Source organism: Anarhichas minor, unplaced genomic scaffold (assembly GCF_050575085.1).
Source record: "Anarhichas minor isolate MPS153535 unplaced genomic scaffold, ASM5057508v1 ptg000071l, whole genome shotgun sequence".
Classification (NCBI taxonomy): Eukaryota; Metazoa; Chordata; class Actinopteri; order Perciformes; family Anarhichadidae; genus Anarhichas; species Anarhichas minor.
Genome location: NW_027466517.1, coordinates 4,907,309 through 4,979,397, shown reverse-complemented (window position 1 = coordinate 4,979,397; position 72,089 = coordinate 4,907,309).

Genomic DNA, 72,089 nt, shown 5'->3' with positions numbered 1-72,089 from the left:
ATATGGTGTGATGGCCATTTTACATGGTTCGCCATCATCCATCAAGCTGTTGTAACTCGACTGTACTTTGTCAAAACTGTCCCAAACTTGACATGCTTGTTGACTGTCATGGCTTTAGGACTTCTGCATGCCAATATTAACTCATAGTCATCGCGCCACCTACTGATAAGCACGGACGTAAGCAGGATTCTATAATTACAGCGGCCCAAACACTGAACTTATTGAAAGGGTTTGTGGGCACACCATGAGAAAAAGACTTCTCTGATCTAAATATGTGCAAACTAAGATGCTTGGAGAGCAAAAGTTAGATAACAGTGGTTCTAAAACCATGTCAGTGGGCATTATTGGAGTTGCAGGGAGTTGAACCCCATCCCAGTAAACTGACAGTCTGTTATGTTACAAACACTAAAGCACATTCACACACATTCCTTTTCTTAATGATCTTTAAAGGCTTACATTTATGATTGTATCGGATGTACACTCAAAACATTTGAGGCTTAAGACCTGGCAACATGATCTTGCTACGCTGCTGGTCTACACAGGAAATATCTCACTCGTGCACGCACAGTGTGATGGTCACAGAGTCCTGCCAGTACCAGGAAATACCATTTAACTCGTGCACGCAGTGTATGATGGTCACAGAAATGCATGGCCAGAGTCCTGCCAGTACCCTCGATGTGCGTGAAGTTGCGAGGGCCCGATCAATGCTGCTCGCAGCTTTAACTATTATTATTATTATTCTTTTTCTCTCGAATGAAACGCCATTTTGGGGGCTTTATCATGTCCCCAACATCCCCATATTTGGCAAGCATATCAGGATTGCGGGAAAATTTGATATTTTATGGGTTCCATGTTCGAGCATGACAAAATTGCTCGCTAGCGCCCCCTAGAAGTTGGAAATGCAAGCCCTGACAGCCCGTATGTCCAAATGACTTAAAATTTTTACGGACATGAGCAACTGAATGAGTTCTACAAAAAATCCTCTTGGGACCCTAAGCTCCGCCTTCCAAAACTTTCCGCCATTTTGAATTTTGTAAAAAAAAAAAAAGAATTCACTTCTCCTAGACCCTGGGTCTGATTGGTACCAAATTTGATGTGAATAATTATTGGATCTATATCATCAAAAATTATGAAAATCTTGTTGATATCTCATTGCATTAAGAATATATGGACCAATGAATTTCATAGGGGCTTGGCCTTCTACAGCAATATATATAACTTCAAAACCATGTGGCCTATCCTCACGAAATCTGTCGCATATGTTCACATTGTGTCCTGTAACATTCACTCAAAATTTCATTCCATACAACCACTAGGGGAGATGCAGTAATACTCCCATTTCTTTGCATTTTTAGGCATTTTTCATCGTTTTCAGGCATTGTACTTTAACGAACTCCTCCCACAGAATTTATACGATCAACTTCAAATTTGGTCAAGATGATCTAAAGACATTAATGATGAAAAGTTACTAAAATGGTCTACTGACATTGAACGACCTTCGTTTTATGTGGCGCCCATGTCACGCACATTTCGTGCTGTTCACCATGAAAGAGGAAGTTGTTGTAACTCCAAGGTAATTTATTCAATCTGCCCCAAAATTGTTATGCATGATGCTGGTCCAGGCCTGAGCACATTTCAATGGCAACATTTTCACAAAGTCATAGCGTCACCTACTGGCAAAAGGAAATGACAAGTTTTATACTTTGATGTACTCCGACTAGGAAGTTGCCCAGATCAGTCTCAAATTTGGTAAGCTAAGCCGTAAGACATTGATAATGCTTCATCATGAATATTGTGAGTTGTCGTTAAACGCTGTTGCCGTGGCAACGTGTCATTCGCCATGAAAAATGAAGCTTATTTTTCTGTGACTTAGGCTGCTCAACAAGCCTTGGAACTTTGCACAGGTGTCATAGGTGATGGAAATACATATTTCATATGGCTTTTTGGCTTAACCCTTTCAAATTGCCTCGATAGCGCCCCCTACAAATATTCAAAATCGCAGCCCCAGCACTACGTTTGACCTACATGTATGAAATTTGGTAGGTACATGTATCACATGAAGACTTAAAATAAAGTGTCTTGGGACCATGCTCTAAAATTAACGGGAAGTTGGCCATTTTGATTTTTGTGTGAATATTCCCCTGATTTCTAGTCGCTATACTTTAACGAACTCCTCCTAGAGACTTTGTCAGATCCTTTTCAAATTTGGTCAGTATAATCTAAAGACCTTTGCAATTAAAAGTTACTCAAAGATTTACGTTTGATAGAATGGCGTATCCGTGACGTGGCGGCCATTGTAGGTGATTCGCTATTAAACAACAAGCTGATGCAACTCCACTGGACTTGCTCAAATATGTCCCAAACTTGCCATATTTGATAACAGTCATGGCCTGAGCATGTCTACAAGCCAATTTTCACTCAAAGTCATAGCGCCACCTACTGGCAACAGGAAGACAGCGTTATGTGACAAACTGAATCCGATTTATATGACATTTACATGATGTGGTCTATACTTGATGTAGAGCAACACAATGCATGTTTGCGCGTGTTCTCTAGCGCCACAAAGTGGATACAGGAACTGGTGGAATATTTGCACTACATAATTTCCAGCGTCACACAGTCCAAGCATTAAAAATATGTCTAACTTGTGGGCACGCTGTCTGATGGTCGCAGATATTTATGGCCGCTTCTGCCGGCGTCCCGCCAGTACCCCCGAGACGCGGGAAGGTGCGAGGGCCCGTTCATCGCTGCTCGCAGCTTTAATTGTTTTTAGATTCTAATGAGAAGACACGCTGCACTAACGTTTTACTTCTTCCGTTTGGTAGCCTTGAGAGAATTTAGTCTCTAAGTATTTCTTTATGAAGCATGAAAAGATGTACGTAGATATATTCTATTCGCTCTTTTAGTATAGCATTTGTGTTGTATTAAATGCTAATGGCGGTTAGCATTTCTCCATTGGCGGTAATGTTAAAATTAGCTTAGAAGCTAGCTAGTCGGGACATGTTACATGATGACTGGACTGTTGTCCAGTCATCATGTAACTGGGTTGCTGGACTGTTGTTTTGTATTCATGTATGTGTATATGGACAGTTTGTAAAGCCATATTTCATATTGTGTTTCCACAGTTTTACAAATTAGAAAGATCCACACTAAAGTCCTGAAACTCTTCTACGGATTCCATGGTCTTTATTTCACGATCTACTGTTAGCTATCTGCTAAGCTTTCCTGCACAAAGCAAGAGCAGAATAGAGTGAGAGACGTGTGTTGACCACATTTATGGACCCATAATCTAGTAAACGTTGATTTTAAAGTAAATTTGATGTGAGAGAGAGAGAGAGACCTGCAGCGCTGTAACTAAGTCTGAAAAATAAAACTTCTAAAACTTTCCACGAACTGTGTCTGTTTGAGTTTATAGAGGAATATTTTAGAGGAAGATCTTAAGTATCAAATACAACCTTTCATTATTAAAGACTACTTTATTACTCTGTCGTATTTTTTTAAACTTAGCAACCAATCCACTTCCTGTTTACACCGTCACGCGCATGCCCAGTGTACGTTAATGGTGCACTTTAGTGCTGTCCGTCTTCGAAGGTTGCCGTGTGGACGCAGATCAATTCGAAAATGATGCTGAAACGCCCGTGTGGACGGAGATCGTTTCTATTTGAAAAATCTGCTTCCAAATAGAAACGGAGTAGTGTGGATGCAGCCTTAGCTGTCTGAGTTCTGCTGTAAACCAAGGTTTGTCGTTGTTGTAACTCACCCTGGTGCTTGATGGAACACAGCTGTCCTCACAGAAGCTGATATATGAAGTCACAGCCTCTGTGTACTCATCCAGACTGTTGGTAGCAATGCTATCAATGCTCACAGCGCTAATGGTGCAAACTACGGCAAAAGTGCTGACAGAGTTTACCTGAGGGGGAAATCGGAAGAGGAATAAGTGATGTCATGGCAGAGGTTTTCCATCAGCTGCAAAGAGCAAAACACCTGCTGTGACATCATTAATGGGGTGTGGTCACCCTTGAAAAAATGACTGGAAAGAGACATCAATGACTATAGATGCAAAATAACCCCAAAAAACTACAGAGAGACACAAAACTGCAAACATGTTTTTTAAGAGGCTCCTATTTGTTAACAATTTAAAAACATTTATAACTGTATACCTCATTAATGATTTATTAAGTATAACTGCAGACTGGATGACCTAGAAAATGTGAAACCCTTACCCTTTATTATTGACATATGTTTATCAATGAAGACCTGATGACTCATCAGACAGTGTGAAACATTTAATCCTTTATAAATGACTTATGATGGTAGAGAAAGGACCTGGCAACCCAAAATGAATGACTCATGAATGCTTTTCAAAGCATTAGTAAACAATGTATTGACAATGGATGAAGCCATTAATAAATGTTATAATTGGCCAACACAATTAAAACAATTGCATTTTTAAAATGTCAGCGGCAACAGCATGTGGCTGGTTTTCACCTTGTGTGTGTGAGCGCGCGCGTGCATGCGTGCGTGCGCGTGCATGCGTGCGTGCGTGTGTGGTCCTGGAGACTCCTTTACTTTGCCAGGTGATTTGTTTGTTGACAGATTTTGTCAAAACATTAGCGTCACAGCCGTATATGATTCAGTCATAAAGGTTTACAGGTGTTTACACAAGATGTTTTCTTGATATTTTTGCTGTTGGTACTCATTCCATTCTTTTACACCAAAATCTTAGGGAGAAGCAACTATTCTCCTCTTGCCACATGTTCCCCCTGCTCAGTTTCCCTCCTTGTCCTTTGTTCATCTCCCTGATGAGGAGATCAGGATCAGGTGTGTCTCTTCCCGCACCTGATCTCAATGCTCTCCTGAAGGAGTGGGTGGAGCCTTCTGGCTGGAATGTAGATTCCAGCAACTACCCTGCCCCTCAGGCCCTTACAGGAAGAAACCTTAGGGAGAGCAACAGAGGAGGATCCTCTATCAGGATGAACAGAAGTGTGATAGATGTCATGTGTACAGAATGAACAACATAACAGAGTTACAACACATTCAATGCATATGACAGAAATTATTCATACAATGAGAGTAGTAAGCATAATAATGATGGCAATATTACGACTACTAACAATAACAGCAGCATACATGACTTAGATATATCATACCCCAGAATTCTGGCTATAACCATATTGACATTTCTCTAAAACTGTACAATTTCAGGACATAACCAAAATACATGGAATTGGTCTACATTTACTGCCCCCACATTTCCTCCGACATGGTTGGACAATAGACAGATATTTGCTTGTAATTTGCGGAGTAATAAAGAATCTAATTACATTCTTTCAACAATGTTCTCTCCAAGGAGGTTAAGGACTATTTCCTTCTCCATATATACAAACATTCATCTTTGTAATATTCACACCAAGTTCTTTTTCCCATTTTGGTTTTACATAAAATGTTGTACTTCCTCATTTTTCCATCAGATGTTGATATAATGTAGATATAATTATATATTCATTTTTATTGTAAAATCCAATTATGGCTCTTATAATTCCATTTTTATCCAATTTGATTTAATTCCTCTCCAATACATTTTTTTAATGTTTTATTTCTCTGTCAAAAAATCCCTTAATTGCAGATATCTGACGTGATCGTGGTTATTTAATGAATACTTGTCTTCTGCTCCTGGACACTCACAACACTCCCATCTTTAATTAAAGTGCATATTGCTGTTATTCCATATGGAAGAATCCCCGGGATAAAATGTATGTCATAGGTTATCCATGGAAGAAGCCTGAGCTCTTCTTCTAATCAGTTTTTTTGTAATAATTTATATCACATATCGAACATAAATCGGGTGACAGCATCCACCTGTTTAAGTAAATATTTCTATCTCCAATAAGGCTTTGAATTTGCCTTTCTACACATCGTTCTAGATTTTTCCATTTTGCTTCATAGTCATTGGTATAACAATAAATTACTGGTTTTGTGCTGCATGGTAATATTCCCTAAGGTTTGGTAATGACATGCCCGCTTTATGTTTTTCAATCTATAAGGTTAAATTTGACTCCTGATCTTTGACCGTTCCATATAAACCTTACAATAACTTTATCCCAGGCCCTGAATTGTTTCTCAGGGATCTCGATTGGTAGTGACTGAAATAAATAGGAGTCTTGGAAGTATGCTCATTCTTATTGTATCTGTCCGTGAACTGAGATTCAGTGGAAGAACAGCCCACCTCTCCATATCATTCCTAATGTCCTGATCCACTTTATTATAGTTAGCTTTATATAGATTATCAATACTTTTTGTTATAGAAACCCCAAGATATGTCATTCTTATAGAATTCCAATTTAAGTGTTTGAAATGTAAGTGTTTGTTGAATGATTTTCGATGATTTGTTATTAATGTTTAAATCCAGTGGCGGGCCGTGCATTTTATACCTGGGCCTTCTGTGCTGTACTGTGGCGTCATAATGACGGGAGCTACGGTTATTTGTTTCTAGGGGTGTAACAATACACGTATTCGTATTAAACCGTTCAGTACGAGGCTTACGAACCGAACAATACGTTTGAATAATACTAGTGCATTTGGAAAATGCAGAAGCTTAAATTGTGGGAAATATAATTTTTCGGTGGACTGCGCTCACGTAACAGACAACGGACTGTGTGACCTTTTGAACCCGGAACAATAACAAAAAACAGCTGAGGCCCTGCATGTGTCTTCAGGGAGGCTAAGCTAAACTATGGTTAACTCCATTACGCCTGATGGAGCTGTTACTCCTTTGTTTAAGCATGTGTGTTTACCTGTAAACATCTTGTCACATGGGCATTTGAATAAATAAGTAACATTTTCTGTGCTGCATGTGATAAAAGCCTTAACAGGAAAACTCTGTCTCGGTCTTTCCATGTGTTGTGGCACTTAATACCGTCTTTAAAATCTTACATTTTCTATATGCGTTTTTATTGTTAATTCTTTGTTCGATTAGAATGGGAACACTAACACTGACATTTTCACGTTTTTTTATGGATGAATACATAAAACTCAGCATGAACTGCTCTCTGAGGAAAGAGACTGTCGCTCAGCCAGTCCAAAGAAAAGTGTATTAAATAACTTTCAAAAGGGATCACCCAGCTGGTCAAGACAATCGGTTCATAGGACATGATTCAAAGCCTGCACACGCCGTGGTGCAAACCGGCAACTCATGCCCCCCCGGTCCCGTTTGACAGTCCGCTCACGAAAGCTGCCGGTACATGAAGGCAGGGAGCAATGGTGTTGAAACTTTGAGAGGAGGACGGTGGAGGTGTTTCCCAGCTCGGCCTAACATTGATCCCTCCTGAACTAGCCTGATGTGCACGGCAGACGGGAGGACCGTCTGGGATAGTTACCGGATGTCGAAGGGGAATACAGTGACACAGAAATCCACCTGATTCTCCCTCTCGGTTTCTTTAACGGAGTAAAGACACGCGACTCCAAACATGGGGATGTTTTATTAGTTCCTCGCTGTTGTGTGGACACTGGAGGAGGAATCACAGCACAGATTGGTGGCATGTTTTAGTGTCGTGAGTGTGTGTTTGGCTGAGAGACTGTGGTCTATCTGCATCAACCTGAAGACCCAAAGTCTCTCTGTTTCTCCGTGTCATCTGCGGATTGTATGAAGAGAAGTGTGTGTGTGTGTGTGTGTTGCCTAGCAATGATTTAAATTGCAGAGTATCCAGCGCAGCCTCAGTGGCTTCATCATGAACTATCAGTACTATTTTTAAAGTTGTATCCCTAACACTAACAACACAAAATCAGACTGCAGATAAAACAATATCAAAGAGAAATTACAAATTAATAGAAAAGACAGTTCAAATAGTTAATCCCTACCACACACACACACACACACAGTTGAAGGGAGGGTTGGTTCCTTTATAATCCTAGGTGTCTGCGGCATTCACCGTCACGCTCACCGTCACAGACAGTTTGAAGATATCCAGCTATTCTAGGCAACACCTGACAGAGCAACACACAAACAACCTGACCGCTGATGCAGAGGATCTTAGAAAATAATGAGAATGAGAATGCTGCACGTTCAGTTCATTGAGGTCCAACATGGGGTGATAGAGGCAAGACACTTTACACTAAATTGTTCCTGTAGCTGTTCCTGTGGTGTGTGAATGTTAGTTCGTCCTGATGGGTAGGCGGCACCTTGCATAGTAGTCCCTGACATCAGTGTGTGAATGGGTGTGAATGGGTGAATGATGACGTGTAGTGTTAAAGAGCTTTGAGTGGTCGAAAGATTAGAAAAGAGAAATCCCCCGAAATGCTACAAAATGGACCTTTAATGAACAAACTCTGATAATTCTTATCACAAGCATTCCGTGGCACTTATTTTAATAAACAAGGTCTATTCGTTCATTTTGAGGCTTTTAATGCACCCTGGCACCTTATTTACATAAAAGTATAGTATGTTCAGTATCTCTGATGTAAAGCACTGGGGTGTTTTAGCAGCTGTTGGGAGGTAGGTCATAATATCTACAGTTGAAAGTCTTACAGCTATGGGAGGGTGATGGAGGCAACAGTGAAAATATTCTAGTGAACACTAACGGATATAGACTTCTTTAGGTTTCTAAACTACATCCACAGCAGTACATTACTTTGCTCCCGTGCTGGTAAACTGTATGTTTCTCCAAACTCCATCTACTGTAGTTGAACACTTAGAGAAGAACCTCATGCAACTAACCTTGAAAACATCACAACCATCGCTTTCACTTTTGTCATGTGTAAACTGCAGCCTATATCACATATTCTTGAATTCTCCAAGTCAAAGACCCATCAATGCTCTCCGTCAGACTGTTCTTATACCGAGTATTTTCATCAGCATCATAAGCACATGAGCATGAATCAGAACGGATAGCAGCTCAGCCGTTAGAGACAGGAGCTTGTGGCTTTAAGGTTGCCAGTTCCAGCTTGGCTAATGTGGAAAATCTCAGCTCTGAGTGAGAAATGTGTGATATTGTTAAGATAACACGCTTGTTTAAGAACAGTGTTTGACCACGAGTCCTTTCAGGTTCACAGCGTACTGCAGCACATGACTAAATCCCTGCACTCTTTTAATCTCAGTTTCATGACCTTTTCTTGCCCGGTGGTTGGATAACACTACTGCTAATGCACTTTTTTATGCTTTTCCCCTTGAAACATGATCAAAACAACAGGGATGTAGTGGGAAGTAAAGTCATCTGAGCTCAGCCAAAGTCTGCTTCCAGGGCGACTCTAACATTTAGGAAATTCATTTTTTATAAACGCAAAAAGAAACGCAGAGTTGATGTATGTTTATATTGGTGACTGAAGGTCATAGTTTACCCACCTTTTATTCACTATGTCAGGTATTAAGACAACACTCTTTGTCTCTATGCCAGTCTGTCTCTCTTTCTGTCTCTTTCCCACCCACCAGTCAGACTGCAAGTCGCACTGAATAGAGAGCAAGCACACGGCCGCCACACAGACGGCCTGCTGAGCTTTTTATTTGATGTCTGTGGACTTCTTCCTTCTCCGTGCTCTATATGTGCCCTGTGTATTTATATGCACAGCCAATGTTGACATGTGGGTGATGACTGGGTCATTCTGCCTTCTTAATCTCATGTCCGTGTGTGGAGTTGTGGGTAAGGCTTTCTATATTGGTGAATTTACTGTTATTATTTAACACAGGGTAGCAAGACAAAATGCATTTGTAGTCCCTTTATGCTTCATAAGTAAAACCAAAATCTGTTTTGATGGTGCAGAGCATGAGCTGAGGAGTCTGACGGCCTGATAAAAGAAGCTGCTCTGTGGTCTGCTGTTTGGACAGCAGATACTCCTGTATCTCTCTTCAGACCCACACAGCCCCCGAGTCACCACGCCATTTTATCCATTTATCCAACACTTGAAAAACAGGTGATCACCCAATCTGCCACTGGTATTATACAAATCCACTTGTTTACTTCAATGAGGGGCTCTTGAAACGCATCACACTGAATGAACTGAGCTGCACTTTTCATTTTCCTGGGACACAAAGTTACTTTAAAATAGTTATGTGGCATTATTTGCTAAGATGACATTTTGGAAGTTTTATCCCTGAAATCCGCATTTACCTTTTTATTTGTTTGTTTTGAAAATATATATATGTATGTCCACCATTAACTAGACACTTTACTGGGCTTAAGTTATACATACTTGTGCAGTGCCCATACAGGAAGCGGACCGATAGCTTGGCACCCAGTAGTGCTGCCTTCAGCGCTGTCGACAGCCATTCATCACTCGCTAACTCCAGAGAAGCGAAGGAGAGTTTGGTTGTAACGTTAGTAAATCCAGCACCCAGCAGCAACCATGAACTGCTGTCAATGAGCTGCAGCCATTGCAGCTCATGCGTCCCAAACGATACACCCACCAAGCGTGACGTAGATTGGATGAAAGGTTCTCGAGATATGCAAAGGACACACACACACACACACTCATATACATACGGACACGCAAACTCCCAGAGATTTAGATAGAAGTGTTCCTCGAATTTACACTGCACACTGTAATCAATTTGCACCTTCAATTTGCGAGCAATTAGCGTCTGATTTACTAAGGCAGCTGCTCGTTATGCAATTACTGACTGGCTGTCCTCTTCATGCATTCTGTAATCAAAGGAGAGGTCAAGAAGTGCAGTTCAGAAAGCTCATTCAAGAAATACGAATGACGTTCCAACACATTTACTGAGGACGCACTATGAGTTGAAAAATGATCAAATACTGCTAAAATGCTTATAATCTTTATTAACAGAAATGGTTGCTATTAAAGCAGTGTGAGTCATTAAACACAAACAAGTCATGAAAAAGTGCTGCGATAAACAGTGTAGACATGGCAGTGCAACTCCGTGAACTGCCCCTAAATGCTTAGGATGGGTTAAATGCAGCGGTCAAAGTTCAATATGTTGTGCCGTGAACAATTGTAACTGCCGACATCAAATAAAGTTTATAATTGAAGTTTAAAGAAACAATATAAAGGAGATTTAAAACAACATATCCAACCCCTCTCCCTCCCGTGCGTGAAATACAGCTGCTTGGTCAGTCCTCCTATCGGCGTCTGACAGCGACGCAAGGAAGCCTCCTCAAGTGAGTGTCAGCCACACACAGGGCGTCCAACTAACTTCAATGTAAACACACCAGTTAAACTAACACAGGACTTGGGAAAGAGGCTTTTTCAAATTTAGGGAAAAAAAGAAGCAAATGCATCTTGTTGTTTAGTGCATCCCATATGAATGAAAGGCAGCAACTTCCCAAAATCAACTGCTCACTGTTTCCTTCTTTTTTGTAGTGCATTCACTCTGTGTCTGCTGACACTGAGATTTCTATAAAAGGAAGGTTATTTCAATGTTTCTGTTTTCCTATCTCTTCCAAGGCAGAGACTGTTTGGAACAGAACTGTCCCTCTCAAACGACGTGAAGCCTCATAAATCTGGCTGAATGCACAATCAACCTCATTTATCTCCTCCAGTCATCAGCGTAACTTAAATGTATATGTATAAAGGCTTCAGGCCAAGTGTGACTGCACACAGAAGCTCAGAACATGTCTAAAACAAGGTGCCCCCCCCCCCTCCCTTCATTTCAATACGTCTCATAACATCTGCAGATCCTCTGCACAATCTATCTCAATACATATATATATATATATATATATATTTATAGTGTATATACCTGTATATATATATATATATACCTACTCAGCAGCATTATATATATATATATATATTGTAGTGTTCTCGTTCAGTGTGTCAAAACTCTGATTTAAACACCGAGCTAAACCACAGTTAATGAAGACAGAGTCGTAGTAATTTTCACCCTTTTTACTGTCACTTTGTTCCTTTAACATGTTGTGTGGTGAAAACTGAAAATACAAACAATACAAAATATTCAGTCTTATTGTAAATACAAACATACATAGATCATTTGAACATCAACAAACATTCATAAAAAACACAAACCTATCTAAGTGACACATCAAACCCATTTGTCAAGCCAACTGTACTGATATAAAATGCCCACTATGTCCAATGTCAAGTAGAGTACTTACAGCATTGCTCCTAGGACGCTTCCAGGTGGATGCGAGCAGATTACACCTCTGAGCATGTGGCTCTCTTTTGTTTGACTTCAACCAATGAAGCTACCAAAACCGGAAGTGACACACCGGAAGTGACATACCGGAAGTGACAAAACCGGAAGTGATCATGACTTGAACGAAAAGACAACATTACAATACTATCTTTTCGTTTTGTAATGAGCATAAACAAATTATCTATACAAAGTAGAAAAATGCCTTTAAAGGCAACACACTCCCCGTCTGACCTATGTGAGGTCACTATAAGTTTGCAGGATTCAAGAACATTCAACCATTCAAAATCAGTCCTTGGGTAAAAGTAGAACAACTTCTGTAATTGGTCTAAGAAAAGTCTTGACACTGCCTTGGTCAGTCGTCTTCACCTCGACCTTTCTTACATGCCCATCCTTTCCAGGGAACGTCGCAGCGATACTCGCCATAGGCCAGCCGTTGCGGGCAGTCTGCTTGTCCCTGAGGAGAACTAGATCTCCGACTTGAAGGTTTCTACGTGGCACCGTCCACTTCTGTCTGTGTTGTAAGGTAGGCAAGTATTCACGGCTCCAGCGAGTCCAGAACTGGTTGGCTAGAGCCTGGACCTGCCTCCATTGCTTTGTGTACAGGTCCATGTCTGAGCAATCTCCAGGTGGAGGTGGAACGCATGTCTTTTGTGTAAGGAGCATTGCTGGCGAGAGTATGAACGGTTTGTCTGGGTCCGTTGACACAGGTAGGAGTGGTCGTGCATTAATTATGGCGGTGACCTCTGCCATTAGAGTGCAAATCACTTCATGGGTTAGGCGAGTGTTTTGCTGAAGAAACATTGAATCGAGGATTCTTCTGGCAATGCCAATCATGCGCTCCCAAGAGCCTCCCATGTGAGAGGCATGTGGCGGGTTAAATACCCAGCTACACCCCTGCTCGCTGACGTACTTCTGCACTGTTTTGTCCATCCCAAGCTCCTTGCACGCTCCAATAAAGTTGGTACCGCAATCAGATTGGAGCTGTTTCGCAGGACCTCTCAGTGCGAAGAACCTCCTAAGAGCATTTATGCAGCTGGACGTGTCTAAAGACTCGATTATCTCGACGTGTACAGCCCTTGAACTCATACAGCAAAACATAATGGCCCATCGCTTACTCTCTGCATGTCCTCCTCTGGTGCATCTGGTTGTGACAGACCAAGGTCCAAATACATCAAGCCCCACATATGTAAAAGGAGGACACGTTTTGAGACGCTCGGGTGGCAGGTCTGCCATGCGTTGTTCTTCCAGTTTTCCACGCAGCTTGAGGCAGATTATGCATTTATGGAGTACTGAATTGATTAACCTCTTGCCTCCCAAGATCCACAGTCCTGCTGCCCTGATCGCTCCTTCTGTCAGGTGACGACCCTGATGTTTCACCTGCTCATGGTGATGTCGGGTGAGGAGTAGGGAGATGTGGTTATCTTTGGGTAGGATTATTGGGTTCTTTTCTGCAGTTGCCAGGTTGGAGTGCTTTAGCCGGCCTCCAACGCAGATGAGATTGTCCTCCAAGGTTGGACCGAGTTTCAACAAGGCACTGTTTTTGGATACTGCTTTGTTGACTCGGAGAGCCGTCAGGTCTTTCGCAAAAACTTCCTTTTGTGTGGCTTCAAGGATAACTTTCCTTGCTTGGTCCAATTCCTCTGGAGTACGAGGTAAGTTGCATGTGTGCCAACCTTTGCATTTGCTGGTTTGATTTAAGTGTTTGAAGGATCTTGCCATGTGAACCAGAAATGCTACTCCTCTTACTAGAGATGCAAAGGTGGAGAAGCGCTGGAAGCGGGCAGAGGTTAGTCTTGGTTCTTCCAGGCAAGTAGCACAGGTTTGTACTTGTGGTCGAATTTCGGAGTCTCTTTCAGGTGCAAGGAGCTTAAATGTCTCACTCGTTTGCGTTTCCTCTGTAGATGGCTGATGCAGGAAGGAGGGTCCAGTGAACCAAGAGGTTTGTACAAGGCGGGATGCTGGTAAAGATCTTGATGCATGGTCGGCAGGGTTTTCCTCTGTACGTACATAATGCCATTGTTCGGGCTTTGACGATTGCCGGATGCGTTGAACTCTATTGTGGACGTATGCAAAGAATTGTTTCGACTCGTTACTGATATAGCCGAGCACTACTTTGCTGTCCGTATAGAACTTGGTGGCATCCAACTTTAGGTCTAGTTCATCTTTAATGAGATCGGCCATCTCTACTGCTAAGACGGCAGCACAAAGCTCAAGCCTTGGGATTGTAGGCTCAGACTGGGGTGCTAGCTTTGCCTTACCCATAACAAATCCTACTTCAGTTTGCCCATTTTCTTGAACTGCTCTCAGGTACGCCACAACACCGATGGCCTTGGTAGATGCATCCGAAAACACACACAATTCTTTGCGCACTGCTTTTGTGGGTGAGCTCGTTATGTATGTACGAGGAACATGAAGCTGTTTTAGGTCCTGGAGCGAATCTCTCCAGGATTCCCATCTGCTTTGTTTGTCTTCTGGGAGAGGCGCATCCCAGTCTGACCGTTCTGAAGTATGTTCCCTTAGGAGGGCTCTTCCCTGGATCGTGACAGGTGCCAGCAGACCCAGAGGATCAAAAATACTGTTGACTGTGGAGAGAACTCCTCGTCGAGTAAATGGTTTAATCGTAGTTGACGCAGAGTAGGTGAACGTGTCAGTCCTGATCTCCCAGATCAGACCCAGGCTCCGTTGCGTGGGTGTTGTTTCTCCGCTCAGATCTAGGTCCTTGATTACTGAGGCACAATCTTCAGGCCGGAAGGCCTCTCTAACTGCCTGACAGTTTGATGCAAACTTGTGTAAGCGGAGGTTTGATTCAGCGAGTGATGCTTGCGTTCGTTGAAGCAAGTCGATTGCCTCTGCTTCAGATGGTAGGGAAACCAAGCCATCGTCCACATAAAAGTGCCTTTCCACAAACTTGACAGTATCAGCACCATGCTCCTTCTCACCTTCTCTGATGGCCCTTCGTAGCCCGTAGATAGCCACAGCGGGAGATGGTGCGTTGCCAAAGACGTGGACCTTCATCCTATAGTCAACAACTTCCTTATTGATGTTATTGTCCTTGTACCATAAAAAACGAAGAAAGTTGCGGTGGTCTTCATGCACCAAGAAACAATAAAACATCTGCTGGATGTCCGCAATAATTGCAACTCTCTCTTTCCGGAAGCGTAGCAGGACACCAAGGAGGGAGTTGTTGAGATCGGGACCCGTGAGCAGCACGTCATTGAGGGAGACGCCCAAGTACTGGGCGCTGGAGTCGAAGACCACCCTGATCTGATCGGGTTTTTGTGGGTGGTAGACCCCAAACGTAGGGAGATACCAGCACTCCTCATCTTCTCGCAGTGGCGGTGCTACCTCGGCGTGTCCATTAGCAAATATTTTCTTCATGAATGCCACATACTGATCCTGCACGTGAGGTTTCCTTCTCAAGGTTCGTTGTAGGGACGCGAACCGGTTTACCACCTGCGCCCTGTTGTTCGGTAGCAGCTGGCGTGGTTCTTTAAACGGCAGTGGGGCGACCCAACTGTTAGTGTCGTCCCTGTAGACATTTGTGTCCACCATCTTTAAGAAGATAAGGTCTTCTATTGATGGAGCCAGTTTGTTGTCGTGCACAGTTCGATTGAACACTGTGTCACCCAGCATCCTCTTTGTCATCTTGTCAGGCCTACTGCTGCTCTGCTGTGTCTCCTTGACATGCATGAAGTTTGTGCAGGGTTGAAGAATCGAATGACGCCCATTGTACAGCACGTTGGTTTTGAACGCATTGACTGTTGGCTTATGTGCATTACCCAGGCACACCTCTCCTATTACTACCCAACCCAGGTCCAGCCGTTGAGCAAAGGGGGCGTTGTGTGGTCCGTTGACTTGCTGCCTGACCTTGTGTGCTCGAAGGACATCTCTTCCGAGTAGAAGGAGTATTTGTGCTTCTGGATCCAGTTGTGGTATGTGCTTGGCAATGTGATGAAGATGAGGCTGATGTAGGACGGCGTTTGGTGTTGGAATCTCAGACCGATTGTTTGGTATTTCATGGCACTCAATGAGTGGTGGGAGAGAGATGAGAACCTTTCCGTCCAGCGACTCAATCTCGAATCCTTCTGCCTTCTTGCCAGATGTTTCTACAATGCCAGAGCAAGTTCTAAGGTCGTACGAGAATGGTTTGCTCTTCACACTGAAAAGTTTGAAAAACTCTGCTCTAGCTAGTGAGCGATTGCTCTGGTCATCCAGAAGTACATAAGCTTTCACAGCCATGTCCTTGGAACCTTTTGGATAGATCTTTGCGAGGCAAATCTTTGAACATGAGTGGCTCCATTGACCTGGACCACAAACTTCTGTGCAGCTTGTTCTAACCACAGTCGTGGTAGAATGATCTTCTCCCTCCCCGCCATCCTCTTGTGATGGTGAAGGAGCCCTGATGTTTTGAGGTGATGGACCAGGATGCATGGCTGCATCATGATAGGGGCTGTCACATTCAGAGCACTTTACAGAGAACTTGCAGTCTTTTGCAAGGTGTGAGACCGAAGAACAGCATTTGAAACATATTCCTTTCTCCTTAAGGAAAGTCTTCCTGTCATAGAATAGTTTGTTTCTGAATGTTCTGCATTTTTTGAGTGGATGAAGCTTATTGTGCAATGGGCAGCTCTTGTTAGGTTCATCATTGGGTGGAGAAACATCGGTTTTGTTCACTGAGATGTGTTTGTTGCCGTTAAAATTCTTTACTATGAATTTATCTGGCTTTGTTGATGTTATGATGCTACTTTGATACATGAAGCTGGGGTCGTTGCGCTTCTTTTCCTCCTGGCACACAAAATTACAAAAATACTCAAAGGGAGGGAACTGCCCATGGTTGTCTTCTTTGTACCATGACCCAGTGGACATCCACTTCTCCTGAAGTCCAAATGGAAGTTTGTCCACGATTGGTCCAACTCCACGTGAAGTATCCAGATACGACAGGCCTGTGAGGTAACCATCTTCTTTTGCGCCTTGGATTTCCATGAGCAAATCCCCAAGTTCACGTAATTTGGAGGGATCCTTGGCTGAAATCCTAGGGACTGCGTCCAATCGCTGAAAAAGAGACCTCTCAATTATTTCGGGAGCGGCATAGCACTCACGCAGTCTCTCCCAAGCTTTGCGTAAAGCCAGCTTGGGGTTGCTTACATGCACGGAGCGTATGCGTTTCATCTGTTCACTCGATTCCCTCCCCAGCCATTTAGTCATAAGGTCCATTTCTTGGGTTGCTGTGAGGTTCACTTCGCCAGTGGCGTTGGTGAATGAGGAACACCATGCAAGGTAATTTTCAGGCTTATCATCGAATTGGTACAGTCCTGAATTGACAAGATCTCGCCGTGCTAAATACTGTGCCAAAGGTTCTGACGGTGGTGCTGTGTTAGCTGGAGGAATCTGTCGTGGAACATATGACTGAGCATGTACATTCACAATGGGGTTTGTTCTTCTGACATCAGGCTTAGTCTCTATGGTCTGACCAGGTAAAACTGGTGTAGGTATATGCCTGCTGTCAGCTTTTTCAGACTTTGGCTTGTTGTTGGCAGGTTGTGAAATGTCTGACGTAGGCGGATGCCATGTTATGAAGCTGGCGTTTGATTCTGCATGGAATGGGGAAGCACCAGGTAAGACTGACAAGAGTGGAGCGGAAAACTCAAGATTCCGAAGATTAATTTGTGATTGAACAAATTCACTGGTTCGTTCAATTTGAACCCTTTCTGCTTCAGATTTTCTGTCTCCACCTGCAACCTGCACTCCTTCGGCATCTTCCAGCACTTGAGCCTCCACTATGGCCGCCTCAGCTTCTCGATGTCGAATCATTACTTCCAAATCTGTGTCTATTCTTGCTGTTGCCAACTGATTTTCAGCTTCTCTGGCAGCCTTTTCCATTTTCAGTTTAGCCTCCTGGCTAGCATATGCTGCTCTCACTTTAGCAGCTTCTGCTTTAGCCCGAGCGCGAGCCACACCTGCAGATGATGCTGTTGTCTTGCTACTCCTGGTACTGGATACAGACGATTTGTCGTTGCCTGCCATCTTGAAACATCCAATGCTTGCTTTTTCACTGTAGTGTTCTCGTTCAGTGTCTCGAAACTCTGATTTAAACACCGAGCTAAACCACAGTTAATGAAGACTGAGTCGTTGTAATTTTCACCCTTTTTACTGTCACTTTGTTCCTTTAACATGTTGTGTGGTGAAAACTGAAAATACAAACAATACAAAATATTCAGTCTTATTGTAAATACAAACATACATAGATCATTTGAACATCAACAAACATTCATAAAAAACACAAACCTATCTAAGTGACACATCAAACCCATTTGTCAAGCCAACTGTACTGATATAAAATGCCCACTATGTCCAATGTCAAGTAGAGTACTTACAGCATTGCTCCTAGGACGCTTCCAGGTGGATGCGAGCAGATTACACCTCTGAGCATGTGGCTCTCTTTTGTTTGACTTCAACCAATGAAGCTACCAAAACCGGAAGTGACACACCGGAAGTGATCATGACTTGAACGAAAAGACAACATTACAATACTATCTTTTCGTTTTGTAATGAGCATAAACAAATTATCTATACAAAGTAGAAAAATGCCTTTAAAGGCAACACATATATATATATATATATATATATACACATACACACACACTCATAAATACATTAAACTAAAACTGTTTCAGTATATATACTTTAAAGATTTTAGTTTAGTGTTTTTAATCAGATTTTTAATTATATATTCAATAATTCATTCATAGTTCTTTTTCATAATATTGTTTTTCTAAATTAATAATCAGTTAATTAAATCAGTTACTAAGTTAAATAACAAATTTTCAATCAGTTATAGTTCTTGTAATTAAAACAATGTATTTATCAATAACTTTATTTTATTTCATTCACACATACATATTTACATATACACATATATTGCATATAAGGCAGAGGAAATCAATCAAGACAGTTAACATTAACAGCAAAAAAAATGTCAGCAAACACGTTTATTAACGTGCAGTAACACATAAGCACATATATTATATTTTTATATAAAAATACTGGTTGTCTTATTCGTAAAGGCTTTGTACAGGATGAGAGCTAATGTAACTGTAACCTTAAGTACAGGATGGTCAAATGGAGATATTACAAATGGACTAATAGCTTAATTCCATGCCATGGTTTGTCCATCGTTCTCCCCTCAGCTCCTGGCTCTCTGTAACAAAACATGAACAGAATCAGCAAAATACTCAAATTCAGAGTATTCGTGTAGTTAATCTCAAAGTTTGTAATGTTACCGGACTTAAAGTGATATTTCAGGTTCACAACCTGTCTACCTGAGCTCACGTTAGTCCGTTTATGTACATGATATGAAGTATAAATCATCTGTAAAATCGTCACAAACTCAGTAAGATATTATTCAACCTCAGAGGTTTGAAAGTGAGGCTTTAAAAGTTACTTTACAAGGCTAACTACGGTCGGATGCAGGCAGACGAGCTGCCGGTAATAGCGCAGCGGCTAACGTTAGTTAGCTTGACAGTTACGAACGTCACGTAACTTAACCGATCATTTTAAGACACGCGATGTTATAAGATCGCTTATTTTGCTTTAACATTAGTATCGGTGACATTCAAGTGAGTTGAAACCCAATACTTACATTTAAAAGTGAATACTGCCGCTTCTCCGGCTCTCACATCAATCGCCGCCATGTTGGTTCACATAAAATTTTCATCGGCACGCAATGCACCTCGGGATATGGTGGGCCGCAAAGTCTACATCAGATGTGTCCTCCGAATCTGGGACCAGAAGGCTGCATTCATCGGCTGCATTTGAAGGAGTCTTCAACAAACATGCGAATTGGGACAGCCTAGTCGCAGTGCTGTGACGTAACCGGTCTACGAATGCAGCCTCCGAAGGATGCAGACCCTGAATTTAGACACAGCTTCTGTGTCTGAGTGTCTCCTAATTGCTTTCATTCACTTCACCTGTGCTCAATCACCTGCCCCTGGCTTTTACCTCTGCCAACCCCACACTGCACTCATTCAACTCACCTGCCTGCAATCTACTCATCACACATATACTCCCCTGCTTTCTGGTTGTCAGATCGTCTGTCTTCTTCCCCATGTGTGCTTCATGTTCCGGCATTTTGTCCTCATGTTTGCTTCTATGATTTGTGACTTTGCCTTGCTACAGTTTTTGGATTCTTGGTCCGCTCCCTGTTGGAGTTGTTTTGTGTTCCTGTGGATGACTGCCTAATAAAGAACCATGCTTTCCACCTCGCATGGTCTCCAGTGCCTGTCTCTGCGCTTGAGTCTCTGCTCTGTTCCAGAACCGTGACAGTACGATCTGACCACGACAGACTCAGCAGAGGATAGCACCATGCGTTTCGCTCTCCAGACACAAGGAAGGAGAATGTACGACCATCGTTTGGTGCATGTTGCACCTAAATGATCTGACCTGTTTTTTGGAACCCTCCTGGCCTTGGGAGGGCCTCGTTGGGTTCAGTTGGCCTACCACCAATTGGTAGGCCACCCCTTCAACCCTAGGACACAGGGGAAGGAGAAGGGTCAGTCCCCCATTCCCGCTGGGCCGCAGCGATCCCCCGTCTGCGCTGGGCCGCAGTTTTTCCCTGATCCCCGTGTCCTGTCGGCGGTCCGGCCGACTCCAGGTCCCCGTGTCCTGTCGGCGGTCCGGCCGACTCCAGCTGCTGCCTCCGAGCCGCAGCAACCTCTGGTTCCTGCCGCTGCTGCCTCCGAGCCGCACTGGATTCTTGGCCCGCTCCCTGTTGGAGTTGTTTTGTGTTCCTGTGGATGACTGCTCGGTGCTTAATAAAGAACCTTGCTTTCCACCTCACATGGTCTCCAGTGCCTGTCTCTGCGCTTCAGTCTCTGCTCTGTTCCAGAATTGTGACATTATTCCGATCTACAATTTTATTTTATTGGTGGTGTGGATGATTTATAAGACAACAGATTTATTGAATGCACATGTATTCTCCTGCTTTTAAGCCTTTAACTTATGAATGGATGCAGTGGCGGCTGGTGGAAAATTTTGCCCCAGCGCTGCTGAGACATGCAGACAGGCGGAGAGGACTTGCTGGAAAAGCATATTTTGCGCAGATATCATATTTTACAAATATTACTGGGTACATTCCATATTTCAAAAACACAAATATTGACAATTTGTATAATTTATTATTTTATTTTTTTGTAGCTCAAGGTGGGGCCACGCCCCATGGCCCTCTATTGGCCAGCCGCCACTGAATGGATGAATGTTTGCAACAGTCAGCTTATATCCGGCTAAAACACAACACTGTCCAGGTCCTAGTCCAAATTCCATGTTGCAGAAACACATTTTATTTTCCCCCATGGCATGGTTTAGCGCTGCATGACTTCCAGTGCTGCTAAATGCAAAGGCTACACAACCACATTTATTTCCTCAGTTATTTTTTACATCCAAGATTTAAGAATCAGACACTCAACCAACACTTTACCAAATGAATAATCTCTTGTATTTCTTTGAGTGCTGAAGCAATGAGTCGATGTGCTGTGTGAACGTTAACTCACATGCCTTGACTCCCCCGACAGCTCCATGACGTTACTGTATGTAATGTAAAAAATACTTATTTTAACCCAAGCCACAATCTTTTCTAAACCTAACTAAGAGGTTTGGTTTCAATTCACAATGTTAACCATTTGTTTAAAACAACGTGGTAGATGAAGTTTGTTTCGTCTGAAGCATTAGAATGTTAATGATAACTGATAGTGGCCATTTAATGGGCTGATATCATTCAAAAGGGTTGCTTTTAACTACACATACATATTTGATCCATTGTTAATATAAATGTATTTATTGATGCAGCTTTAAAGGCCCAAACAATGTCAAATTTCTCATGTTGTCACTTGTGTGGTAGTTGGATAGTTGTGACATCAGCAGCCAGTACAAATGGAGGGTACACACCTCTCTAGCAATGTGCACACTTCACACCCCACAGTGAAATGCAGTGTGTGCACATACAAATCCAGCCCCACCCCCCTACCTCAGATGAAGACAGAATGGATTTATATAAACGTCCACTCTCATCCACACTCCTCTGTCCGCTCTGTGATAATCCCCTTCAGTGCCCCTCCAGTGCCCGTAGACTAATGATGAAATAAACCCAGAGCTTAGCGTCACACAGACCTGAACTAAGATGACCTGACTCGGATGATACAGGGCAAGCATAGCTCCTGTGGCATCCATCCAGCATCCACTTAAGTGTGAACACTGTCCAGAAAGCCCAAACTATTTTGCTCCTCGTCGTTTCTTTCCCTTGTGCACATTACAGTGATTTATGAGCGGTGCAGTTAGAATACCACCCGCTTAAGTAAAGCAGATTATAAAGATTATAAACTGCAGATATTTTAGATCCTTGGAAACACAATCATAATTTAGGGGAATTTACAATCTTAAATGAGCATCCAGTTGAAGTTTTATAGTGTTAAATCAGTTCCATAGACAAAAATGTTTTTGGATATTTTTGCCTGCTCCGTTGGAGTCGCTTTAAGTTTGTTTTTGACCTTTTTTCAAGTAAGGATTCCTGAGTTTGAACTTCACCTCGTCTCTTGTGTCTTATCTGCGATTGAGTCCCGGATCTGCACCTCGGCCTGACAAATACCTTGAAAATAAATCATGACCTTTGACTTAACCCGTCAAAGTCAAGTGAGCAAATAAGATGGTAAATGGACTGTACTTGTATTTCTCTTTTCTTGTCTTCTGACCACTCAAAGCTCTTTAACACTACATGTCATCATTCACACCCATTCATACACTGATGAGAGGGTGCTACCTGCCTACCAGGACTAACTAACATTCATACCCATTAATTTACCACATGCACAGCCTACGGGAGCAATTTGGGGTTAAGTGTCTTGCCCAAGGACACATGGACATGGACCAGTGGAGATTGAACCGCCGATCCTCTGATTGAAGGACAACTCTGCTCTACCACTGAACAACAGTCATAATAAGGACTCTCTTTTGACAGTGTGTAATGGGTTCCCAGAAGGACAGAGAATAGACAGTTATTTAGCAGTGGCATTGAAATCTCAAGGGGTTGCACCAAACAATTCTGGAGAGAATATTCTAAAACATCGTTTAAACAGAAGCTGGTGTTCTGCTCTCGAGCCTCAAAACCACCGATTCCTCTCATGCAGTCAGAAGTGTTTACATGAACAATGTGTCCAAAAATATAACCAGACCACTCAACTCGTGGAAATTCTACCACTCACACAAGAGCTTTCTGCACTTCTGATGAATGGCGTTCCCTGATGTGTAACTTCCGTCATATGACTCATTGACATCAGATAGCAGTCATGCAAAAACCCTTCTGGTTCACATAGATGAGGACAAGAATCTCTGGCCTCAGCTTCATGGTGTGTGAAGAAATGAAAGGGGTCAAAACGCCACCTATTTATAACTGTGGTATGAATACATATCAATAACGAGCTTTTCATTGTAAATATTGTTAGATTGAACTATTTGATGCATGCGATCATACCAGTGTGATCATTCTAGTAAACTAATCTGAAGTTAGAGGGAACACAGCTCCTATATGACATTTAAATTCCACATCAGAATGTCCTGATAATGTCAGAGTTATTCTCTGAGGTGCTCGGTGAGTCGGAGAATGGGGTTAAAGTCTTAGAAACATCTCAGAATTACATGTCGCCGTAAATTTACGAGAACAAAACTTAAACATCCACTTAGATTAAAAGTTAATACATTTGCGAGAACAATAACTCAGACATTCTCTGAGATTAAAGTACCCCCAGAAAAATAGTGTTTTGTTTTTATTTTAGTTTTTTTTGTCAAGGAACCACATTGCTTCACTTTGGATCAACCTCATCACACCACAGATGCCACCGTTGTATGATACTCATTGCTATCAATGAGTGCCGTTAGCTGTCTGGCCAAAAACTTTGGTTCACACATTTTCAGTCACAACAAGCAGCTGTTTTCAACACAACTCTGAAATTGCATCGTACACTTCCTGCTCAGCAGCAAACACAGTACGTAAACGACGTGGAGCATTGAGCAGGAGTTGGTAACTGCTGGATGTGTGGATTAAAACTGCTTGCTAACAAGTTCTCCATATGAACATAAAAGGTTATGTGTCAATGTTGTGTTCACGACTTGTTTCTGATGCCACCTAGTGACCAAAAGCATCAGTTTTTGCAGGTTTAAGGACTCATTAAATAACTTACAAATAAGCTTGAGTACATGTGTTTAGTTAATGACAATACTCTCACTGTGAGCTGAAGCAGAAGCAAAACCGCAACAAATTGAGTTGGTCATATTGCCAGTTTTCTAAAAGTGTTGGTGGTATTTTAACTTTTGCAAAGTGTTTTATTGATGCTGCTCTCCAAATTCCCTTGCTGGATTTCCCCTTTAATTAACGAGCAACGAGTGCTGCTCGCACATTGTTCCGCTTATGGATAGCGGAACTCAAGACAACCTTTTCAAATAAAGGTTATCAATCAAATTTGCCCTCTGCTTTTGATTCAGTGGCTGCAGTTATGCATTGTGTGTGTGTGTGTGTGTGCACACCTGCCAGCACTGTTTGTTCACTTTGACAAGGATGTGAAATGAGTTCTGTATCTGCATATGTGTGTGCACAGCAGGTTGCATGTGTCTGTGTGCTGTGTGGTATGTGTATCTGCATGCAAGGTAAGAAAATTAGGTACGTGTGTGTGTTTGTGTGCGTAACAAATGGGATTTGTTACACTGTAATAACCAGTGACCAGTGGAGTGAAAAAGGAAAAGCCTCTCAACATTGATCACTGCCAAGGATTTCATATGGAATCAAGAATCAAGTGTGTGTGAATGTGTGTATTTTGTGTATGTGTGTGTATGTGTACCGGGCAGGGAAGTATGGCCAAAGTTAATTATCAGAGAAAGCATTTTGCAAGTGTGTGTGTGTGTGTGTGTGTGTGTGTGTGTGTGTGTGTGTGTGTGTGTGTGTGTGTGTGTGTGTGTGTGTGAGATATTGCAGCCAATGAAGCTGAGAGTTGGGTGCAGATTTGTATTCCAAAGATGTGCTGTTGGTCGCCGTGCCTCCTTTCCTCTTCCACACACACACACACACAGACACAGACGCAAAGATCAAAGCATTAACACATACACATATATACCAAATGCCCACAAGCACACACCACTACCTTGTAATCAGTGCTTCATTGAAGAGTGGCTGACCCCCTTACTGTTGCAGTAGATGGTGGCAGTAAATCAGCACATCTGCTTGGTTGTTTACGTGTTAGTGTCCTTCTGCTAGCCTCCCATCAGCCCTTTCTTCCCTCGGCAGTAGCTGCAGTATGTGGGAGGCTCAAGTGTTGATCAGTGCTGAAATCTGAAATGATTTTAAGTGAAATGTAGATGTTGCATTAGAAGTAACCTATAGCTCTGATACTGTCAGTGAGCAGGGACATAAACATACAGTACATTTAGTTGCTATTGCAGAAAAAAGTCAACTATGAATAGTAGCAGAATTGGACCTGCATATGAAAAGGCATGGACACACAATGGTAGAAAAAGCTAAAAATAAATATGAGAGAATTAAAAGGATGTGAGGAATCCTTTGTGTAGAGGTCGTTGATAGACACAATTGCACAATATAGTTTATCTCTCTTTTCTTTTAGCAGCCGTAGAGGAGCACCATAGGGCTTATCCATTGGCACAAGTGAATGGTAAATGAACTGTACTATTTCTAGTCTTCCGACCATGTAAAGCGCTTTAACACTACTTGTCGTCATGCATATTGAAAGGAATGAGGGAAATGTCTGTGTCTGACAGGAACTCTGTTTAATATGGATCCTAAAGCGTTCAATGTGATTCATTATCGCAAAATGGCGCCGTGCCAGCGGCAGCCTGTTGCAGCAGCTCCCTGTGTGTTTTAATTTTAGTCTTTTTTCACTCTTTCCTCTCTGCTTTTAGTTTTTTCTTTCTCCTTAATGTTTGGTTCTTACGGTCAGACAACGGACCGTAACTTTTTTCTCAACTTTTCTCGTGGCTTTCTCTCTCTTTGTAATGGAAAGCCACACACAATGAGCGGGGCCATTGTTTACTCCCGTGATCAGCTGTTCGCGCTGAGTGAGCCGCGGCTGCTGCCCGGCGCCAGGCCTGTGATCCCTGCGGAGCTACGGAGAAGACGCCGGGGATGCAGATCTGGAGCCAAACGGAGGGCGAAGAGGAGGAAGTACAAACCTTCGGTACCGGCGATACTAGTGGGGAACGTGAGGTCTTTGGCAAATAAGACGGACGAGCTCGGCGCGCTGGTAAAGAACGCGAGGGACTTCCGCGAGTGCAGCGTCATGTGTTTCACGGAGACATGGCTGCACGCGGATTTCCTGGACCACAGTGCGTCGGTGCCCGGCTTCAGGACTGTTCTGCCGGACAGAGACGTTGTTCAGAGCGGCAAGAAGAGAGGTGGCGGGATTGCTGTGTATGTGAACGAGAGGTGGTGCAATCCCGACCATGTGTGTGTTAAGGTATGCTTCTGTAGCCCGGACATTGAACTGTTGGCCGTGGGGATGCGTCCTTATTATTTGCCGAGGGAGTTCTCGTCCGCCATTGTTGTCGCTGTGTACATCCCCCCCATCATCCGACGCCGAGACAGCAGTGGACACAATCCACTCTACTGTGTCTGGACTGCTGAGTCAACATCCTTGTGCATTTTTGGCAATCACTGGAGACTTTAATCACACCACCCTGGATAGAGCCCTGCCAACTTTTCACCAGTATGTTGACTGCCCCACAAGGAACAATAACACTCTGGACCTTCTGTATGCTAATGCAAAGGATGCATACAGTGCCACTGCCCTTCCCCCCCCCCTTGGCAGGTCTGATCACAACCTGATCTTGTTAACACCCAGGTATGTTCCTCTGGTGCAGAGGCTGCCTGTGACCACCAGGACTGTGAGGAGGTAGTCTCAGGAGGCTAATGACGCCCTGCAGGACTGCTTTGAGTCAACGGATTGGGGTGTGCTGTGTGGACCACATGGGGAGGACCTCAACAGCATGACCGACTGAATACATTCAATTCTGTGAACAGACCACCATTCCATCCCGGACTGTACGCTGCTTCCCCAACAACAAGCCATGGATCACCAGTGACCTGAAAGCTCTTCTTAATAAGAAGAAAGCAGCTTTCAGGTCTGGGGACAGGGACGAGCTCAAGAGAGTCCAGCGTGACCTGAAGGTGAAGCTCAGGGAGTGCAAGGACTCCTACAGGAGGAAGCTGGAGGCCAAACAGAACAACGTGAAGCAGGTGTGGACTGGAATGAAGCAGATAACCGGCTTCAAGGAGACAACCAGGGGGCTCCCTGGAGAGGGCCAACGAGCTAAACTCTTTCTTCAATAGGTTTAGCTCACAGCCCTCATCTGTCTCCTCCACACACCACACCTCCCAAACACCTCCCCCTCTGTCCCCCCTGGTGAGCTGCATTGACTCAGAGCCCTCCTCTTCAAAGGGCTCTTCCACCCTCCCCCCCCCTCTCTGTGACGACTGGCCAGGTGAGAAGACAGCTGGAGCGACTCCATCAAGGCAAGGCTGCTGGACCTGATGGCATCAGCCCCAGGGTCCTGAAGACCTGCGCCATCCAGCTGTCAAATGTCCTTCAACATCTATTCAATCTGAGCCTGAAGCAGAAGGAAGTCCCAGTGCTGTGGAAGACGTCGTGCCTGGTTCCCGTACCAAAGACGACGACACCATCTGGCCTCAATGACTACCGACCAGTTGCCCTCACATCTCATGTGATGAAGGTGCTGGAGAGGCTGGTCTTGGCCCACCTCCGTCCGCAGGTGAAATCCTCACTGGACCCTCTGCAATTTGCGTATCAGCCTCATGTGGGGGTGGACGACGCCATCATCTACCTGCTGCAACGAGCTCTGTCGCACCTGGATGGATCGGGTGGCTCTGTGAGAATTACTTTCTTTGATTTCTCCAGTGCATTCAACACCATCCAACCAGTGCTGCTGAGTGAGAAGCACCGTCTCCTGGATCACTGACTACCTCACAGGCAGACCACAGTTTGTCCGACTGGGCCATGTGCTGTCTGATACCGTGGTCAGTGATACTGGAGCCCCACGGGGAACTGTTCTGTCTCCCTTCCTGTTCACCTTGTACACCACTGACTTCCAGTACAACTCTGTGTCATGCCATCTGCAGAAGTTCTCTGATGACTCTGCAGTGGTCGGGTGTATAAGGGACGGACGGGAGGAGGCAGTAGTGGATGAGGCCCTGCCACTACAGGGCAGTAGTGGATGACTTTGTAGAGTGGGCCGGTAGAAATCACCTGCGTCTGAACGTGGCCAAGACCAGAGAGATGGTGGTCGACTTCAGGAGGAAGACGACAACTCCACAACCGGTGAAAGTTCTGGGAGAGGATGTGGACATGGTGGAGGAGTACAAGTATCTGGGTGTCTCCATCGACAGCAGACTGAACTGGAAGACCAACATCAACGCTGTGTACAAGAAGGGGATGAGTCGACTCTTTTTCTTGAGGAAACTTCGATCCTTCAACGTGTGCAGCAAGATGTTGGAGATGTTCTCCGAGTCTGTTGTGGCCAGTGCACTGTACTACATCATCATCATCACAGTCATTTAGCAGACGCTTTTATCCAAAGCGACTTACAATTCAGAGTCTATCACGTTTCTACACCGTAGGCACAGCTACGGGAGCCATTTTGGAGTTAAGTGTCTTGCTCAAGGACACATCGACATGCGACTAGCGGAGCCGGAGCCGGGGATTGAACCACCGACCCTCTGATTGAAAGACGGCCCTGCTATCCACTTAGCCACTGTACTGTGCCGTAGTCTGCTGGGGGAGCAGCATTGGAGCCGGAGACACCAACAGACTTAATAAACTGATTAAGAAGGCCGGCTCCATCATTGGCTGCAAACAAGACTATCTGGAAGAGGTGGTGGAGAGGAGGACACTGAAGAAACTATTATCCATATTGGATAACCCGGACCACCCTCTCCACCACCTACTGCAGGGACAGCGGAGCACTTTCTCCAACAGACTGATTCAGCTCCGCTGTCACAAGGACCGATACATGAGAACATTCCTGCCCTCTGCTATTAGACTGTACAATAAATCACCTCTGGCCAAATCAAACACAAGACTATAACACTGCTACACTGTTGTTGCTGCTGTTGGTGATCTTGTGCACTGTTTTGTTTATTTTTTCCTACTCAGTTAATTTTATGCGATTCTATTTAGTGTATATACTGTGCATTTGTATTACTTTATTTTCTTAAATTTAATAGGTCCTGCTCTGTTATTTTACTATATTGTATATATTGTGCATTTTCCATACTTAATATTTTTATTCAATTGTGTAACCCTGTTTGCTGCTGCCACAGACAAATTTCCCCTTGGGGATAAATAAAGTATATTTCTATTCTATTCTATTCATATGGAAAATATATTATGAATTAAACATTCACGTAAATAAATTGTTAAATAATAGATGAACCAACTTTATGTGAAATAATTCAATCAAAAAAAGAACTCAACTCATTATTTTTGATGAAATAAATAAATAAGAGTTATTGCATGCAATCCTAATTTTATTACATTTTCTCTCAAAATGCACTTTTCTTAAGTTTTTAATTCATACTAGCTTATTTCCCCCAATGACACATATTTCATGGCACATTTTCTTTTCTAATGTCACCTTCATAATGTCTTCATAACTGAATTACCAACTATATTCGGTAGCAGTCGTTGAGCTTGCTAGCTTTAGAGGCAGGAGGCATGGGATTGGCTAAAAAGTGAGAAACGTGTTTCATTTATATATTTGACATCATTTATTCATGTGGTTATCAGTTTTAGAACTCTGTATTTATTTTATATTGAACCGTTTGGGACTTTTAAGTTTATCTGTGGTGCTTAGCTTGTGATCCTTTTAATATAAGCAGTGTTTACTTGTGATGATCAACACATGTTGCTGTGTCTATGAGCAACGAGTTCACCCAAAGAGTTTCACATTGTTTAATATTTCTGTGGTTTTGAGAGGTCAGAAGATGTAAAACAGTTTTTTTTACAAATAAAGAATCAATTATGAGAAAAGAGCCAGAATAATAAACATAATTTGTCTGGCAGAAATATCTTTTTATCTTTTTAACCTTTTAGTGACATCTCAGATTTATCTTGCAAACTCTTTTAAGTGCTTCAGTGTGACTGCTTAGACCTCCTCATTTTCTGCCACTCTGGTGCACTGGAATAATTTATGTCAGTTGACATAAAAATAACCATTACCAATGATTATGATGGGGAAAGGACACTAGTCTTCCAAATCAAACATAGCTTTTCAAGTCTGCGGTAGCGGCAGATGATGACAAGTTGAATACTGATGATAAATATTCTCAATGAAAAGAGTCTGAGGTAAAGAAGATTCACTTTGCAACTGGAATCAAAGGGTACCAGTGAAGATGAGGCTACTTGATTTGCAGAAGAAAAAAACGCACCGGGGTAAAAGCTAGCAGTCTGATCGAATGTGTTTACCATATATATTCAAACATCACATTACATTGACATTAAATTGGCATAGATGCTCAAATTATTTTATAAATGAGTGTTAAATGGTCATCAGCAGCATCATGATTTCTTGACATGATTTTTTAACCCTCCTGTCGTGTTCATTCGTGTTCCCGGTCTGTTTTATCTGCTCTTACATTAACACAAAAAACATTAATCATCAAATTTGATTTGACACCGCAGAGGCCGGTGTGCGGGGAAGGTGCTGGCGCCGTTGAATTAATGGAGTTGGAAGCTGGACTTGATGTCATCCACACGAGATGTTGCATATCGTGTTGGCCCTGGCCTCATCCTTATTATGTTTTCAACTCTCGCTCTGCCTCCTCTGTAATGGGAGGATGAATACCAGAGCAAGTTGCCACCCTTGGAGTGGAATGTCACCTGAAGTGCCTGTTCCTCTGGTGCCACTTCCTCGCCATCTGTTGACTGGTCAGTCTCATAATAGTCCGGATCGGAATCAGGATCAATGTTGTCTTTAATTTCTGAGACATCTTCCTCTATCTCCAGTTCATCTCTTCATCTGGTTCAAAAATTTGGTCCAGACTGACAGAAAATCACCTCATCAGTGGCCTACTCATTGTGCTCACAGAGTAAAATGAAAGCAAGGCACAAATAAAGGTTTATATAGGGGGAAAGTGAGAAGATATGAAACATTGTTTAGTCTGGAAGGTGTGGTTCACATGGGGGATGGGCCCATAAGCACGGGATAGAGATGGGTTCCCATAACAAATCTGATTTTTTTGTTTGAAGTTTAAAATGTGTACAACTGTGTCTATGGGGCTGGTGTGTGTGTGTGGAGGTACGGAGGTCCCCTATTGGAAAGTGACACCACATCATTTGACTGTTGGAGCAGATTTTTGTCCCCTTAATATGATGAATAAAAGTATATTATCTTATTTTCACGCTACTGTTATTTCATGCCATTTAATTTGATCCTGCACGTGTCTAATGGGGGGAAAATGTAGAACTCCAAGGTCATGAAGTGCCTTCTGTGCCTTCACGCACCCCTGCTCTTAAAGGAAGAGGTCAATGTTGGGAATCCGCTTTCTTGATCTCAGGCGGCGAGTTATGTACTAGTGTGTGCTATTTTACAGTATTGCAGTATGTTATGCTAATTGGAAGTCACAAAACTGCTTTTCCGCTCCTCCGCGAATCGCCACCTTATCGTGGTGGAGGAGTTTGAGTGGCTCAGTGATCCTGGGAGCTATGTTGTCCGGGGCATTAGCCCCTGGTAGGGTCTCCCAAGGCAAACAGGTTTCAGGGGAGAGCCCAGACTAAGAGCGGTTCAAAACGACCCCTATGATAGTTAGCCCACGGACTATAGCCACCTCGCCCGGACCAGGGAAACCGGGGCACCCTCCCGGAGCCAGACCCAGGATGCCGATCGCCGGCGGCATAGACTAGCTCTAGGGATGTGGAACGTCACCTCGCTAGCGGGGAAAGAGCCGGAGCTGGTGCAGGAGGTGGAGCGATACCAGCTAGAAATAGTTGGACTCACCTCCACACACAGCGTTGGCTCTGGAACCAAGCTCTTGGAGAGGGGTTGGACTTTGTCCTTTTCCGGAGTTGCCCAGGGTGAGAGGCGCCGGGCGGGAGTGGGGATACTCACGAGCCCCTGGCTGAGCGCCGCTGTGTTGGAGTTCTCCCCGGAGAGCGAGAGGGTCGCCTCCATGCGCCTATGGGTTTCGGGGAGCAAGGCTCTGACTGTGGTTTGTGCTTATGCACCAAACAGCAGTTCGGAGTATCCGGCCTTCTTGGAGTCGGTGGGAGGGGTCCTGGAAAGGGCGCCGCCTACCGACTCCATAGTTCTCCTGGGGGACTTCAACGCTCACGTGGGCAATGACGGAGAAACCTGGCGGGGGGTGATTGGGAGGAACGGCTTGCCCGATCTGAACCCGAATGGTGTTTCCTTATTGGACTTCTGTGCTTGCCACGGTTTGGCCATAACGAACACTATGTTCGAACATAAGGTGGCTCATAAGTGTACCTGGTACCAGAACACCTTAGGCCGGAGATCAATGATCGACTTTGTAATCGTATCATTTCATTTGCGGCCGTATGTCTTGGACACTCGGGTGAAGAGAGGAGCAGAGCTGTCAACTGATCACCACCTGGTGGTGAGTTGGATCAGATGGCAGGGGAACCGGTTGGAAAGACCCGGCAAACCCAAACGTGTAGTGAGGGTAAACTGGGAATGTCTGGCGGAGGACCCTGTCCGGGAGGTCTTTAACTCCCACCTCCGGAAGAACTTCTCACACATCCCGAGGGAGGTTGGGGACACGGAATCCGAGTGGACCATGTTCAAAGCCTCTATTGTGGACGCGGCCGCTAGGAGCTGTGGCCGGAAGGTCATCGGTGCCTGTCGTGGCGGCAACCCGAGAACCCGGTGGTGGACACCGGAGGTGAGGGAAGCCGTCAAGCTGAAGAAGGAGACCTTCAAGGCCTGGTTGGCCCAGGGGTCTCCTGAAGCAGCTGACAGGTACCGGCAGGCCAGAAGGGCTGCAGCTGCGGTGGTCGCGAATGCTAAAACTCGGGCATGGGAGGAGTTCGGGGAGGCCATGGAGAAGGACTTTCAGTTGGCCTCAAGGAGGTTCTGGCAAACCATCCGACAGCTCAGGAAGGGAAAGCAGGGCTTACCCCAGGCTGTTCTCAGCAGGGGGGGGAACTGCTAACCCGGACGGGGGACATCGTCGGGCGGTGGAAAGAGCACTTTGAGGAACTCCTAAACCCGACCAACATGTCCTCTGCAGAGGAGGCAGCGCCTGAGGACCTAGGGGGAGGCTCACCCATATCCCTGGCAGAGGTCGCTGAGGTAGTTAAAAAGGTCCTTGGTGGCAAGGCGCCAGGGGTGGATGAGATCCGCCCTGAGATGCTGAAGGCGCTGGACATAGTTGGGCTGTCCTGGCTGACACGCCTCTTCAATGTCGCATGGGGGTCGGGATCAGTGCCCATGGAATGGCAGACCGGGGTGGTGGTTCCCATCTTCAAAAAGGGGGACCGGAGAGTGTGCTCGAATTACCGGGGTATCACACTACTCAGCCTCCCGGGGAAGGCTTATGCCAGGGTGCTGGAATGGAGGCTCCGACCGCTTGTCGAACCTCAGATTCAAGAGGAGCAGTGCGGATTCCGTCCCAGCCGTGGAACAGTGGACCAGCTCTTTACCCTCGCAAGACTACTGGAGGGGCTCTGGGAGTTTGCCCAACCAGCCTACATGTGCTTTGTGGACTTGGAGAAGGCTTTCGACCGGGTCCCTCGGGGGGTCTTGTGGGGGGTGCTGCGGCAGTATGGGGTGCCGGACCCGTTACAATGGGCGATCCGGTCTCTGTACGACTGCAGTAGGAGCTGTGTCCGCATTCTCGGCAATAAGTCAGACACGTTCCCGGTGGGTGTTGGCCTCCGCCAGGGCTGCCCTTTGTCACCGGTCCTGTTCGTGATTTTCATGGACAGGACATCTAGGCGCAGCCTGGGGGCGGAGAACGTCAGTTTCGGGGGTCTCGGGATCGCCTCTCTGCTATTTGCAGATGATGTGGTCCTGTTAGCCTCCTCGGATCATGACCTCCAGCATTCACTGGGGCGGTTTGCAGCCGAGTGTGAAGCGGCGGGGATGAGAGTTAGCACCTCCAAATCTGAGGCCATGGTTCTCTGCCGGAAACCGGTGGATTGCTCCCTCCAGGTGGGGACGGAGTGCCTACCTCAAGCGAAGGAGTTTAAGTATCTCGGGGTCTTGTTCATGAGTGAGGGTAAGATGGAGCGGGAGATCGACAGGCGGATCGGTGCGGCTGCACCAGTAACGCAGGCGCTGCACCAGACCGTCTTGGTGAAGAGGGAGCTGAGCCGGAAGGCAAAGCTCTCAATTTACCACTCGGTCTACGTTCCTACCCTCACTGGGTCGTGACCGAAAGGACAAGGTCGCGGCTACAAGCGGCCAAAATGAGTTTCCTCCGTAGGGTGGCCGGGCTCAGCCTTAGAGATAGGGTAAGGAGCTCGGTCATCAGGAGGGAACTTGGAGTCGAGCCGCTACTCCTTCGTGTCGAAAGGAGTCAGCTGAGGTGGTTCGGGCATCTAATTAGGATGCCTCCTGGACGCCTCCCACTGGAGGTTTTCCAGGCATGTCCAACTGGGAAGAGACCCCGGGGAAGACCCAGAACACGCTGGAGAGATTACATCTCCCAGCTGGCCTGGGAACGCCTCGGGAACTCCCAGAATGAGCTGGAACATGTTGCCGGTGAGAGGGAGGTCTGGGTCGGCCTGCTTGGCCTGCTGCCACCGCGACCCGACCCCGGATAAGCGGTGGACAATGGATGGATGGATGGATGGAAAGCTGCTTTTCCAACAGATATATTATAAGATTGTTATGGTATTAATACAGGGCTTAAAATGATACATTGTGTGAATTACTGACATACTATTATTCAGTGACTGAGGAAGTGAGAGCACCATCCCCTTCCACCAGTTGGCCTGTCCTGCCCCGACCTGTAAAGGTTTTGTTGTAAATGCAGCTTTATTAACATTGTATGTTATCTACTTAAATGGTAACTTTAGTATTTTTCCACCTGGATCGCGTCTGTTGTTTTATTTTGTCCAAGTCCCGTTGAAGGAAAAGAGTCGTTATGAAATCCAACAAGTTCAACTCTTCAGCTTTTTCCACTGTGGTCACTGTGGTTTTTTCGACCTTTATTTTCTTTTCCCTAGTTTATGTGTATTACTTAAATGTGGTTTGTTAGTTGGTTCTTCACTTTAAGTTAAGTTTAATCTTTTTTGGGGAGCTTGGGTTGTTTGGTGTTTTTTCTCCTGCCGGTGTCTCGCCGGTCGGCGTCCTAAGACGCCGTGGTAAATGGAGAAAGTTTGTCCCACCTCACGCGAAAGCATGGCATTAAGATCAGCACCGGCTTTCCGTGCAGCGTGGAGGACATTGGGCTGGCTGTGGGGGAGATGGTCGGGCACAGCAGCGTAAAGTCGGCCGCTCGGATGAACAGCGCCGTGGTCATTTTCTTGGACCAGGTGGAGAAGGTGAACCGAGTCATCGAGACGGGCCTCACGGTTAATGACATGTACATATGTTCAGGTGTTGCCGCTGATGCAACCGGCCACGAAAGTGGTATTGTCTAACGTCCCTCCTTTCATCACTGACGAGTTTCTCAGCAGAGAACTCTCCAGACACGGGAAGGTGGTTTCACCGATCAAAAAGATCTTGTCTGGATGTAAGTCTCAGTTGCTGAAGCACATGGTGTCTCACTGCAGACACCTGTATATGATACTTAACAACCGGAATGAGGAGCTCAACCTCCGCTTCCACGTTAAAGTAGATGATTATGATTACATGATTTTCGCAACATCGTCAGCGATGAAATGTTTCGGTGAGGAGGGGCATACCGTGAGGGCCTGTCCGAGGCGAGGGGACCCGGCTCTACCTGACCCGGGTGTGGCGCTCGACGCTGTGGCGGGGCCGTCCGCCGCTCCACCGGTCGCAGGGGAGTGGCGGGCAGCCGCTGGGTGGAGACACCTCCTGCTTCGAGCCCGGCTGCGGCATCTGAGCCGCCGGTTCCAGTGCCGCTGCTGTGCCTGACCTACACGGGGTGAGTATGAGTGATGTGCACAGTGTGAGTGAGATTGTCCAGGACAGTGAGGGAGATGCTTTGGGTAAGATGGGAGAAGGAGAGGATGGAGGAGAAGGAAAGAAAACGGGTGAAAGTAGTAGAAGTGAGAAACCTGTAGACATAACTGAGCAGGTTAGTGGAACACAGGAGGCAGGTGGGGTGGAATAAGTACAGGAAGAAGTACAGGCGGGTGGATAACTGAATACAGGGGAGGAGCAGGTGGAAGAGGCTGAGATGGCGGAGGAGGAAGCAGGGGAGCCAAAATCTGCAACTAAGAGGAAAAAAAAGAAACAAAACACAGGCAGTAAATCCAGCAAGATTGGGAAGAACAAGGAGACAGGCAGGGGGCAGGCACAGTCTGATGACAGTGAGAGTGAGGACTGTGGGTCAGACAGCAGCGATGTCCAGAGTTTTAATTTAACTAACAGTCAGAAGGAAAAGCTCCACACTGCAGAGGCTATACAAACCTTTTTGCAAAAAGTAAAAAATAAGAGAAACTTAAAAATTCAACAGTTTTTTCCAGATCTGGCTTTATTTTACAACTCAGCCAGATTCCACATGAGTCAGAAAGAGGAGCCTGTTTTCACTGGTCAGGAGGTTTTTAGATTGAGAAAACTTGTGCTGAAAGGTAAAAGACCAATTAACGATGATCATGGCAAAAACTCCAATGTGTGTTTTAATTAATTTGTTTTTTATTTTTGTTTTTACTTTTTTATTCTCAATGGATACTTTTAAAGTAGGAAGCTTGAATGTCAATGGAGCCAGAGATGATAAGAAGAGAGCATCTATTTATGAATTTAAGAAAATGAAAGGTATTGATGTTCTCTTCTTACAAGAAACACAGCGACAGCACTAATGAGGCAGACTGGAGGAGGGAGTGGGGAGGGGAAGTCCTCTTAAGTCACAACACAAACCTCAGTGGAGGAGTGGGCTTCCTCTTCTCCAGGTCCTTCACTCCAGTCTCACTGGAGGTCAAACACATCATCGAGGGGAGGTTGTTTTTAGTTAAAGCACAGTTTGACCTTTTTACTGCTGTTTTTATCAATGTGTATGCTCCAACAATCGGTGCAGAGAGGAAGCTGTTTTTACAAAAAATGAATGATGTTTTAAATGGCTGTGCCTCGGAGGATTTTTTATTCTTGGGGGGGGGGGGGGATTTTAACTGTACTGAAGATGCGGCTGTAGACCGCAACCACAAAGAGCCACATCCAGCTTGCATTCTGTCCGGGTGGCGAGGAGGCTCCTGGAGCTGTGGAGCCAGAGGCTGACTGGGAAAGAGAGGTGCCTCCTCACGGACTACAGCCAAAAAAAAGTCGAGCCGGACCCTGCAGACCTTTTCTGCTGTCGCCTCCAATGCTTTTATCTCTGTTCTTAATCCCTCTGTTCTTAGCCAGTGCCCGTTTTGTAACCTTAGAGAGACTGTTTACCATGTTTTTACTGAGTGTAAGAGACTCACAGAGGTCTTCTCTCTTTTAACATTGGTTTTTAGTCTTTTTAATGTGGTGTTTACTGAAAGGGTTTTCATCATGGGAGCTGCCTACAAGAAAGCAGCTGAAATTGTTATCCGATAATAGTATATATACATTTTTTTTGAAAACGTGAATTTTATGCATTAGCACTTTATTTTTTCTCTCTCTCTCTCTCTCTCTCTCTCTCTCTCTCTCTCTCTCTCTCTCTCTCTCTCTCTCTCTCTCTCTCTCTCTCTCTCTCTCTCTCTCTCTCTCTCTCTCTCTCTCTCTCTCTCTCTCTCTCTCTCTCTCTCTCTCTCTGGAGAGGTGCGTGTCCATTTATGTGTGAGTAGTAGGACTTTGTAGTCAATCCGAAATGAGACAGGGAGCCAGTGTAGTGAGTGCAGAATGGGTGTTACGTGCTCATACTTCCGGACTCTCGTCAGGATCCTGGCAGCGCTGTTTTGAATGTTCTTGGCAGTGATTCCAGTGAATAGTGAGTTACAGTAGTCCAGTCTTGAGGACTCTCTCTTTCCGTTTCCGGTGAGTGTGGAGACGAGACGGTGGAAGAGCGAGTGGCGTTTTTACTGCTTTGTGTGGTGAGTGATCGGGGCTCTGTCGAGGTGCGTTCGGGAGGAATGGCGTCCTCCGAGACGCCACCTCCGTCTCTCCGGCAGGGAGTGAGGATCGTCCCCCCAGATAACAGCATGACGGTGGAGGAGGTGTTGCTGGCTGTCGGTGAGCAGGTGGGACACGATAAGCTCAGCTTTGCCTCCAGAATGAACAAAGCAGTGGTGGTGTTCCTGAAGCAAGAGCCTCTAGTCTACCAGCTGATCGAGAGCGGAGTGTTCATCAGGGACTTATTCGTGCAGGTCTCCCCGCTGTCAGCTCCCTCCACGCGGATCACCGTGTCCGGTGTTCCGCCGTTTATCCAGAACGAACTGTTGGAGAAAGCGCTCCGGAAGTTCGGGAAGTTTGCTAGCGGACTAAAAACAGCGAGTTTGGGATGTAAAGACCCTAAACTGAGGCACGTTCAGTCTCTGAGACGGCAGCTGTTCATGTTTCTGGACTCACCGTCTCAAACCCTGGAGGTGTCCTTCAGAGTTAAGCACGGTGACGGTTCCTACATAGTGTACGCCAGCTCAAGTGTTTCCAGTGTGGAGGTGTGGGACACAAACGGTTTACCTTTGAATGGTTTCTGATCTTCGGATCTTTAACTGGTTTTCTTCCTCTGTTGAGGCGAATGATCAAGTGAGTCTCTTTGAACGTTTTACCTTTCTGTCTGCACAGAAAGCAGGCCGGCTCTGCTGACACAGACACCGGAGCGGGAGCTACGCCCGCGGATGAAGAACCTGTGGCTGAACCGAAGGATGACGGACGGGTGGTTCTCAGCTCTCAGACTGGACAACCCTAGCGTGGAGGAAGCAGCCTCCACCAGTGTGTCTGACAGTCAGCTGTCAGCTGGAGAGGAACCCCCGGACAATATACAGATATGTACACATTGAAGGAAATAAACACTTTTCTAGATACAACTGTTGGGATCTGACAATATGGCTTCGACATGTGCTGTGGAACAAAGAGTCAGGCCTTCCCTTTTGCAAGCAAAGGTTTCATCCTGATTGTAGTTTGAGCACCAAACCCCCAACTCTGAAGAAATTCACATTAGGGTGTGAGTTTCCTCCCCCCAAATGCAACACTGCTCTCATTGGACGAGAGCAGGGATGCCACGGCGGGACCTCCGGTAAGACGACCCTGCTCCCCCAAAAAACTATGCTTCCCTGAAGTTACCTGAAAGCAGCGCTGCAATCTAATTGGCCGAGGGCCAAGACACCCCAGGACCCCTGTGGTTCAGCCACTGTTCTACAAAACTACCTGCAACCCCCACCTCAAGGCTTTTTCCATCGATCCCTCCGGGGTAGCAGGAGGCACACGCTGCAACGTTGTTCCCCTTTCTTTTTAACCAAAACCTAGGTTTAACAGTTTATATTCGCTGGCCGAATTCACCAAACTGTCTATTTTATCTTCGTTCGTATCCACGAAGCGAACCCTTTTATTCCTGCAGAAGTGAAGAAGCAAGACTTCTTCAGAAAGAGAGAGAGAGAACTTCCACTCTCCACCAAGCGCCTCGTTGCTCCGGTCATAAGGACGCGAACGTCCCTTATCCAGACGAAGCGAATCTCTCCTACCGAGAGAACACCTCCCGCGGCCCGCAGCCGCGCTGCCTGAGCCCAACGAAGCTCAGAAGAACCCCTCAGAAGAATCCCCCTCAATCACCACGATTGCATCGTACCGTAAGGCGAAATAGAGTCTGGGCAGAGTTAGAGAGAGTTCATTTGTGTTTATTTTATCTTGTTTGTGTGCTTAAAGTACTGTTCATTTTTATAACGTGGTGTATGCTTAATAATCGCCGGCACTAACGGTCGCTGAGATCGTTGGGGTTGTGGAGAAGCTGGTGTATTTCATGCTACCGTGATCTGTGTTGAGCTAGCCGCCTAGTGAGGTCGAAGTTGCTTCTCATCAGTTCAGGAGGTCAAAACCGCCGGCTGAGACAAAGAGTCGCGGTTCTTGCTCCCCTGGCTGAGAGAGCAATCTTCCGTACTCCCGCGCGGAGCGAAGCATCTTAATCTCTTGTTTTATTTCATTTTGTTTTGTTCCTTTCCCTTCTCTTTTACTAATCCACACACACACACACACACACACACACACACACACACACACACACACACACACACACACACACACACACACACACACACACACACACACACACACACACACACACACACACACACACACACACACACCTTTGAGCTAATGTAGCTACGTGCTAAACGGCTACCGGCACGTATAGACGCCGGGTTTCTTGTTGGCTATCCGCCATTTTGAGTCTCGCGCATGAGAGACGTCACCACGTCCCAACTACGTCATACGTCGCTGAGCTGTTCCCTCGCTCCTCCTCCTTACACACACACTCCCCCCCCTTTTCAATCGTCTGTTGATTTTAGATAGCGTGCTCATAAATGTATAGTTGTTAGTTTAGATATTAGTTGACTAGATCATTAGTATTAGAACGTAATAAACTCTGTTATATTTTTAAGAGCAGCTGTCTGTGATTACTTTGTGCATGTGTATTGTGATAATAGCTGTATATGTGGTCTGTGCTCGAACTTAAACCTTCACTTTCACTCTGAATGTGTAATAGTACTCAGACTATTGACATTGTGAGTGAACACTAATTATGAGACTTAGTTTATCGTTTCGTTATTGGTCCCTGTTCGCAGGGTGGTGCCCCGTTATTATTAATAATCATTAATAATTGTTACTGACTAATAATTATATTGATGTCAAGAATTTAGTTTCTTAGATGCTGATAACTCAAACATGCTCCTTTACGTTCCCAACATATTGCTGATAACCCGTGTGAGGCTATGTTATTCCCAACACAACATATCAAAAGAAAGCTAGAGTAAGCGAACACTTCAGTGACACCCCGAAATTCATAAGATCAGTCATCTCTATTATGAAAGCGGTCAGTTTTGACGTTCTGGATGAGAAGAAGCGGTTTCGCCTTAAAAAACACGTCACTGTTCTTAGAAAAGTACACAAAAATTAAGATAAAGGCTCATGTGTGATTTGCTGTTGTGTTTCTGTGGGTGGAGGAGTTGTTTTTAATTATTTATTCTTAATTGATGACGTGACCGTAATCTGTCATCGATTAAAGTTTTTTTGAAAAATCAAAAAATCTGTCTCTGTCTCTCTCTCGCACGCACACACACACACACACACACACACACACACACACACACACACACACACACACACACACACACACACACACACACAGGTAGCTGTCCACTGACTGTAGATCTCTGGAACTGTCAGGGTCACAATCAAGGGCAGGCCTGAGGAACACACACTCACTCCTCAGAACAGTACTTGGAGACTAAATTCTGCTTTCCTTGTTTTTTTAACATGGGTAATAGACTTCGCTGGAATTAAATCCTCCACACATCTTCCTTGCACTCCTACTCCCTCTTTTTGTGTCTTTCTCTCGGTAATGACTTTAGCCTCAGTCTTGTGGGTTCAACACTTGAAGTAAGTATGGTACTATGTGACCTCTTTCCTCCTGGACATTTGACTATACAAATTCAAATTGAGCCATGTAGTGAGAGCTTAACTTGTTATTTCTGTTTTTAAAGATATTTTGTAGCGGAATGAGCTTTATTGAAAAGCCAACAGTGGTTTCCATCTTTCTCACACTTATGGGCATCATATCATTTTCTTGTCGTTCCATCAGTGTTGGGGATGAATACTGGGAATTTATATGCCGGTATTTAGCTGGAATTCTTGCAAAGTCTATCCTGTACTTCCGTATTGTAAGTCAAAGATGGTGTACTTTCACGATTTTTCTACTAAATATATTAAAACATAATCTAAAAAAATGTTATAATCTGCAGTTCTGTGTTTAAAATCAATTTTCATTCATAGTTAGAAATCCTGGCTAATGTGTCCAGAACTGTGAAATCTCATTTGTTGGAATTTCTGGTGATGCACTTTGAGTTTCTGTATGTGACATTCTCCCCATGGTATCATTATTCATACCAAACCAATTACATTCATCTGGAAATTCACTTGATATTTTCTTCAGGACTACCCCCCAAAATACTGTATCTACTGGACAGACTTTAAAGCAAAGAAAATATAATATGAAGTATTAAACTGGCTGTGGTTTTCAAATGGTAATCAAGACTAATATTATAATCCTTATTAACTAAGGTAAATGATCAAGCTTTCTGTGACTGTAAGACGTTTTCACCACAGCAATGAAATCAGACTGTACACTCAATTCTTTCCAGGAGATAAAACATTGTGCACTTCCACAACTTTATCCTCTCACCCCAACCCTCGCATCTCTCTTTTTTTTCTTCTTTTTCTACTTTTGGGCTGGCGAGACAAGGTTTGCAACATTAATAACAGCTTGAAAAACATCGACCAGAGGCTTTTGAAGAGGCAGAGAGAGCCTCGTCTGCCTCCCCTCTCTCTTCTTTCTCCTCCCTGCTGCTGCTGAGCTGATAAATGTTGCATGGAGCTTGCTGGACAGATCCTTCTCCTAATTCTCTGGTCAATACTACAACTCTCCATTCGGTTGGTTTAAAAGTGTTCCATCCCTGTCACCTCTCTCTGCCCTGAAAAATACAGCAAAGCTAAGCAGTGTTGGCCCACACACCACTGACATTACTCTCACCCTCAATCATGACACAGCAGCGTTTTGAGGCTGAAGTCCCGTGCATAATGCAATGCTTCTCCAGCAGTTGTGGAACACTCTTCTGGGTACGAGTTCATTTTCTTCAATTATCGCTATAAACTGGACCACGTTGCGGTTAAGATGCTCTCAGAGGTGCCAATGGTTGCACAAACTGTTTGTGCAATGGTTTACTAGTACCAAGACCAGAATAAGTTGAAAACCTAAAATACTTCAGAGAACATTTTAAGGGAACGTTAAGAAGACTTAAGTGTGTTTTGTGCAACTGATTTTATTCTAAGGAATCCTTAACTCAACATTTAAACACAATCTTGACCTAAGGTGTTTGTGGAACCAGCCCAAGGGGATTTACACACCACTAAGCTTAATGGCTGTACCATCTACTATCAACCGTAGTATGAGGAAATGATCAACAGCACACTGATCTCTATTTTTCTATAATACTTATTAGCAGTATTTCTCAATCCCGTCACCTTCAATGTGAAACGTGAGGATATGTGCTGTTACGCATAATTAAACAAAGATCAACACACATTTACCCTCGTTCATCAGGACATTCCAATTGTATTCCTAGATGTGGGATGAGAAAGCTTGCATAATTCTGTCAGCTTGTGGTTCCTGCCTTTCAATTTGATGAGACATAATGAGTCAAGATTTTCTCATAAGAGTGACAATATCACAACACATATTCACTGTACTGGAACAGCTTATTAAAACGACACAAATGGGTAAACAAATAAATACCTTCCAAGAGTAAGAGTAGTGCAAGATAAAATGAAATGCAAGCAGTGGATCCCTCTAAGCCCAAAACTCACAACGCGTGTACTGTAGGTTTAGTGTTTCCATAACCTCCAGCTGTGTTAGTGGGGACAGTGATGGAGGAGACAAGATGTGGGTGGAGAGGACAAAAGGAGAGATGTGTGCTCTAATTGATATACATTACATTACTAAAGTACTGATGAGAAGGTGTTCATCACTTTGTTGTCATTTGATTTACATTGTTTTCAATAAATGACAAAACAAACACAGATTTAGTATAGAGATAGCCAGTGGGCACAAGGCTATACAAACAATACCTTCTCTTCAGTGTTGATGATGGTCAAAAACTCCATCATGTCTATGAGCTAGTTTTAGTGCTGACCTAAACTACATGCTAATTATAGAAAATAACATAAAACATAATGGTACAGGCAACAGTTAGAGAGGACAGGTGCAACAATGACTGAAACCCCAAAACAAAGAAAAAGGGAACTGTGGCAGCAGGTACTAGCGGTGATGAAACAAGAGAGTTTATGGTGTACTGACGTGGGAGAACCTTGAATATGAACACAGAATTGAAATGATGAACTGACTCACACAGTAAATTAAGTAGAAAGATGAAAATGTGTCACCTGGAGTGTTGGCCATTTCAATTTGATGTCCTGATTCCACAAGGTTTCCTGTGCCCCATTTCATTTGTTCATTTGCTCTTCATTGTTCATGCTAGTCTCCTCTAATTACAAGTTGACATGTTGTGTACGTAGTTGTTGGGGGTAGAGAAGAAGGTAGGGTGTGTGGAATAACCACTCTTGTAGTTGAATGATAAAGTAACATTTTTTGTATGAGATTACTTGTGATTGTGATTTATATCTTGCTCTGCCAGACCTCTCTCCACCACATTCTCAGATTGATTAAAACATAATGTATGGCATAGTTAAAGAAATAATATGGTCAAGGTTGGGCATAACTGTACTGAGGTCTTGCTAACTATAGTGCAAGATTGCTAAGCACTTTTCATGTGTGATTTGTTTCTTCCCAACATTTGCAAATAGCATGTTAGTTAGATCAGCACAAAGACTGGCTCAGAGAAGACAGGATGGAGATTTTGACCACTAGTTTCCCAGTGTAGCAACGTTCTGATGAGAATGTCTGTGTGTTGTATGTGTGACATGCGCCATTATGTTGATGTTCATGCAGACATTGAGCATGGGGGTCATGTGCACATTTCTAAAGACTACAGAAGCATCTGTGCGTGCTGACAATGGTGATGGTGCCAATTAAAAAGGACACGAAGAAGACCACATCCAATGCAAACATTCACAAAAAGGCTTTGCAAATGTTTTGGGAGGTAGGGAATTCATTCAACATCCTTCTTAAAGGGTACCTTCAGTATTGTTTAACACTTTTGTCTCTTATGACTTTTGTATTTATTTGAGCAAGAGTGTACTGATGAAGAGCTGCTGTAAATTGAACGAGGAGAGAGAGAGAGAGAGGGAGAGAGAGAGAAAGAGAGAGAGAGGGAGGGGGGCAAATGACCACATGGAAATGAACCAATGAAAAAAAGCTGAAGAGTTGAACGTGTTGTTGCCCGATGTTTGGATTTCATAACGACTCTTTTCCTTCAACAGGACTTGGACACAATAAAACAACAGACGGGATCCAGGTGGAAAAATACTAAAGTTACCATTTAAGTACATAACATACAACCAGAAGTGACACAAGAGGGTGGAGGTTTCCTTCAGCACATTTCAAGCCAATCTGGTGACTAGTTCTGATATATGTTGATCAAAGACAGACAACAAATGGATGGACAGAGGTGATCACGTGACCTTGGCAGAGTTAGTGTTTCTCAATTCATCCCATTGCCACATTGAATGCAGCACAAACTGCACATAGAGAAGATGGACGGTGGAGAATATGACTCACTCTCTTTTTGTCTCTTAAAGTCTTTTGTGTGTCTTTTAAACTCGGTATGTCCCCCTCTCTCGCAGCTTGCTTTACAAGCCAGAATTACCACTTCCAGGGTGCGAGAGCCATAAAGAGGCGGGTGAATGTAAATGCAACCAGGATAATGGGGGTGTGATGGGCAGTGCTGAACATTTTACTGCCTGTTAGTACCTGTTACATGTTGCTTTTATTCATTTATCCCCGTACTTTACAGGGAGGGACATTTAAATGGGGATACTGCTTGATTTAAAACGGTCTAGCATAATGGTGTTTCTCCTGTCCACATTTGAGAGTGTGAACAACTCTCTACCCAAGGACTAAGGAACCAGATTGAAATATGCTTTGTCCGCAGAATGTAAAATGAGAAGCATCTTCTTGCTGTAGGAGAAGGCTGTTTTTGTCAGTCCACATAATGGCTGTTTGAGCTTTTACTGTATATCAAAATGAGCGTTATTGCACTGGTTGCTTGCTAAAGGTTGGCCCTCAGGAGGTAAATACATTATCAAAAGAATTGTGATCCTTTCAGCTTTGAATTTGACTTGCCCACATTATACACCTCCAGCGATCAGTCCAACATCAAAGGCTCACACTCGCTGGTACCTTTTGTGATGAATTGGTTCATGGTTGTGCAGTATGAAGGGAAATATGCTACAGTGGAGAGGGCCTTAAAAATACTTTGTTCTCTTTGTGAAACAGACTTCATCTCCTGCACCATCTGTATCATTTGTGAATCTAAACAGCAGGAAAGCTGTAACCGTCCTTGTGATTGACACACGATTTACCTGCTCATACCATCGGACCTTCAGTCTGACCAACCCGTACATCTTCTTTGTGCCAGAGAAGAGTGGAAGCTGAAGTTGTATCTTGTTAAATTGTGACGTCCAGCGCTCTCTCTGCATAGAACAATTTGTCACTTCCTCTTAACTTTTACTGACCAAACGGAGAGGTAGGGGGAATCTTTGGTATCTCATTTAAGGCTTTAAAGGTGCTAAATTACAAATTCGGAGTAATTATGATTGAGTAATTGCCTCCACACATCTCTCTACCTTTTTTGACAGCTTGTTTTGAAAAGACAATAAATGTAATGAGCTGAAACTGACACGTCCAAAACTGATGCTGGAGGTAACCTAAAGCGTTCCAGTTGAGCTGAGAAAGCAGTCTGTTTTTATAAGAATATGTGGGCATTATCAAAACAAAGAGCTAAGGGAGGCTACAACACTGTGTGCTGCAAAGGTCTGTGATAAGTATCTGTGGGATTGTCTCAAAGCTGGATTACCGAGGCAAAGAAAAGGAACGCTTTGAGTTTGTCGATTTAAGTTTTCTTGTAATGCTAATAATTTGTGCAATACTTTTAGCGTCATGCATGTCCTAAAGCTTCCCAAAGCAAAGCAGCAGTGTAACAGTACAAAAAGTTCAGTCACGTCATAAACAAAGCAAATCAATCATTCTTTGTCCCCAATACAGAAAAGCAATTTCTCACTGTACTTTTGTTTGTCTCTTATAAAAGCATGAGTACACTGCACACTAAACCTTTTGGCCACTGGCTTATGATGACTCCTGCTGCAGCTGCTCTGTTGGGTTGAGGGCCCATGGTCTACTTGTCCTTATCGATATTACTCTGGAGCCCTGCCAAGACTCACCTCCTGGACAGGAACAGTATGAGGGAGAGATGGAAAGAAAATGGTGTACTGTGTAAAATAGAGACTGGGGATCATAGGAAGATGGAGATAGAATGCCACAGAAGATTTCAGACGCTTTTCAGAACAATAAACGAAAGGCATGGATAACAGAGGTATGCAGATGGGAGCCTAACTTATACAGTAGATACTGCAACTACAGCTACTTTGGTAAAACTAAATCACTAGCTATTCTCGTATTTGTTTGCCGTATGAAACAGTGAAGTCAGGCACTGTGGGTCAATGACAATTTGGCAATTCAATCAGATGTGTGTCATAACTGTGAGTCTGCTTTGGACCCTAACGCACTGGAGGATTTAAAAACTGACTTGTATTTAGTAGTTTTTACTGAATTATTGCATCTCAGTTGTAAATCTGCACAAACTGGATTCGGCAATGATGAGGCTCAAACAACAACAAATTGGTAGTTGAGATCATTTTACTGATGACATCTTGTCAACCATCAAAACACTAAACTCACCTGACGGTAAAAAGCTTATATTGTCTGCTCGCTGTCTAACATTAAAATAAATATGTTTGATGTTGGTTTATAATGATAATAACAATAATAACTTTATATAGCACCTTTTCAACTTACTAAGTGCTTCAAAATAAAAACATGATAAAAGTGATTATGATCCAAATGTTAAGATATAAACAAGATACAATCATTTAAATAGTAACTACAACACATCATCAGTTAAGAAAAACATAGAAAAAGAAAGTTTTGCATCAACTGCAGTCTGTGGATCTTCTGTCTGCTGAAATCAGAATAATTGAATGTGGAGGAAATAAAGCATGAATTTGGGATGGGGTGTTACACAAAGTTACTATCCATCTGTTTCTTTTCATGTCTATTTGTTTTGGGAGCTTACACCAATTTTTAACACCAGTTTTTAGAAATGATAAAGGCCGGTTAATTTCCTGCCAGTCATATTTTCTCCCGCGTTACGTTTGTCTTTGACATGTGAAAAACACGTGTAGAATTATGATACGTGTAAGTCGAAATAGGGAAGAATCCAGGGTGGTCGGATGGCTCAAACAAACGCAGGACTTTCACCCAGGTGACTGCTGTTTGTGTCCTGTGTGAAACCAAGTCTGTAACTTCAATTATGTAACACACATACTTGTTTTAAGTCAACCATGATGTTTTAGTGAACCTAACCAAGCAGTGTTGTTGCTTGAACAGAACCAATTCATTTTATTGCTTTTTTGTTTTGTTTCAGTAGATCAGACCTGATATCTGCAGGGACCCAATATCAAAAGACTCACATTGGGGTAAAGAGCATAGACATGTGGTTGTGGTAAACCTTATTTTCATTAAGCGGTTTGATTTTCCAAAGAGAAGGTTAAAAGGGAGGCCCAGCTATTTAAACAGGGTTTGATGTAATTTACCAAATTAGAAGGACGCTCGTCTGGCCTAAATGCTCTAAAAGCTGAGCGTAATCACCCAAAACTGCCGTACTGTTAGAGAGTTCCAGTCTTAAGTCTTTTCCAGCGTAGGTGTTAACCCACACCACATTATGAAGAGTCATAATATCAGAGGGCCCTACGGCCAGAAAGGGAATCCCTGTTACTGAAGGCCATAAGAGCCACCACTACTCACCCACAGGTCACCTCGACTGAATACTCTCCGTTGGTTGGCAGGTTCAAGAACATTATCCTTAAAAATTGTCCTCAAAAGTGATGCATCTCTTCATACTATCAGCTCATGTCACCCTCCATCATGTTGTAACGTTCCCGTAATCTCAGAGACAGACTGGTCCGACACTAGAGAACCACCGAACACTCTCCTGGCTGGCTGCCCAACCTACAGGATGTTGTGCCACTGTGCACAATGTTCTAACACGTCAGACACCAAGTAAGCCAAGCAGGTTTGGTGAATCAGTGGTCCTAGCTTGCAAGTTAAATCATTGTTTAATCACGTTAATGCGCAATTGCAAAGTGCTCTCAAAGCCGCAGTGTTTTGATTCCCAGTGATGCCCAGGATGCTATATGCTATAGCTAGCGAGCGACTACATGAGCAGAATTCCACTCTACGATGACTGATTTCATGATGGATGCAGAAATGGAAGCACCTGCTACTCCCGCAACAAACGACGGTGGTGACGAAGACCAACACCCGTGGATCGCTAGCGAGTTAGTGAGCTGAGGAAGTGTTGACAGTTGTGCAGCACTAGTTGGCTAACGTTAGCTAGCTACCACACCATAGGATTTACAGGAGCCGCGAGAGCGCAGCATTAGGGAAATCCTTCCCAGCTGTGCGAAGCTGTCTATGAAGCTGAACACACCTCTACCTGCCTCAGCGGCCTGTGAAAGGCTATTTAGCGTCGCAGGACTAGTCTTCAGCCCAAGAAGAGCGAGGCTGAATTCTCGCAATTTTGAAAACCAACTTCTTTTGAAGATGAACAGGACATTTTTCAGTTTCAAGTAATGATTGGGTTGCTGCTTTAGTATTGATCATGTTTTGATATTTGAGTCATTTTGTGGATGATCAGATGGAGTTATGATGGTAGCAGTTGCCCAATTGCAGATTCAGCTTGAGCAAAACCTTTGTCTATTGTGTTCAAATCAGGCCCATAGGAGTTTACAAGGCAGGTGTCCTTTCTCTAAACACTGACCTGATGCATCAAGTGGATATTTTTTGCTGAACACAATATTATGCATTTGCCCTCTACATCCTCTAGTCGGAATGAGCATACTTATAAACGCACTGTTACAACTCCTTCATAGTGTCATATTGCTTTTCGGAGAAATATGATAAGTTCCAGTGGCGGGCCGTCAGGGCCTGCAAGGCCTTCTCTGCCGGCCTAAACAGAATCACAAAATTATATCTATTTTATAATTTAATAATTTTTCTTAAATACACTACATGTATTATAATTTATAAAAATATTTTTCCCATTATCTTATTTTCTCATTGCACAGCTCCTGTCTTCCTCAGTTGCTCTGCTTCCAGTGCAGCTTGTTTTAAGTAGAGCTTTTATCCAATCAGATTTCACCTCTGTGTTTCTAGGTAAGAACAGAGGCCCGAGGCCTGCAGACTCACAAGTGAATCCATGTGCAGTTTAAGTGAATGGGGACGATATTGTTGATTGTCATCGTCTTCAACCAATCAGATCTTTAGTTTGATATGTTGGGCGTATTCTTTGACGTGCCAGAGCCTCCTAGCTGGCTTAGCCATACGTGATTGGTCAGTGGGCTAGCCTGACATATTGGGCGGTGACAATCCCAAAATCTGCTGCCTCTGTCAAGCGACATTTTCAGCCTCAAACACATTAAAACCTATTCAAGAAATACAACTGGGGAGGCTCGACTGTCTTCACTGGCGTCCATGAATCGAGAAGGACTTCTTACTGGAACTAAAACGCACGGATGTAATGAACAACCGTGGGATTAAACTCTTTGTTAACAAAGAAAGGAGGAAGAACAGCTAAATAGTGAACAGCAGCTCTGGTAAGTTAACTGCAGTAGCTTTAACTGCCATAAATATGATCTATGTCATCATTTAATATGCTTGTTTATATTATATATTATTATTTATACAATTTATATGGATTTTCGTTTGGTTTTATATGTGATAGGAACTATTGTTACGTCCTATGTTGCGCTGGGGACACATTTAGCCGGTGCACAGCAACAAGACGACGCGCGAAGCGGCAACGGTCTATATACTCCGTGCAAAGTGTTAAAGTTAAAGTGTTAAAGTTAAGTTTAAGTTTTTAAGTGATCTACTTTGAAGATTCATGTATTTTCAAGTGGACTCATTTTCCCTCTCGGTGTTGACAGACTAATAAATCTGTCAGTAACAAGAACTATGGAGTCGTGTATTTCCTGGAGGGAGTGATAGTAGAGTTACTACTCTGTTAATTTGTCTATAGTGTCATTTTCATGATATGGGTAATATTGTTCCCTCTGATATGAATAATATTTGAATGGCCCGTGCTCTTGAGTGTGTGGCGGAATGCATGTTTTAGCTGAATTGATTTTGACTCATTGTTCGTTAATGCCGCCGCATCCCGTCAGGCCGGTATCCATGTATCTGCACTCGTAGTGTGTTTGTAGGTGTCGAGCTTCATTTTTACGAGTGCAGGCCCAGGTATAAAATGCACGGCCCGCCACTGATAAGTTCATAGTAGATGCAAAAGTATACTTGTACAATATATTATGTTGAACATTGTTGCTCCTGGATGGATCACAGCCAACCCAATTATTTTCAACACAGCTCCATGTCCTTGGTCATGGTGGCCACAGCACTTAAAAGAATAAACTTCATCATTCTGACCCTTTGCTTTTTTATTAACAGCATTTACTTGTACTTTTACTTTCAATACTTAAGTACATTTAATATCAGAAAATTACTTTTGATACTTAAGTACAATAAATATCAGATACTTTAAGACTTTTACTCAAGTAGTATTCTAATAGGTGACTTTCACTTTTGTCATTTTCCAGTAAGGTATCTTTACTTTTACTCAAGTATGGCTTTTGAGTACTTTATACACCACTGTATTTTTCTATCTTTAACAGATGCCTGTGTTCTTACATTCCTGAAGTGATTGAGTGCATTGGTTGTAGCAACTCCCACCTTGAAATCCTGAGAATTACACATTTGTTTTATATTGATTATATATTTTCCATATTAGTGCTGAAACTTTAGTCTGTTTGCACAAGTAAAGGAAATCGATCAGTGTGCTCCAGTCCTTTCTTTTGCCTTGGAAGTATGCTATATTTGAGCTAAGAGGCACCTGACTTAGCTGCATGCTGCTGGAACCCTGACTGTATACACTTTCAGTACTGTAGCTGTCCTTACAAAGTACCTACTGCTCCTTGCAGTATGAATTCAATTGGAACACACAACTTCCTCATAACATGGCTTATTGAACTTTGACCCTTTTGCTCATATATCTGCTGTGCAAAGGATTGTGGATCAGAAAAGCATACTGCCTTGCATACTGCAAAATGCTACCAGATGTAGGAGAACATCCTGATATTTTACTGTATTCTATGTATTGGGACACACTAAATCTTTTTCCAGATAGTAAATAGTATGGCAGTATGGGTTTTGGAACACACAGTAAGTATTTCCCAATACATAGTGTGTCAAATAAAGAATGCACACTGCATTTAACAATATGTATTTTGTAAGTGCAGCTGCAGTATGTACTGAAAGTAAAAATGAAATCAAGTATGCAATTTGGAACTCGGATCCTGTTTCAACTAGGCTTTGTTAGGTATTAAGTTGAACTCAGCCTAACCTGAGCAGATCCTGCAGTGTGCATATGCAGCCTGTGTACTGGCTATATGTTTTCTGCTTTAACAAGTGCAGGGTTTATTTAAAGTTCGTAACTATAAAGCTAAAAGTGTTCTCAGAAGACTGCAGTATAGATATAAATAAGTCTTCAAAACCCATTGAATTTTCTTGAATCCATTCGTACATGAAAGTCCTGATTAGTGCAGGCTACAAAGACTTTGTCATGGACGTGTATTCCTTACATCTATTATAGTCAATAATCCACAATAAGCATATCCTGGTATTCTTTTTATTCTAGTGGTGAATGAGGTTGAAAAATGAACTCTAACAAAAAGTGGATGTTAGAGATTCTGCACTCGTATTAAGCTGCTATAAATCAGCTGCAGTGGCTCCTTTATGGATGCCTCATCATGCATACAGGAGGCATTTCCCATATGTTACAGCAGGGACTGTAGGCTGCCTCATAAATCAAGCCAGATTTATCATGACGTATGCGTGATACTGACACCTGTGTGGCTTGTCAGTTCAATATGTTAGGTCTCATAGGCTGTCATGTATTTAGTAGGCGTGATGATCAGATGACTTTCACTATTAAACAGCCTATCAGACGTTTCCTTAGAAAGACGTGATTAAGATTTAAGCTCCACATGCTGTGTGTTTGTGAGGCGAGGGGGTAGGAAGACAAAAATATTGATATTCCACTTCTACAAGATCAATATATAACTTATATTAAAGTAATTTCCGTTTAAAACTACCCTGTTCATTTCTAAATTTTCTTCATCTGAACAATTAAAATCTGTAAAACATTTCTCACATTTCATCCAGGGACAAATGGATTCATGTGAAATGAGCCCATCTATTACACGGACATACCTATTGCATTATGTAATCTATTCAAAAACTTGAGCGGTTGCAGTAGGGATGTGCACAATTAGTCGACTAGTCGATTTAAACGTTGCTAACCTTACTAGTTGGCACCAGAAATACTAGTTGGTTAAAATTATTATTTTTTTAATGTACATTTAAATTACATATTATCATATGGTATCCTATTAGCCAGGACTCCTCAGTCAGTCTGGTTCTTTCCTGTTCAACTGGATTGTCCAGCGGCACTCTGAAACTTGCTAACTAGCTAGCTAGCCGGCTAGCATGTATGTTACGGACTAAAGCAAATTATCTAGCATGTTATGAATCAACAAAGCGGGCTAATGCCAGCTAGCTCAATGAATCAAACTTTCACATTAAGTTACTTTAATATAATCAATGCCATAACATGACTCTTCTTACACCACACGCCAGACACGGTGTGGACTGTTGTGGAATATTTCTTATGACTAGTCGGGAGAAGAAAGTTGAGGTTTTCTATCAATATAAAGTAAAACAGAGTTTTGATGAACGATCAAGGTTTGTAAAGTCAATTTATTTGCTTGCAAGCAAAGAGAACAGTCTCACAGACACATTGCAGTGATCTGTATGAGTGCTCTACCCAACAGTCAGAATGCATGGACATTTATACTCAGACAGCTTCCTGTTATCTGCTTAGCTAACAAGAATACACAAAGAACACAATAAAAGGCAGGTCATCCTTCGAGCCTTAGTATATCATTTAAGACAGTCAGGAAGATGCTTTTATCTCCTGTTTACAAATCCCTTTTGTTCACAGTTTGCCTTACCCTAATCAGTTTAAACTCACAACAGATGCTTCCTTTGAAGTCACTGTGACATCGTAAAAATGACCATTTGCAGAGACAGAACAGACATTCTTTACCCTCACACATCATCTCTGCATGCAAAGGTTTACGCCTTTACAACTTCAGATAACGCGTCAGCAAAGGAAGTGAAAAGTATTTCAAACAGAGGATCTCTGTTAGTCAAAGCCTCTCTGTGTCTCTGTCTTACGAAGAGTAAACAAACAGTGCACAATGATAACAGATAACAAGACACCTGGATACTAAACTAATTAAAGTCATCTACTGAAACTACAGTTTGGTGTCTGCTCTTTTAGGACTTACATTCCTTAAACCTTCACATTAGACTATGACATATTTTCCCATTACAGGACACTGGGGACATATTGATTTCACTATTTTCAGTTTTGAGTGTTTTCTTACCTTTAGACTAGTTGACTTCAGCTTAAAAGAGCATCCCGAGTTGGCAGGTTTTTAAAATTTGGATTTAACACACGGTCACAGGGACCTGACTCATGGTTACGCAGTGACTTCCGTGTTCTGGCTCTAAATCTAACCCCTGAAGCTGTATATCATTATCTTCGAAATTTCATTGGCTATACGAAGCCTCAGTCATCAGAACAATTGGTTGCAATTTCCTCAAGCTTTACACGAAAGAAGAGGGGCAGTCACTTTCCTTCAACGCGGACTCTCGTTGGCTATTCTAGGCTGTAGACAGGACATGGAAGCTCCTATTGGGTCAAATGAGGTGTCAATCGAAAGGTCAGAGTGCAGCCGCCATTTTGAGACACAGAGAGCGTCTCTGTTTACATGCGAACTGAAGTTACATTCGAAAATACAAAAATGATTAGGCATATCTGCCGGCTAATTTGAAATGATGCAACAGCAGTCCGTGGGTATTTATGGACGTAATAATGTGTTTTGGACTAAATATTTTACTGGATTGGATCGTCTGGACCTTTGCCAATGACCGTTTTTGTTGGAATATTATCGATGGGTGGACTTCTATAAAGCTTCATCGGTGAGTTGCCTCGATTTTGTAACTGCTTGTTTATTGGTTGGTGGTCTGACAGAGGCGTTGATTGTACCTGCGGTTGTGATTGTATCTTGAAATGGTTTGCATCAGTCGAATCACACGAATTTTAGCTTTCCAAAGATATGTCGCATCAGTGCCTACCCTATACATAGCAGTTGTGTACATGACACAGATGTACAGTTAACCCGCGAGCCTTCGGAGTGTTAACATAACAAATGTAAAGATGTCCACTGAGGTTCAGCCGGACTGGGTGTAAGTGGAATATGATGATGACATTTTGATTGATTATTTTAATTCATGGTTATAAGAATTGGTGAAGAGGCAGTAGTTGTTTGATATATTGAAATAAATCTGAAATATTCACTTTTTATAATCCATGACTTAGAAGTCTATGTCATTGACCTTTACACAGCAGCAATGTGTGTTTCTATCTGAAATGTCCACTTTAAGCTGCTAGGAAAATGATTACCCTCAGAGTGATGTCTTTCTCAGGAGAAATTAAATCTGGAGCCCTTTTAATGAGGTGCAGCAACTAACGTTTTCAAATTAATCATGTCTTCATCAGAGTAAGACGAGCAGTGGAACCTCAGTCAATAACTGTCGGCCATAGGATGGATAGGTTCTGGGGATTGCTTGACTAGCCAGTGCCATATTGCCACAGAATTTCATAGAAACATCATATTAGTGGGTGTATTGCTGGGGACTGGTTTGAGCTTTGTTAAATTTGGTGCAATTTGGACATGCGACACATTCAATATTAATAAACTTTGATGAAACAAGCACACAGCGCTCTGTGCAGCAGAAGCTGCTGGACTTTGCCTGCTAGTGCTAGATGAATGCTGGATAATGTTACAACTTTTTCTTCAGCCAGCATGAGTGGATAGTCTACAGGAAAAGTGCCTCTCTGCCAGTGCATCTCAAATTGTCAGTTTTTGCCATTATATCTTTTATCGCCAGCAAAATACCTCCGCTAATTAAAACCATGCTCCATTTATCCAGTGGTTATGTCGAAGCAAGCGACTATTATGCCTATTTGGAAATGAATAACTCTAACTGCTAATTGTATTTCATTAATGTTGCAGTCAGTACTACTTGCGAGACATTGGTGTGTTTTTCCCTGTGAGTACATTTACTCACTGTACGACTTAATATTATCTAATAACATTACCGCCTGCAAAATACCTCACCTAGTTAAATCCCTGCTCTACTTGCTATGGCAACGGGACACCTGTACATGCTGCGGCCGGTAGCTCCCATGAATTTTGCAACATTTTTGTCCTAATTTGTTGTCTTTTCATTACTGGAGCACTAAGGTTGTCTTGGTATAAGACGGAATACACTCAAGGTCGGAGAAGGAAGAGTGGGGATTGGATTCATTTGTGGGGAGCTAACTCAGGCTAAACCAGCAACAGGAGTTGGGTGACTGTTGTGCTCACATCTTTACAGAGACGTGGCTCCATAGCGGTATCCCAGATCAAGCTGCACTTGACCGGTGGAATGTAGGACTCCGGTTGGACTCTGTTTACATCAATGATGCTTGATGCTCAAACATAGTCAAAGTTGTTGGATGTCAGTATGTGACGATGTCAGCCATATTGCCAAGAACATTGTTTTGTTGCTCCTGTGTGCATTCCTCCTTTTGCAAATTAAAAATAATGCACAAGAATGTACATCTGTTTCTGTTTTGTGGTTTGTAATGTTTTCACTTGTGTAGCTAATGGGCTACAACTACATTTAGTTGTGCAACCCTGTGTTGCATAATGACAATAAATTAACCTTTAATCCTTGAATCTCGTAAATCCTTGAATAACTGCGGTGGTTATATCAAAGTAAGCATCTGATACGCCCATTTTGAAATGACCTATTACATGTATTTCACCGTTGATTCTGACCACGACCTGGGTGTGTTTTTCAGGGCTGGATTTAGGGATTTCAGGCAAAAACAGTCTTGCTTTTCACCCTTTCTCTAACTGGGAATCTTGGTATTGTCAGTGGGTTGAATAAGTCTTTAAAATGTTTTTCTAAAGTTAAACTATTAACTATTCTTAGTGAAATGATTAATACCACACAGTAAAAGTCCATCATTCTAATGTGTATTTTAAGTGAAGAGGTTGTATCAGCACAAGGTACTGAAATTGACTTAACCTCTGTTCAAGATGGAGCTTTCAATACTATTATGATGTTGGATAGTTTAGTGAATAATAATGCATCATATTTTAAACGGTATATTTTGTGAGTAAATCTTATTCTGCAACGTAACCAATTACATTTCTCTGTCAAGTAAATGTACTCCGAAGTAGAAGTACACAGTAAGTAGTTGGCTGTACAGTTCAGTTGCATATCTTTTTAAGTGCTTTGAGGGCCTCTTGTAAGGTATTTTGGCATAAAATCTGTTATAATAGTGAAATAATAATTACTTTTCCAAACATCATAATAAATCTAGAGCTATTTGGGGCCCGTATAGTTGTTAGCCCCGGTTAGTGATCTGTCCTTCCGCATCGAGGCTTCAAAGTGTGTGTTGAGCAATCCAGGAAGATATGGGTGAATCGCGTATCGAGGCTTGCGTTGATGACGAATGTGGTGACGTTCGAAGCCTCGCGAGCCGGCCTTACCATGTCACTGATTCAGGAAATGGTTCGCGGGTTTGACGTGCGATTCGAAATATAAGGGGCAGCGAAACGCAATGGATCCCCCCTCACATTTTGTGGATTTGGGACTTTATTGCGCGTTTGTTTGCAATCTATTCGAGCATCACAAACATAATTAATTTATTAAATTTAAAGCTTCACACACCAAAGCATTACATTATAGTCATTTAGCGGACGCTTTTATCCAAAGCGACTTACAATTCAGATACTATCACATTTCTACATCGTAGGTAGGCACAGATATGGGAGCAATTTTGGGGTTAAGTGTCTTACCACGTACGAGGAACGGGGCCCAGGGGAAACAGAGGTAACACACAACGGGTCAGACAGGGATCCTGACAATAAATCACATTATTTGTTTTTCAGACTTCACAGGGTCCAGTTTGCATCATTCCTTAAGGATAGCACTAATATAAATGAATATTTGTGGGCATCTTGGTGGACTAGAGACCATGTATTGTAATGATGTAACTAAAACGTATGTCCCAGGTTCAAGCCCCGGAGGAGCATCGGAAATAAAACTAAAGTCCAACCAAAAAGGACATTTCAGTTGACAAAGTAGAAAAATGATGCTGACTGATTTCATATTGGCCCTGAATGCTCCCCTCTACATTACAATATTTGGTTTATTCTGATCAGAAGGTGCAGAGGCTGAGATATCCTGACTTCTAGTCCTAGAATAGGTCAAGCTCCAACAAGATTGGATCCTATATCAGCTATGAGCCTCTTTTCAAAACACATTTCCAACTTGTTCAATGGCCACGTCTTTTAAAAGCCACTGTCCATTTGCACTCTTCTGTGCTGAATGTATGCTGTGTCTATGTTGTATCAATTGTTGTGATGCAATGAGACATTATCAATACACTGGTATTGTTGTCACCTTGTGAGTCAGTGTGTGAGTCATCCTGGCAAAATATGGTCCTGGAGACCAAGTACCAAAGAAGGGATTTTAAGACTTTGTCAGATGTTTATATGTCAAGGATGTCGGTTCAAAGAGAGGAACTAAATGCAGGACACGCCTCGTGGCAGATATGACTACATTCAGCGAGCTTTTAACAACAAAATGATAACAAAAGGCAAACTGACAAGAAACATAAAATGAGTGGGCAGACTGAGGAAGACAAAGTACAAAGGAAAAAACACCCAAAAACTAAAGTAAGAACAAACCACGAACTCAGGCAGGAAATCCGACAAGGAACAAGCTACAAGCGCAGACATAGACCCCAGCAAACCAAGGCAGACCACCTGAGACTGAAATTGATTTAATTGATTTTCCTTCTTTACTACTTTGTAATGTATACATTCAACCATGTCTTTTTCTTTATCAAAACTATCAATACAAGGAAATGATGTGAGATGTGGTCACTTCATTACTTGATATACAAAGCTGGGTCTGATGTTTCCCATGACAATTTCTACACATACAAGCATTTATACTGCAACTTAATATAAATGATTTTTCAAATTGATATGTTTAATTTAAGGTTGTCAGTATTGCATGATGCCAGGGTCAAGTCAAGATATATTTAAAGAGCAATACAACACAAGTGTTGCATTTGGAAAGTGGGTTGTAAGAACATTGCTGGAGTCCAATGTTTTTACAACCTATTGTACTTGTACAACATGGGGACTGAGCCATTCTGAATTGGTGTGAAGGAGAAAAACAAGGAATCTGTCACAATCAGGCTTTGCCTTGGGTGTTTTGTGTGTGGTTTTCTGTAGCTCCTCACTTCCTTCACTTGTCCCTAATCAGTTCATTCAGTGCACCTGCCAGTCACACTCTCCCTCATCAGCACAACTCTCCTCACCTGTTCTAGTCACTATTTAAACCCCTGTCTTTCACTCACTCACTGCCAGATCATTGTTTTGTTTCCTACCTACCCGCCCGTTTTGCTCTTCCTGTTCCCGGTTTCCCAGTCTGTCTGCCCTGTTTTTGCCCCGCCTTGTCCTGCCGGATTTCCCCCCTTGTCTCGTCCTTGGATTACCTGTTTTTGTTTCGTGAGTTATTAAAACCCTTTTGTTCACTACTCTGACTGTCTGCATTTGAGTCCTCATTATGTCCCGTGACAGAATCTGCGAACACATCAGATCTCCTTTATTGATTTCCTCTTACATACTCCTTGAAAGCTCATTGTGTGTTTAGGAGGTATGAAAGAAGTGAAGAGTGTGTGTGTATGAATACATTATTTTAATTTTACGATGCACCAAGTGAAGCTCACAGTTGAAGGTTACGTCAGAAGAAGAGAAAGACGAGCAGAGTGAGCAGTTTCCAGAGCTCTTGTGTCATTGTAGCTGTCAATTTAACTTATGACGCTCAGTGAGCAGTGCTAAATGGGAAATTGCTTTCATAACATACATCTGTCATAAATGCTTTCATAACAATGCATTATGACGACCTTTAATAGATGACTAAATCTCTTGTGAGTGCTTCCTCCATCCAAACTTATATTGTATGTAGGCTGCTGTTTATCAAAGGAAATGCAATCCTGCTGCACAGAGCCGTATGCAAATGCATCTCTGAAGAATGTCACACTTTAGGCAGTGTAATGAAACGATACTGTATACAGTAAATGCTGTGTTATGCACAATGTGGTGAGCTAAATGGTTTACTGTGTCGACCTGGTCTTTAATTTGATCAACAGGATGCTGGTTTGAGACCTTGGCCTGAGCGTTAATCTTATAATCTTAAATTCCTTTCTTGTTCTAATGCTTAGGTACGTAGAAAGTGATGTACTAAAAGCACAGTACTTCCTACATTGGTGCTGCAAGTTGGCATTGGCCATCATCAGCTCCATCACCAAGAAGGCTCAGCAGAGGATGTACTTCCTGAGGCAGCTGAAGAAATTCAACCTGCCAAAGACAATGATGGTGCACTTCTACACTGCCATCATTGAGTCCATCCTCTGCTCCTCCATCACAGTCTGGTACGCTGCAGCCACTGCCAAGGATGCAGGCTGCAGCACATAATTTGCTCTGCTGAGAGGGTGATTGGCTGCAATATGCCGTCCCTCCAGGGCTTGTTGACTTCAAGGACCCTGACGCGAGCAAGAAAGATTGTAGCCGACCCCTCTCACCCTGGACACAAACTGTTCATGCCTCTTCCATCTGGCAGGAGGCTGCTGTCCATCAGGACCAAGACCTCACGACACATGAACAGTTTCTTCCCATCCGCAGTCGGGCTCATTAACAGAGCCCGGGACCCCCACTGACTCTGTCATCCCCAGGACAATTTCCTACCGGTCACTCCCCTGCACATCCCTTCTAGGTTTCTTATTTAAATACACTCGACACTTTACATTACAGTTACATCTCACTTGTTTATAGTCCTGTTATCTGTTCGTTTCTGTGCTTTATTTTATATTTCACTGTAAATTTGAATATGCTTCTACTTGTTGCACTGTGTTGATTGTTAAATGTTATGCACCACCCGTCATGTCAAATTCCTTGTATGTTCAACATACCATGGCAATAAACGCTTCTGATTCTGAAGAAAGAGAGCCGAGCTCCACTGTGTAAAACAACCACTTTAAAGCATTTCAAAGTACCGCAGCAGTATGTGGTAGGGAAGTGAGACTCAAATCATTGGCAACCCTGGCAGCAGCGTTGAGCAGCTAACACACAGTTAGTATGCATGTGATGGCCTGGCCCGACATGTCCACTCTCAACGTTTTACCCAAGGGCCGAGGCTGTTACTCTGGGTTGCCCTGACATGACAGTCCTTGTGATCTGGAAAAGTCATGGAGATCACAGCCATGCTGTCAGGGAGAAGGGACAAAGTGACAGGAATGGTGAGGGAGAAAGAAAGGAAGCAGGAAGATAAACACATTTTAGACAATGGGGAAATAAAATAAAATGGGAAGAAGATTAGAGTAAATCAGGAAAGGAAATGAAAAAGAACAAAGGTGTGGAGGTTTCCTGAAGCATCTACTGTAGATGCAGAGGGACTGGAACTCACTGAGGCAGAGAGAGCAAATGAGGAGGAGACCAAGAGAAACAGCAAGAAGCATCCAAACAACTTTCTTGGTCGTTACTATTCTGAGTGAAGGGGCAGCCCTTTTCAGAGGTATCAAAGCCTCTAATTATTCTCATGCTCTGTTTGGTCACGGCTCAACAGGATGAGATACTTCCTCTGTCAGAAAATCAGCCATTTACCATCAGAACCAGCCACTGTTTGATATCGCTGATTGAAGTATTTTTTGTTTTGCGCTGCTCATGAAGATCCTCTGAAGCAGTCCCATGTGAATTGCTTAGAACACCTTCCGTGTGTGTGTATTATTATAGGGCTGGACTGTTCTACAGTATTGCCTCTCCAATTCACAGTGTATGGTCCTAATACTAGTCTTTTGTAAAAGTGAAGATCGGTCTGATATCATTTACCTCTAAATGATTCATTGAAGAATTGTCACCACTTTAGCTATTATTAACATGATTATTTATGTGTTTTTTCCTTATTTGTTTTGTTTGGGTATTAGTTTTTTGTTTTTGTAGTTGGTGCCATAGCTAAATGTTGGCTAATATTAGCAAACTTTAGATAGTTAATGCTGTACAATGGACACTACTGAGTCATCTCTGACTTTGAGTCATTTATATATGTGCCACAGTTATTCGATATTTTAGCATTTCTAGTAAATGTCATTTGTGTCCACAGAAGCAGCTATTCAGAAAAAGTAACATTGTCTCACTTTAAAGTCCACAGAGTGAACTTATTTATTAACTCGTGATAGAAAATGTTCCCTGTGCTAGTACATTTCTACTGTGACTTAGTTTATGTGCCTTACTCACTAACACAACTACATATGTGACATATGATTGTTACCTAGGAGAGTGGTAACAGGACCATATGGGGTATCTCAGCCTTTGCTTTGATAAGAGGGAGTAACTCAATGGGGGTGCAGTTTAACCAGAGAATGTTCCCAGGGCTAATCAAGGGTAATAAAGACAGATCTCTTTGCGCTGCAGTCTGCATGACGATGAAGCCTTCTCTGGCCAGAGAATAAATATTTTAAAGACAAACTTCTTTCCTCAATCTTTCTTGTTCCAGTATTCAGTATTATAGGACTCACTCGGTACTATTGAATCATTTTTTTCCACCACACTCATTACAATTACGATGGGGAGCATGCTAAATATTATGCCACTTAGCATCAGCATGTTAGCTCTGTCATTGAGATATTACCATGTAGACATTAGCATTTACCTGTAGACTCCATCCAACCATTTGTAACTGTGACCCAGTGGAGAGTCATTTCTGTTACTTTTCCTGCTGATATACTTTTTATCTCAGTTTTTGGTCTCTACTAACTCCTGAGGAGAATATCTGTCTCTTTAGCTGCTAATTGCTTCACTATGTTCAACAGATAGTCTTTATCTGTGTCAGTCTGCTCTTTGGTGCTTAGCAGTTAGTCAACAGAGGCTTTTTAGAGCTTTTTTACTGAAAACTGCTCATTGCTGAAATCAAATCAATGCTAGCAAAGTCCAAGGGAGCTGCAGATTTGGGTGAAGCTTCTCTGTAGGTTCAAAAATACGAGTCAACCAAATTTTTGACACATTGATTTTAACGATAGACTGTATATAATATGTGAACGTAGTCAGTTTGATGTCATACATTGGTTTGTGGACTACGATTTTGAAGCCTTGATTTCGGCATTTTGGCGGTCGCCATCTTGTTTTTTTTCAACCAGAACTGAGAGGTGGGGCTAAGTAAAATAAGATAATCCTTTATTACTTCCATGGCGGGGAAATTTAGGAGTACAATCTAACATTGAACAAGATATTTTTAGGCAACAAAAATGTTCCAATAAACTTTTATGAACTGAAAACACACTTTGAAAGGGTTGAAGTCCTACATCTAAAACACTGACAACTGCCAGACCGGACATCGTTGCGGTAGAGACCTGTCTGACATATAAGTACAGTAATAGTACTGTTCTACAGTATTGCCTCTCCAATTCACAGTGTATGGTCCTAATACTAGTCTTTTGTAAAAGTGAAGATCGGTCTGATATCATTTACCTCTAAATGATTCATTGAAGAATTGTCACCACTTTAGCTATTATTAACATGATTATTTATGTGTTGTTGTTTTTTCCTTATTTGTTTTGTTTGGGTGTTAGTTTTTTGTTTTTGTAGTTCTTTTTTTTGTAGTTGGTGCCATAGCTAAATGTTGGCTAATATTAGCAGTAATACACAGTAAGCCCGCCCTAAAGCATCCCCTGCTTTATGGTCTGTTTGACTCTAAATGGACCATAATGTACTAAATGAACATCATGCTGTATTGAAGAAGACTTGAAACTAGAGATTGAGACCATAAACTCATGTTTACTGAGGTAATAAATTAAGAGAGAAGTAGAGTCATTTTCTCATAGACCTTTATACAAGCAGACTTCTTTTTATTACCAGTGGAGTTGCCCCATGATGGCCAGTAGTAAGGCATTGGCTTCACTTTGAGAGCGGAGGTTGCCGCCTGATTGTAACAGCTTTAATAAATATAGGAGAGAAATTGTGGAGCATTCAAATAGATTTTCTTTCCTTATTTTTGCCTTTCATTTATCTGTCGAGTCCTACCTTGTTGGGAGAGTGGTCAAAGCTGATGTTTACTTCGTCTCCCAAGGAAGTTTCAGGGTCACCCATTAATATGCCTCAAAGTGATTTAGCCGTGGGTGAAAAATATTGAAGTGAGATGCAACAAAAAGCGGTGGAGATAAGTCAGAGCCAAGGACAAACAGATTGGCGCTCTTTACTGATGCCAGAGCATGAGGCTATTAGATTATCTGTAAACGTGAATTCTCCCTCCGACATTTGACGAGGGCTGAAAAAGGATCCATATTTTGCTGGAGGGGCCTACGACGTGCACACAGAAACTATTAAAAGGTCTTTAAAAAGATGGAACTTCATTACTCTGGTGCCACTGCCGAATCCAATGAGCCACACATGCAGTCTCCCTAACACACTCACACACTGCAAAGGGAAGTATAATGATGCTGGGAGGGACCAAATTGAGCAACATTGTGCTCCCTAACATGTACTCCAATAGATTAGCTGCTTGTGTGTGTGGTTGTGTATTATTAACTACATGTGTGGGAACCGTTAGATGAAACAAGTTCAATTTAGTCTGAGGGCGACGCTGTTCTCTGTCTTAGCCTCAGCCTATATAAATATATAATATAATAAATAAATAATATAAAATATTTTGCAGAAAAAACTTTTTGATAAATACAGTATGCGGCAGTAGAAACATGTTTTATTAACACTAGTTATTTGTAAATATTTGTACACTTAATACAATTAAGTGTACAAATATTTAATCATCACAAATAATCCTGATCTGCAGTTATAGATGAGTGTAGAAATTATTTCACACTGAGACAGTCACTTACAAGAGGCGTTCAGTATAATTGTTTTTAATATATTATGGTCTTCCATAATGCTGTCTGTGTCAGGATCTTACCACGATAACTACATTGCTCATCCCCCATCTTGCTTCATAACACACACTGGATGACATGTGCTCCGCTGTGTCAAGAGAGCCCCACAAAAAGACCATTCTTTGTCTAACAAGGCCTTTTTAATCTGCTTAACTGAAGTAATGTTGACAAACACATCCCATTGTGAGTGTTTATAAATTAATCTGCATTTTAATTAATGTAGGGCCATGCACTGTGTTACAGTTTAAAAGTATCAAATTAATTAAAATTACATTTAAGAGCATCTGATGGAGAAATAGTTTGCCACAACAAAGCAATAAACTGCTGTCATTGAACCGTTTAGTGTTTGCGTAGTTTCATAGAAAATGGTTTTCTTGAGGAACTTGTTGAAAATGACCCATTAGTGTTTGACCCCCACTAGTGGTATTAGTATTAGTCTGTATATTAAAAAGTTTGGACACCCATGTCCTACCCCATATCTACAGTATAACAGTTTACAATATTCTTGAACCCCTGAGTAGAGGGACAAGTGTCAAAGGAAAGACTGAGTCATGATCAAACGTGATTCATTTTCCAGGGACACATAATAATTGACATAACAATTTATTAGCATGGCTCTTGATTAACTTCACCCCATCTGTCAGGGTTTTATATCCACAGGCAGGTGTGGGTGTCACTGTCACTCATAGAATGCAGGATGCAAGCTTCACCTACATTCTGGTGTGTAATTAAAGCATACATCCGGGTGTGTGCAATTAGTCAAAGCATGCTTTCCAACATGCATAAATGACTGATACATAATAATCATCTGACGGACACTTATATGGATGAAAACATGGTTGGTTTTTGGGGCTGGACTTTTCTCATGGTTGAAAGGTGAAAACAAGACTGCCAGGCCGGAATGGGATTAGGATTATGGAGTAGAGTTATGAAAAAATGAAACTCCCCCAGTGAAACTAATCCAGTCTGACAAGCACTAAAGATTGGAAAATAGAATGACACCAACAAGGTTATTGCCTTGAAGCAGCACAATTCACTGAGTTTCCTTGCTTCATTTGTTTTGGTGGGGAAACTTTAAGTAGTGAAATCATAATCATTATTGATGTAATAGCATGACCTTGGTTTTGAGAAATTGGCTTTTTGTCATCAGTTACTGTTTGAAACAATTACTACTGAGCTTGGCAAGTTTCTGATTTAAAATAAAAGTCAAATCAGAGCCAACCACAGTGATGAAAAAGAATGATGAAAGAGGGGATGAACATTACATCTGTGAACATGTGGAGCAGTGTAGGCTGTCATGCTGTATTCAGTACTCGGAGTGGGCCGGGACTCTCCGGTACATGTGACTCTTTGGTGCACGGTGACTTTTTGTTCCGCACTCTCTATTTTTCCACATCAGGTTCGCAGCACCAACGTGTTTGAGCAGCGCCTCATAGGAACTTAAAATCATCTGGACGAGCAGACACACGGGACAGAGGAGGGGGGGAGACTGCTATAATGTAACATCCCTTTTGTGAAATAATTAGTGAACTGTACATCACATTTTTTATATTTGTGAACAAAACGCCTACAGTGAAACATTATTAAAGTCTTATGTATCTGTTCTTTTGATTTACAGCATATGCTTTTATAGGGCAAACATTTCCACAAGACTTAAATGTTCAAGCAAAGGCTGTGACATGTATAAATAATAATACAAAGAAATGTAACTATAGAAAAATGAGTCTTTCAGCTTTATCTATTGTAATAATGGTATCCACATGATATGCAATTGCATAGTTATAAGTCAGGAACTTTAAAATTATCTTCAGGACCCCCAATCCCAATACCTCCTAGTTTATGTTATTTATTGTAGAAATTCAGAATGTATGCTTATGATGATTGCTGATACCAACAGTCACACTACAACATGTGAACAAAGGGAGTACCACTTAGCGCACTGGTTAATCATATGCTACTGTATAAACAGTGACATCTTGACACATGACAGATGCATTGCATTCATAATTAACATACATTTTTTCCTACATTATACTCAAGAGCTGGGTTCTTGATTACAAGAATAAAAAATAATAATTTACTGCTAAAATAAGCCATTCTCTTGTGAGAAAATGTCTTATGTGCACGTTCTTCAAATTTTAAGATGCCACTTGCAGAACTGTGTTTCTTAGACTATGTTCATCATGAACCACGGTGTCTCACTCTCAACCACACTTGACCAGTTGTCCTTTCATGTCAGCCAGATGAGAGCCAATAAGAGCCTTTGATAACAGCCAATATGTATTCAGACTCAGTTGATAATTTGAGGCTAAATTAAGTAGAATAGCAAACTTTTAATACAACACATTCTCATAAATAAATTCAGAGGACCTCCCACCAAATCCAACTCAATGTTGTACACTACACAGTGCAGTCAAGCAACAGATTGAGGCTGCCAGTCTTCTCACTGCAGGTGATCATTGTGTAGTTATTATACATGCAGCAATATCAATGTAGTAAGAATGTATTGATTCTCAAAGGACCTTTGGTGACATCCAGATTACTATCTTACACCTCATAGATCTCTATTGAGCTAGAGAAAGAGTAGCTCATGTTCACAAACATTGATTCAACTTTCCTAGGCTACTGACATGAAAAAACCTGCAGTTTTGATTTCTTTTTTTGCCTCTTGGGGGAACACAATGCTTGGTAAACGTGTAAGCAAACATGAGCATTCATGAGTTGTGTTTCTGAACTGATGGAACTCTCCTTTGTCTTGGTGTCACCCAACTCCTGAGATCTGTAGACCTGAGGGGAAGCAGAGAGTTGGGTGATAATTGTCTGGTGGTTTGTGATCGAGTATCACTTCTAAGACACGCTCATCTATTGGTTGGATCATAATTATGAGCAGCGGAGTCAAAAATGTAAATTGGAGATGTATTTCTGACTGGTTGCCAAGCTATGATTGGAGCTCAAAGCTCACATCCCTTGTTATAAGGGTATGTAATCATCCCAGCAGTTTATATGGCTAAATATTGATTACACATGTATGAAAGTATTCAAAGCAGCACATGAAACATTTCATTCTACCTCATCCTACAACAGTGAAGGCATGAAGTTCTTCATTCAAAACTTTAAACTGGAACATCATTGTAAATCATTGACTGTCATCAGTGCTCATTGCTCAGAATACAGCTACAACTTCGAGAGGTCAGTGCAATCAGTAACTTGATTACTTAGTTTCATGAGCAGCAGATTATGTAATCATTACTGTATTGTACAGATGAACCGAACAGTCTTTATCCTTTGAATCGACCCGGCTGAGAAGCTTAGCCTGCTGATTCTGTATCATCTTTTCAATCGCCTCGTTAAGCTTATTTTTTATCCTCCTGCTTTTATGTGATGGCCTGCTGTTATATCTTGTCTTACTTTCATCTTTCTTATCTCCCTTTCATTGCCTTTGCTGCTGCTTTAGTCTGTCAGGCATTGTAAAATTCTTTGTAACTGTGCATTGAATAGTGCTGCATTGAAATTAAGATTTGTACACTTGGTTTTAATACAATGTATTGATCCAAATATCCCAAAGCATATTACATATTACGCTTGATGCACTTTTTAAAAAACTTTTCAACATAAATGTCTCACCTGTGTGTAAAGAGACAACAACATCTGAGAAAAGACCATCCTATCACCCATCACCTACTGACCGACGGCACACAGCTCAAGAGGAAGGGCAGACACCCCGTTTTGTTGGCAGAAGAGCTGTGGACCGCTATTACTCTGAGCAGCTTTGGGAATGACTCACAGTAAAATATATTTAAATATATTCCTCGATTTTCTCCTGATTATCTGAATAAGACTGCTAAATTATTGGCCTAGGGTATCGCTCATCTCTTTTTAGAACCAAAGTTGTCAAGAGGGTCAGAAAAGTCACCAAATCTAGCGAGAAAGTCGGCGAGTAATCATTCCTGGGAAGAAGCTAGTGAGACTTGCTGCTGGATATGACGTCCTGTGGGGTTGGCGTGCCGTAGAACCACCTCCAGCTAGGGCATCCCGCCCACAGAGTATCCAGTGAATCTGCCTCCCTGGCCGCTATTGTGGTTCCCTCTCTTTCACCTCACAGTTTGAAATATTCACATTGTATTGCAATGGTTTCATTCTCTTGACATGTTTCTCAGAATATATAGTCTGCCAAATGATGCATTTTTTTTGTTTTTACCATGAACACATCCTAAAACAAAGTGGGACAGGGGTGTGTGCATATTTTTGTTTTTAAATGACCCCAGTTACAGCCTCAGTTGTGATGCCAGTAACCTCTGTAACTCACTAGCATTCTATTTAGCAATTATTTTATTTATCATGTCAGTACAGAAAAATTCAAAGAAAAGTCAGTTAACAAGTCAAATATTCAAATAGTAGTTGTGTTAGCAAACAGCAAATGAAGGTTGTAGTTAGAGGCTGGGTAAAAAAAAGAGCCTGCTGATCACTCACATGGTAAATGCAGAATATGAATTTTTGGCAACAAAGAAGTCATGTTATACAATGATGTTTCAAATTAAAAGCTTACTCAGAATACTTTAAAGAAGTTGGGTTACACCCTTTAAGATTGAAGATGAAAGTAGCTTAATATTGATTGAAAATGGTTATATAGAAGCAACTGGAAGGAATTCCATGAAAACAGTATTTCTGAGAAACGGAGAGAAGCAGACTGGTGAGAATGACATGGCTGTGTTTTTACTGATGTACATTAGTTTTGAGTTTATTAATATTTATACAAACAGATACAGGCAGCTGGTGCTGAGAGCAAGTGTTGTTGTTGGGTGTGGAGGTCAGAACTCGAAAGACTCAAATGCAAGGATCACAGAAAAACAGAGTAGAAGTCCAAAAAACTTTACAAGAATGTTGAGACATTAAACAAAAGAGGCAGTCAGCGGAGCAATCTACGCAGACGAACAAAAGGGCTCACTCAGCATAGGAAAAACACAGAGCAACAGGCTAGAATCAAAATCAGAAAACAGGCAGAGGAAAAACACTCGGTGGCAAACGATGGCTGGAGAGCTAATCTGGCAAATGGGTACAGAACAGCTGGGGTATAAATACCGGGAGGTCTGATGGGAAAATAGAACACAGGTGATGAATAAAACTGGCGGGAAACTAAACAATGGCAGGAAGTAAATCAACTGGGAAGGATGAAGGCAAGTAAATGCAAAATAAAACTGAAGTTAATCAGAGTCCACACGAGTTGTCACATTGGGAAATAGGAGCGAGAGGAAAAGTTAAGATGGGGCTCTCCTTTAATTCATATTCTCTCACATATCTAAACACAATAGTAGGAACTGGAACAAGAGAATAGGCCATTTTCACAGCAGCGAACACGTCATAGCAGAGAAAACACACATGTAAAGGTGATGCAATAAGTATGGTTCCATTTGAAGTCATTCCAGTGAGCCAGCATGCACAATGCCAGGGCCCTGACCCACCTAAATGGAACAGGGCCACAAATAATGTCATTAACTCTCTATAGAGCTAGGGTTCGGTTTGTCCATTCTAGGCTACATGTCAGTGTACCATGACGAACTCAGTGAAGACACGAAGGGCTCATTCCAACCTAACAACAGCAAGATTCTTAGTTTCAGGTTATTATACATGGATGAAAACATAGTTATGAATATTATATTTCTGCTAATACATCCCCCTGAATGCTATACACTGGTTTCTTAAGCCACAGTTACGGGTCGTGACACTCCCTCTGACACAAACACACAGAATACAATGTGTGTGTGTGTGTGTGTGGGAGGGGGAGTAAATAGAACGAGCAGTGTGTAGTGTGTGTATCTCTGCCGTAGAGGGTTGCTCTGTGCAGCCTCTAGTGTGTGTGTGTGTTTGTGTGTCACTCATGAAGCAGCTGATGAATATATACTGGGGCATCTCAAGGTAGCAGCTAAACGGCCAAGTGGCACAGTGCCCGTCGCTCATCTGTTAGCACCCACTGACAGTAATTGACACACTTTCACTCACACACTGCACATAGTATGTGTTTTAGATACACATCTGTGTGCAACAGAGGTGGTCAAGACTTAGATGTAAATGTGTGAGTGTCAGATACAAAAGAGACTGAAAGTGAGTTTTCTCTCCCTCTCAGTCTTAGACCTGCTACGCTGCCTGTTCAATAGAGACATTCATTGACTGGGACAGTATGTAAATCACACCACTTTGTCTCAGTTGTAAATCATTCATATACGAACATGATGACATGAACATCCAACTTGGCACAACTCACTATCTCCAGTGTTAGCCACTGCCTCATGTGATCCAAACGTTTCCAATAACTTTAGAGCGTTTTAAAGTCCAAAAGTCAGATTTTTGATGGATGTAATCATTTCCAAATTTACCAACATGTTCTTATCTAACAAAAGAGTCTGCTTCAATCCATCTTTGTTGCTTTTTAGCCTTACAAAAACATGTACACTGCCAGCCTGTGCAAAAAGGTGCCATTGTGCGTAAGATTGTTTCCAACTCGTGTGATCCAAACAACTCCAATAACTCCAGATTATTGTCGTGTCCAAAAGTAAACCAATCACTAGCCCTCAAATGTATTTAATGGTTAAATGTTTTGAAAAATGCATCTCAACCACATAATTAAATCAATAAAGAATCCAAGGACAGGATCTGCTGTTTATTTTCAAGAACGAATGTAAAATCAT